Genomic DNA, 72,089 nt, shown 5'->3' with positions numbered 1-72,089 from the left:
ATCAAAACTTGTTAAAAATACGTAACTATAAAATCAGTTTCTTAGGGAAATAATGAAAGTTGCTTATAATGTGTCTATATAACTTTGCACATCTCTGTTATTATTTCAGGATCCAGTGGGGATATTGTGATGACCCAGACTCCACTCTCCCTGCCCGTCTGCCCTTGGAAGCCGACATCCATCTCTCCTGCAGGTCTGGTCAGAACTTGCTGGCCATGCAGTGATGGAAAAAGAAACCTATTTGCATTGGTACCTGCAGAAGCGGGCCAGTCTCCACAGCTCCTGATACTGTTATTTGGTTTCCAACCGAGCCTCTGAGAGTCCCAGACAGGTTCGTGGCGATGGGTCCCATTTTGTTCACTGAAAATCAGCAGTGGAGGCTGAGGATGTTGGGGTTTATTACTGCATGCAACTCTACGGTCTCCTCCCCAGGCTGAACCCAGGCAGGCCTCCCTGCTGGGTGTGCCCAGCTGCTCATCACTGCTTGTCTGGGGGAGCAACTCATGTAAGTCTCTGAGACTACAGGAGGCTGTTGGAGAGAATACGGGGCCGGTTTGCTGCTGGGGACTCTGGCCATGAGAGCCACAGCTGTGTTTCAGTCCCATATGTTAGGCCCCCATCAGCACCACGGGTGTGCCCACGTGCTCCTGGGAACAGCCAGCTCTGATGAAGGGAGAGTGAATGAAAGCTCATCCCTCACCCTCCTGTCTGGCCCATTTGTCAGTCCATTTTATTTGTGAAACAATCCAGATCATGGATGCAGGTTAGTGGTAACACAGTGATACATACATATTAAAGCGACTTGTTTGAGGGGATAGCTTTATACATGATAATACTTGGTCATATTGGGAAATTGCTAATAGATCCCCACTTAAGCTTATTCTCTCCTTTACCACTCCCAGAAACTTGCCTTCTCTAATGTGTGGTGGAAAAGCTGTTCTACACCAACTGTCCCTCACAGATGACCATGAATAATTAGTTATAATGTTTGATTTTCTTTTTCATATAGATTTTAAACTGATCAGATGATATAAATCCTAATACTAAAATAGCTTGATTTGCCTCAGTACGTTTTTGCTTTGACTGAAAATGGAATTCTTGCAATTCCAGTAGTGAGCTTTGAAAATAAACAACATAATTCAGATGGAAAACATAAAGTTCGTGTATACCCTGAAAAATACAGAAATTGTATGATTTTTATTTCCTTCTCCAAGTCTTAGAATTTCACAAGTATTTTACTGACAGTATTTTAGAGAGGAAATATTTAGTCTTTTATATTGAAAAATGATTCAAGAATGAATAAATGCATTATTTTATGACACTTTCATGAAAAATAAACCTGAATCACTATTTTTAGTTGTAAATGCATAGAAAAATTATGCTCTTAATAAATTCCATTGACAATAATTGTCCTAAATTTGCATTTTTGTTTTGTTGTTTGTTTAGAATGGAATCTCCTCTGTCACCAGGTTGGTGCATTAGCGCGATCTCGACTCACTGCACACTCGCCTCCTGGTCAGGTGATTGTCCTGTCAGCCTTTTGAGAGTAACTGGGACTACAGGTGCGTGCCACCCACACCAGGATTAATTTTTATATTTTTAGTAGAGATGGAGTTTCTCCATCTTAGCCAGAATGAATATGATCTCCTGACCTAAATGATCCTTCCATACTCGGCCTCCCCCAAGTGCTGGGATTACAGGCGTGAGTCACTGTGCTTGATCAATAACTTTCTTAATAAACAAGGCTACAGTCTGATAAATATCTATATTCATTTTCCATGCGACTTTAAACCTAACAGAAACTCTTTCTGTTAAAAAGTAATAAGCGCTTTCTCCACCATAATACTACAGTTGTTGGCAGTTTAAATTGTGTCAGTTGGGAAAGGAGAAAGTTTTGAAAATGGGAAGACAACATTCCCATTATGACCAGAGTGTTTTCTTGTGAAAATTATTCCCAAACCGGTCATTTCTAACATCTTGTTTCACTTGTGTAACCACTAATCTGCGTGTAGTCTGATTGCTCTGCCAAATAATTTATGAATTCAGTAATGGTGATGTCCATTACGTAACAATAATATGGTGTGTAGAAGACACAAAAAGACTGATTGAATCAATAGAACAGATCCTGATGCAGGCTAAGGGTTTAAATTACACGTGAGATGATTTATGTCCAAGACCGGATTCCACATAACCAAGTGCAATTAAATTCCAATGAGTCATTTATGTTAAGGTTTTTAAGTTGCATACTTAAAAATGTATTTGTTTATTCTCATGTAAGCCTGAATTCTTCTCTTCCAGAAGCTCCCTCTGGCTAATCTGGTATAGGTGAGAGATGATTGGAATGGGATATGTTCAGGTTCAACAATTGCTCATCAGGAATCCTATATTCCTGCCAAGCATAAAATTCCCTGCCCCGTTTCCTCTTACTCAAGCTGGGCTCTTGGCTCTAATGCTGAGAGACTCACATCCCAGCCTTCTCCCTGTGAGGCCGTTGGACAAGTGCTCTAATGGTTCACTCACCCGGGTGCCAGGAGGAGGAAGATCCTTGCCCAGGGCTGAACATTCTTGGTGTCCTAGAAACAACCAGACACCAGACAGCTGTTGAGGCTCAGACCACTTTTTATTTGCAGGCTGTCCAGCATGTAAGTGCCTGAGGGATGAGACTTTGTTTCTTTCTCTCCTGGAGTGATTGACCAGGAGAGCCATGCAGAATGGCACTCACCTTTCAGGCTGCATCCTGAGCCACACATTTCATCATCAGGGTCCTTCTGCTTTCTCAGCATGGCATGCACTACGTGTTTCCCGGTAAAAGGTCCCCAACTTCCACCTGCAAGATCTTTTATTCCATCAGTATGAGCAAATATGACTTCATCTTTCTAACATTCTTCTTCCAAGGACAATTGATGTCACTTTGCTCACAGGATAAACATCGTCTCCCCCACTGGCTATTTCCACACCTACCCACCAGAGGGACTTGCCATGTATCCCCTAGGAGGACTTTCTCTTGTCAGTCTGAGATAAAAGCTCCTTCTACAACTTACCTTCACTAATCAGGACCTGTATTGTTTCTCAAATGAGGATCTCGCTCAGCTCCCAGGGCTACTGATGCTCTGGGTGCCTGGTAGCACACAAAAAGGAGATGAGTGTGGAGCATGGGGTGGAAGGATGAGCTCTGGGACTCCACAGTGTCCCATGCTTATTCTGACCAAGAGTTAGAGGTGTATGGCTTATGTTTCAGGGAAGGGAATTTATAATTTGCCCTGTGAATAATTAGAAACCATCTGAAAGGAACAACGACCAGTACTCTGAATACTAGCTTGAAAAATAAAAGGATCTCTTGTACCTAGTAAATAATGGGCTCATTGTTAAAAGTTTATTTTTTGTGATGTGAATCAAAATTATTTTTTAAAAAATAAATCAATATTATAAGCAAAATGTTTTTAAGCTCATAATGTTTTTACACAACTTTGTACTTTTCTCTCATTGATTCAGGATCCAGTGGGGACATTGTGATGACCCAGACTCCACTCTCCCTGCCTGTCATCCCTGGAGAGCCAGCCTCCATCTCCTGCAGGTCTAGTCAGAGCCTCCTGCATAGTGATGGATACACCTATTTGCACTGGTACCTGCAGAAGCCAGGCCAGTCTCCACAGCTCCTGATCTATTTGGGTTCCAACTGTGCCTCTGTAGTCCCAGACAGGTTCAGTGGCAGTGGGTCAGGCACTGATTTCACACTGAAAATCAGCAGAGTAGAGGCTGAGGATATTGGCATTTATTACCGCATGCAAAATCTACAAATTCCTTCCACAGTGCTACATCCTCAAAAAGAAACCTCCCTGCTGGGGTTGCCCAGCTGCTCACATGCACCGCTTTTCTGGGTAGGAGCTCCGCTGGGTCTCTGCGTTTGTAGAAGAGGAGGCTGTTGGTGAACTCAGGGTCAGAGTTTGCTGCTAATGACTCTGGCCCATGAATCCTCAATTGTACCTTAATCTCATATGTTAAGGCCCCATCAGCTGCCATCACCTGGGAATGACATCAGCAGTAGGAGAATTCAGTTGGCCACATGCCCTGTGAGCAAGCAGCTATGACGAAAAAAGAATGAATAAAATCTTATCCTCACCCTCCCTGTCTTGCCCACATTTTTCAAATACATTTGGTTGGCAGAACAACGAGTCCATGGATGCAGATTAGTGACAACACAAGGGGAACACATTTTGGAAATTGCCAGTTTAGGGTGTAATACTTGGTCATATTGAGATACTGTTTTTGTCCCACTTTACCAAAAACTTTGTATCTCTTTTATCAATTATAAACTACACTGCCCTCTCCAGTGTCATGCTGAGAAAGCATTCTACACAAGCTGTCCTCAGGGTAGGATAGCTAAGAATAATTAGTAAAAATGTTTGATTTTTGGCTATTCATAGGCTTTGTAAATTGACGGCAGATATAAGACTCTAATGCCAAAATATTTTAATTTTCCTCAATTACCTTCTTTCCAGTGAAACAAAGTTCTTGCAATTCCAAAAGTGAGTTTTGAACATAAATAGCACATTCAAAGAGGTAGAACACAGACTTTACTAAATGGAATAATGTATCATGTTTTTCTTCTTCACCCCAATTTTAAGAATTTCAAAAGTATTTAACCTAAGTGCTATTTTAGAGATGACACATTTACTATGATGCTCTCGTAAGAAAATATTTCAAATAATACAAAAATATTTTATCTTCATATTACTTCATCATTACCAGAAAATGAACAGAAATCCTTTCTTTTAGTTGTAAAAGCACAAAAAACTTATGCTTTCAATTGATTCCACTGAAAATAGTGTCCTGAAGTTCTATCAAAATTAATGATGAGTCATGTCAGTTACATGACAGAACATAGTGTGACAGAAACAAAAGAATGATTGAAGCAACAGAATAAGAAGCTCCTGCTTCAGGCGTAGGGTTTAAAGTGCATTTGAGATGATTTTCAACTCCAAGATAATGAATTTCATGGCAAGCGCAATTAAAATTTCAGTGTCATTTTTGTTAAATTTAAAATGTGTATGGATAAATTTATATAGAAATCAATCAAACTGGAGTAATCAAATTAAAAAGCACAACACTTAATACGCTATTTAAAAGTACTACTAAATGCAACATGGAGTTTAAAAGATATGAAATATTACAGAATGCAGTGGGAGACAACAAAGTGTGAGTGACTAGAGCAGGAGGTGAGCAGCCATCGTCATCGTTAGCCCTCATGTGATTGACAGCACCTAGTCACTATAGAATCTGCTTTCATGTGAGACAGCGGATAAGTTCTAAAACCACTCCAAGGTGGCTTAAAAAATGAATAAGCTCAAAATTTACATGATGGTGATACCCCAAGGGGCTACACTCTTAAATCAAAGTGTTGAAAATAAATGATTCCAAAAACTGAAAGTGGACACCAAACAGAATCAGAAGACAATCAAATTGCCAATTTCAAAGCAGCCTCAAGATATGGTGGACTAAATATGACAAGGTTTCTGTGTCTGTGATATGGCAGGTCAGAAACAGGCAGGTGGCCTTGATGGTGTGGGTAGCTCTGCTTCATGAGGTCACTCAGGTGGGCAGGAGGCACGACCACTCTCAGAGCACAGCCACCCTCCTTCCTCACAGTGGCTGCCCCGATGCCCATCCTCAGCAGCAAGAGTGGAACAGAGTGGAGAGAACTCTGTTTTCTTCTAAAGATAAAAGAAAATTTCCATTAAATTTAACAGCAGATAGATTTGAGGGGACACAGTGAAACCATAGCACTGACTGATGGAAGGCTCATTCCAAGCCCTGTGGTCTGCCATGCATGCAGGCAGAGCTGCCTTTCTCAGACACAGCAGTGAGGGGCAGAGTTGGCCATGGGGAATCAGCAGAAGCACAGTGAAAGGGAAAGGTCTGGGTGCAGACACAGACTGATGCATCCATCCAGAAAAAAGCACCTGTATCTTCCACCTGAAGCTGCATCCCTCTGGAATGATGTTTCTTGGCAGGTCAGTTGCAAGTCAAGGAACCTGGGAAATAACATCTCCAGATATGCTGCATTTGTGTAATGTTTATTTCAAACTGAAAGCATTTAGAAAACATCAATTGGACAAAGGCTCTTTTACTCCAGAAGGAAGTCAATTGTCATGAAAACCCTCCCTGGGTTTTTTCCCTATCTATCAGGAAATATTAACATGCACTAGGAGTTAAATTCAAAAGAGATTGGAAGTTGACTTCATCCAGACAGGGTATTACCTATTTTTTTGAGGACTCATTTATTTTATTTTACATCATTTACTCTCTCTAGGTTGCTTACAGTCCCCACCTCCCTTTCCCCTATAAAGGATGTATAAACACCTGGATCTCACTGGGTTTTCTGGATAATCACTGTCCTTTGATATTTCCTCTGCATGTTAAATAAATTTGTTTGCTTTTTTCTCCTATTATTTATCTTGTGTCCATTCATTTTAAGCAAACCTTTAGAGGGCAAAATCAAATTTTCACATTTCACCCTATACAAGCAAGTTTCCTTAAAATTCAGGCACCTGAACGGGCAGCAGGAGGGTGTGTGCAGATGCTACACCAGAGTCATTTGGCCACTCCTACTCAGGCATCACTAATACTCCCCAGAACCCCAGGCTGCAGCCCACTGATGCTGATGTAGGTGGATCCACTTCCTCTGCTGCTGAACCAGGCTGAGATGATGTGAGATATAATGGGTCCAAATCTGTGTCCAGTTTTATCCAAATCCAAGTGATTTCTCCATATACATGGGCATTTGCTTGACAGGAGATGGAGACTCTCTGTCCTGGATATCAGACAGGAGGCTGGCATCTTGGTCAGAACGTCCCCACTTACTGCTAAACAGTGAAAGAGGAAAGTGCCTTTGATAGTGCAAGGCAGACACATGCACTGAGAAGCAGCTGCCCTCACTAGGAGAGAGGGTTCACTGTACTGATCTTTCCCAAGTTCTCTCCTTCATGTGCTCTCCAGAAATCCAGGCTCCAGAGCCCCCAGGAACATGCTGGTGAGCAGTGCTGCTCAGAGCATTACTCAGTGGATATAATACTGCTCTTTTTATTTTAGAGACAATTGATCCTTAGATAATTTCAAGTTTATCTTAATCCATGGTCCTATAATTGGATGAAGAAACAAGTAACTTTTTTTTGAAGTAATCAGATCTGGCATCACTAGTGAGCCCTTTCTTCTTATAAACCCTGGGAAAAATATCCAATGACAGAAAAGGAGGTATAATAGAGAGATCCCCAAAGCAAAAATAAGATGCAGCTCGTATAATGTCTGGGCATTACTGAGGCCTATAGGTTTCCATAATGGTGGAACTGTGAGTGATACATGCTTTGAGGACTTATAGCACCATCTTTGTGCACCTGCAGTGAATTGCTTGACATTGTACTGATAATAAGAATGGCTTAAGGTTATTATAAAATACTTACAAATATGCTTAGCATTATCTCAATAAATATTTTTCTTCATTTTTTTAAGAAGGAATAATTTTACACTCACAGAAATGTTGTAAGCATAGCACAAAGTACCCCCTTCCCTTTCAGAGTGTTTTGAAGACACGCTGATTCCACACTCTAAAAACTTTACTTTGAGTTTCCTACAGAGAAGAATATTTTCCCAAATAATCCCCATATGCCAACGGAATGCATTACTCCCTCAAGTACTCAGCAGTATTTCAAATTTTGACATTTATCAAAAAATGTTCTTTGTTACAAATGGGCCCCCAGGAAGAAACAGATTAAAGACAAATCTGGGTTGCCCCAGTCTGACCTGAGACCCTGGGGACACTGTCCCTGTGCTGGGTTACTGAGATGAGCCAGCCCTGTAGCTGTGCCCAGTGGGTCCCATCCCCTTCTGATTTGCATGTTCCCAGAGCACAGCCCCCTGCCCTGAAGACTTCTTAATAGGTTGATCACACTCTGTGCAGGAGTCAGTCTCAGTCAGGATGCAGAATGGACGTGGGAGTCCCTACTCAGCTCCTGGGGCTCCTGCTGCTCTGACTCTGAGGTAAGGAAGGAGAACTCTGGGAGTTTACTCAGCCACTGTGTTCAGGACTGGCTGGATTTTTGGGGAAGGCTTCTTATAACATGATTGATTATGTGGATGTTTGTTTTTATGTTTCCAAACTCAGGTGCCAGATGTGATACCCAGATGACCCAGTCTCTATCCTCCCTGTCTGCATCTGTAGGAGACAGAGTTACCATCACTTGCCGGGCAAGTCAGGGCATTAACAATGAGTTAGCCTGGTATCAGCAGAAACCAGGGAAAGCCCCTACACTCCTGCTCTATTCTGGATCCAGTTTGCATACAGGGGTCCCATCTCAGTTCAGTGGCAGTGGATCTGGGACAGATTTCACTCTCACCATCAGCAGCCTGCAGCCTGAAGATGTTGCAACTTATTACTGTCGACAGGATTATACTACCCCGTCCACAGTGTTACAAGCCATAACAAAAACCCCCAGGGAAGCAGATAATGTGAGTCCGCACTGCCCTAGCTACTCCTCCTGGTGCCTCCATCTGTTGAGAACATTTCCCAAATAGCATCCACACTTTGAAGGTCATTGGAAAGTTTTTGTACAAGGTACACTGAAGCCTCTTCTTTAACTTAACTGTTTCCTTCTCCTCATCCCCAGCAGCACAGACATGGCAAAGCCTCTTCTGATTGCATTAAGAACAGAGATGATTATGCCTGAGAAGTCTGAGTTGTAGTGTGAATTGGAATTAATATCATAAAGGAGACAGCACTCTTGGAATTCCAGGTAGAATTTTTTCTCAATACAGGAAATGGGAATCTAAACTATAGTCTTTAAAGTCTTGGGGGCATGGGAGTAAAGATGCAAATACTAAAAAAGAAGGATTCTCTGGATTTTGCCATGAATCCAGAGTGCATCTGTCACAGAAGGTATAATTGCCAACCATATTGTTCTCAGACATATCTGGGAAGCCCTGGTTTGGGGCTGCTGATGGTCTCTGCCTGGAGAACCTGCCTGATTTTCTAAGGCACCTGCTTACAGTTGACCAGCAAGGGTCCTATTGCAAAGAGACCTAGCAGAAGAGAATGATCAGAGTAAAAGGTCAATTTCTTCCAGTGCCCACCAGGTCCCATTTTCCCTGAACCCTCCCTGTTACTTATATAAACCCTTTCATGGCTCTGTCCACTGACTCACTGAGCTCCGGACTCTCTGGTTTCCTGGTTCTGCCCTAAACAAGCCTCACACTGCCACGCCCTTGGATCTCTAATCTCATTGCTTTCTCAGTGGTGATGCTTTTCCCCTGATCTTTCATGGACTTCATCCCCCACTTCCAAAGCCAACCCAGAGATTCTCATCTTAATGATCCCTCTGAATGTGTTCATAAGACACTCTACTCCACACTTCTGTCTGAAGCACTTTTCACGTTCTGACTCATGACATAATTTATTTCCTTATGATTTTACACTTGATAGGCTGATTCCCTCTAGTGGAATTTAAGCTTCATGGGGTCAGAGGCCATTGTCTATTATTTGCATTGCTGTATCCCAGTGTAATGGGAGCACCTGGAAAACAATAGGTGCTCAGTGGGGGGCCACTCTTTCCAGGAGTCTACGTGTCTAGAAGTCTGGGAGGACTGTAAAGAGTGGAATAAACTGTTTCTTATATGGACAATGTTCCCTTTTCCTTTTTTTATTCCTTTTTCATACTCAGTCTTTAGGAAATAAGGAAAATTACAATTCTCAGAACTTATGTAATTTGTCTCAAGTGATATTTTAGGTTGTATTTCCTAAAAACATACAATAATAAAATAACATTATTGTACTCAATTGATTACATTATATTTCATATATAATGATATATAATGTATGCTACATAAGTTATAACTAAAGTAAATTCATTGACTTCCCATTTAAAAGACAAAAGTTATCAGATTATATCAGGAGTCAGATAATTGATATTTCAGTTTTGTTAGCCAAGAAAGAAAACTGAATACATTACCTAGATATTTAAATAAGAAAGAAAACAAATTTCTGCAATTGTTATTAATAATTTTAAATGGAATGTAATTCAAAGAGCTTCTCAGCCTGTTCAGGAGAACCTCACTCACCACTACTTGTTCACAATTCTGAGGAAAACAAGAAAACGCCAGATAAGATTCTCGTTTCCATCAGTGGTGTGAAAAGAGGTTTTCAAAACTGTTAAAGGGAAAAGAGTCTGTGGAAAACAAGAAAACACCAGATAAGATTCTTGTTTCCATCAGTGGTGTGAACAGAGGTTTTCAAAACTATTGAAGGGAAAAGAGTCTGAGTCTGGGTGAATGGCTGTGTTGTGCAGAATGGAGTGCTCTAGAGAAGAGAAGATGCCACCCCCAATTTTTCCTGGCCAGCAGGACAGCATCATCATCACTCTGCAAGGAGTGGAATCACACACTGAAGAGTCTGAGCCTGGAGTCTGCTTGTCTTTGCAGCTGTTGTCACTCATTCACCCACAGTGCTTGGCCTAATAAAGTGATGTCCTTTTCTAGTTCTTCCAAAGAATGGAAAAATGTTCAGGGCTCATAGAAAAGATGTCTAAGCTGCAAAGGAAAAGTGTGTATGGAAAATGAATTTCTGATCAATGACTTCAGGCAGGTACAATCATGCAGCCAGGAAAATGACTGGGCATGTTGGGGGAAGAAAGAGAAAATCTGAATTTTTTTTCTCCCAGGAGGTGTGTACTAAATACCATCTGTCTGAGCCTAGATAACTGGTAAGGTAGGAGGACAGGGATTAAATTGTGTGTCCAGAGGGGAGAAGGTCTACCCCCATGCTGAGCCAGTAGCTTTCTGACCTGACCACCTGGGCTTCTCAGTGCAAAGAAGAGGAGGCAGGTGGTCTCTGCAGAAGCACAGCACTTTCCATGCTTCTTTGCATGTTCCTCCTAGCCATGCTGCTGTTCAGAGCTCATATCAGTGTCTGGGTCAGAACTCAGGGAAAGAATATCTCAGTTAGGACCCAGAAAGACTCATGGAAGCTCCAGTTCATCTTCTCTGCCTTCTGTACTCTAGCTCCTAAGTGGGGGGAAGAGTAGATAGCTCTGCATTGAAACTCAACCTTGTTGGTTCTTCTGACCTGGCATCCCTGCTGAGCAAGAACAGTAATTATAATTCAATGTAGATCAGTGATTGTGGCTATACTATGAGGATGGTGCACTTCATGCAGTTTATGTGGGTGGCTTTCCTGTTATATTCCTATCTCAGGTCCTCCAGAGAAGTTATGTTGATGCAGTCAACTGACTCCTTGTCTTCATCTTCAGGGAACAGAGACTTCCTCATGTGTGTGTGCAGTCAGAACACTGGGAACTCTTTAGCTTGGTATCAGCAGAAACCTGGGAAGGCCCCCTGGTTCCTCATCTATGGTGGATACAACAGGGCCACTACCATCCCAGAGGGGTTTAGTGGTCATGGATCAGAGACAGACTTTAGTGTCACCATCAGCTGCCTGGAGCCTGAAGATTTTGCACTGCTTTGTCTTTTATGATCTTTGTTGGTTTAAAATCTGTTTTGTCAGAAACTGCAATCTTTACTTTTTTTGTTTTCCATTTCCTTGGTAGATTTTTCTCCATTTCTTTATTTTGAGCCTATATGTGTCATTTGTCATTGCATGTGACATGGGTCTCTTGAAACAGCATACCGATGAATCTTAGTTCTTTTCCCAGCTTTCCATACTATGTCTTTTAATTGGAGCACTTACCCCATTTACATCTAAGGTTAGTGTGAATATGTGTGGATTTGATCCTGTCATCATGATATTAGCTGGTTATTTCACAGACTTGTTTATGTGGTTGTTTTATTGCATCACTTGTCTGAGTACTTCAGTGTGTTTTTGTAGTGGCTGGTAATGGTCTTTCCTTTCCATATTTAGTGGTTCCTTCAGGAACACTTGTAAGGCAGGTTTAGCGGTGACGTATTCCCTCAGCATTTGCTTGTCTTAAAAGGATCTTATTTGTCCTCACTTATGAAGCTTAGTTTGACTGGATATAAAATTCTGGGTTGGAGCTTCTTTTCTTTCAGAGTATTGAATATTGACCCACAGTCTCTTCCAGTTTATAGGATTTCTGCTGAGAGATCCACTGTTAGTCTGGTGGGCTTTTATTTGTGTGAGAGCTGGCCTGTCTCTCTAGCTGCCTTTAAGGCGCCACCTTGGAAGCAGGAGCAGCCCTCACCAAACACTGAGATTGCTAGTGGCTTTACCCTGCACTTCCCAGTGTCCAGAACTGTGAGAAAATAAATTTGTGTTGTTAATTAGCACCCAGTTTAATGTGTTTTTTTTTTCAGTACAAGTGTTTTGAGAAAATCGTTGTAGAACTTTTATTGTAAATTGAGTGACCATATATATATGCAGAACTGGTTTCAGATTCTCTAACTCATTGTGCTATGTTATCTGTCTCATCCTTCACTAAAACAATAAATTTTTAAAAAATTCTTTTAATTAATTAATTTAGTATTTTTTGAGACAAGGTCTTGCTTTTTTGCCCAAACTGGAGTGCAGTGCTGCAATCTCAGCTCACTGGACCCTCTGTGTCCCAGGCTCAAGGGATCTTCTTACCTAGCCTCTCAAGTAGCTGAGACCACAGATGTGCACCACCATATCCAGCAATTTTTTTTGTACTTTTTGTAGCAGTGGGGTTTCACCATGTTTCACAGGCTGATCTCAAACTCCTGAGCTCAAGCTATCCACACACCTCAGCCTCCCAAACTGCAGAAACTACAGGTGTGAATCACTGCACCCAACCACAGTATGGTTATTTAATATAGATTTTCATTTGGAGTGCTTCCATTTCTTTCTCCTCATGTAAAATTATCATGGCTGTCTTTTGCCTCTTTGCTTGTCCATCTAAGTTAGAAACATCTTTTCAATTTCAACAAAAATCCCCAGTGATTTTGATTGTCACTGTATTGAATTAATTTGGGGACAGCTGTTATGCTTACAATATTAAGTTTTCTAATATGTATACACGGAATCAGTTTTCATTTATTGGGTCTCCTTGATTCTCTCTCCATTACCTTTTGTACATTTGCACATACTGTTTATAACTTTTTATTTTACCATAATGTCAGAGACAAGCTGTGAAAATATTGTAAGAAATATAAAATGGACCCAGGTTCATTTGGTATCAGTAACTGACTTTCTAATTCTGTATTCCTTCTATAAGTTGGTATTCTGGGTACTATTGGTGCAAACAAAACAAACTACCCCCAAACTTAATGACACATGAAAAGCGCAATCATCTGCCTATCATCTCTGCTCTTCTAGATGTTGCCTGGGCTCAGAAAAGCTCCTGCCAGGTTTTCCTAAGGATGCAGTCAGAGGGTGGTTGGGGAAGTTGTCATCTCAAAGGTGGTTGACACTGGATACAGGGTTCTCAGATGGGGCTGTTTGCCGAGTCATACGGCTACTTGGTTCCCTCAACACTTCCCCCACAGGAGTAGACAGAAGTTATGCAGACTAAATAGCCTCTTATAGCCTCACAAGGGAAATAGTGTTACTTCTACTACAGTCACATCCCCACCAAGAGGCAACAGAAATGAAGTGTAAAGCAGTAGGCTTAACAGGAGGAGCGCCAAAATCACACTGCTAGAAGAAACTGCACGGTAAGAGTTCTTGTCACAGGCATTTTGGAGGATACAAGAGGCATCAATGCACCCGTCACCAAAGCAATTCACATTTCTTCCAAATGCTAAATACTCTCAGCTCCACATGCTCAAGTATTACCCCATGATAGTGGGATAGTGTTAGGGGACCCTCAAAATGATGTCCTGGGGGAGTGATATTAACAAAATGACAGAGTAGGGGATACTAACTTTAATCTGCTCACCTCCCCTCCCACAAAAGAAACCATAAACGCACATACAAAAAGCAAAACCAACAGTTAGACAGCTCTCTAAGAAAGAAAACATCCCTTGGAGACCTCAAGGGTCCAATTAAATAAGTGCAGAAACACAGTGGACAAAAATCCCAGAATTACCATACAGAAAGCATCGCAGGGAGATGGCACATCGGAGAGTTTTGAGACGTCTAGGAGCAAAGAAGCAGGAGGCAATTGTTACCAGCCAGGAGGAAAGGCCACTGCAGTCCCCACAGCCTGCTCTGTGGAGGACCCTGCAACCTTTGCAGCTGAGGACCTCAGTATCCCCCAAGGTAGCTCCACTCTACAGCTTTCCAGATGAAGGTCCCTTAGTGTTCATTGATGAGGATCACAGCAGACTGTTCTACAAAGGACATTGGTGGTTTTGGCACTAAAAATACCTGCAGCCATGGGCATGTACATCACCCCAGAGAGGAAGATCCTGCAATACTTTCCCTCCACATCCTCCCAAGAAGCAGCCACTGTTGTGCTGCCTGGGATGGGGCTGTCTCCCAGCCCCAATTCTGCATTATCCCAGATCCGAGCTCCAGGACCTCATCCTATGTTGGCAACTCAGACCCTGAGCCACTTCCATGTGGATCAGCCCCGCCCCAGGCCCAGAGCTGCTGTCACTACAAGAGCATCCACACTCCAGAGCCTGGCCCTAAGGCTGTTCTGAAAATTACCTAAGACATAACATAAATAGAAAATATACAACAACACTGTAGAGTGAACTACAGAGAATAACCACACAGAAAGTGTCTTGGAGAGGTGGCACACCTGAGGGACCTGAGAACTATTGGCAAATGTGTCAAGAGTGATGAAACACGTTAGTCTATAACACCAAAAAAAAAAAAAAAGGAACTTATTCAGGATAAACATCAAGACGTGCATCAGTATACAGATCATAGTTCAAATGCTGAATCACATAGGAAGAGAAAATCTCAAATGTATTAAGAAAAAAACTGGTTCAATTTACCAGAGAAACAGTAATAAAATCCTGGTTTAACTGTCCATGGGACCAATAAAGGCAAGAAGACAGTGAGATTATATATTTAAATGCTGGGTGGAGGGGACTCAATCAAGGATTCATTATCTAGTGAAAATATGCTTCCAAAATAAAGGGGAAGTAAAAGCATTTCTTGATGAACAAAATGAAGAGAAATGATTTCTTGCAGATATGTTCTATAAGATATTTAAGAGGAAACTTTTCAGAATCACAGGAAATGACAGCAGATAGCTGAATGCACAGAAATTAATGAAGATTTCACAAATAGCAAAGAAAAGAGCAAGAGACAAGGAAAAAAAACCCCTTAAAAAAGGTATTTCCTTCAATTTATATGAAACTCTCATCCAGGGAAAACCAAGCTATTGTGATGAATATCTGAATTCCAGTTACCTTGAGCGGGATGGGGGAGCAGCTGTTGCCTGGGAAGGTCCACGAGGAATGAATCTGGAGAACTTGAAATATTCTATAGATTCTTTGGGATCAAGAACACACATAAAACTCAGTTGCATATTTAACACTTCAGCCCTTTGCGCTGTGTGTGTATTACCTCAATAAGAAAATTGAAAAAGCGAATTCTAGACTCAAACAAATAAGAACAAAGAAAGAAGAATTATCAATTATTTATGGAATCTCGGCCTTACTAAAGAGGAGTGAAAAATGCACCTGGGAAGAGCTAAGAAACAGGAAATCTAAGAGAGAAGATGAAAGGGACAGGGAATTTATCCTACTCATGCAGCATGGATTTTGTCTCTGTTGGTTTCCCTCCAAACAGAGAAGATATTTAAGTTATTTCTCTTACAAGAGAGGCCCCTTCACACCCCCCTTGGCTCTTTCCACCCCACTGCACCCACCAGGGAATTTGCATACTGTCCCCTAGGGAGGACTTTCCCTTGTGAGTCAGAGATAAAGGCTCAGCTCCAATGTTGCCTTAACTGATCAGGACTCCTCAGTTCACCTTCCCACAATGAGGTTCCCTACTGAGCTCCTGGGGCTGCTAATGCTATGGGTCCCTGGTAAGGACAAAAGGGAGATGAGAGAGGAGAATTGGGTTGGAGGGTGAGCTCTGGGGGCCCCACTGCCTCTCATGTGTGTTCTGTGCATGTGTTAGATGTGCTTACGTTGTCCTCCAGTGTGGGGCAGGTGATGTCCTGATCTGTGAGAGTGAGGAAGATTCTAGAAGAAGCAAGGGCCTGTGCCCTAGAGAAACTCTGACTCATGAAAAGGAGGATGAATTCGGGGACTTTTTTGTGCCTTGCATCTGTAGAGTCCTTTCTTGAAATTGAATAAGCTTGAAGTATGAATAAAAGTTGCAAAGAAATTATTAGATTGGTGCAAAAGGAATTACGTTTTGTTTGCAGTTAAAAGCAATGGCAAAACCCGTAATTACTTTTATATATAGGTTGAAATAACAAATAAAAAATTATGAACGTGATATGTAATATTTGTATGTAACCTTGCACTTCTCTCTCATTATTTCAGCCTCCAGTGGAGATATAGTGATGACCCAGACTCCACTCTCCCTGCCTGTCACCCCTGGAGAGCCAGCGTCCATCTCCTGCAGGTCTAGTCAGAGCCTCCTGGATAGTTATAGATACACTAATTTGCATTGGTACCTGCAGAAGCCAGGCCAGTCTCCACAGCTCCTGATCTATTTGGGTTCCAACCGGGCCTCTGGAGTCCCAGACAGATTCAGTGGCAGTGGGTCAGGCACTGATTTCACCCTGAAAATCAGCAGGGTGGAGGCTGAGGATGTTGGGGTTTATTACTGCATGCAAACTCTACAAACTCCTCCCACAGTGCTACATCCTCAAACAGAAACCTCCCTGCTGGGTTGGTTCAGCTGCCCACATAGGCTGCTTGTCTGAGGGAGCAGCTGAGCAGAGTCTCTTGAGTCTGCAGAAGAGAAGGCTGTTGAAGATATCAGGGCAGGGTTTGCTGCTGAGGAGGCTGGTCCATGACAGCCTCAGTAGCATCTCAGATTTCACATGTTAAGGCCCCACCAGCAGTCACAGCCTGGGGAAGGCATCAGGAAGAGAATTCATGGGGGCCACGTGCCCTGGGAGCAACCGGCTATGATGAAGGTAGAATGAATGAAAGCTCACATCCTCACCCTCCCTGTCTTGCCCACATTTGTCAAGTTCATGCAACTGTCAGAATAACCAGACCATGGATGCAGTTTAGCGACAATACCAGCATGGTAATACATATGGGAAATGACCATCTTGGGGTTTATTTCACCCACGATGACACTTAGTCATACCGGGAAATTCATACTCTCCCGTCTTCCTAATTCTTCTCTATGACTTGCACTAAACCCTCCTCTCCAGTGTCTTACAGGTAAAAGCATTCTACACAAGGGGAGTACAGCTAACGCTTAGAAAAAAAGTTTGATGTTGGATTATTCAAACAGACTTTGTAAACTCATGGCAGGTATGAGATCTTAATGTCAAAAGATTGATTACTCTTAATTGGTATTTGCCAAGTGAAAACAGAGTTTTCACAATTCCAAAAGTGGCCTTTGAAAATAAACTGCATAAACTCAAAGATGGAAAATATAAAGTTTATTTCAAGTAAAAAAGGGAACATTCAGAATTATGTGAGATTTTTATTTCTCTTCTATATTCTAAAGGTTTTGAAATAATTTAGGCTAAGTTCTATTTTAGAGTAGAAATTTATTACTATGTTTTCAAAAGAAAATGTTTCAAAGAATACAGAAATGCATTCTTTTCACGTAACTATATCATTACCTGAAAATGAATCTGAGTTCTATGTTTCAGTTGTAAATGCATGAAGCATCGATCCTTTTCACAGATTTTATTAAATATAGTGTTCTAAATGATATTGAACCCAATAATGAGTCACATGAGCTACATATAATAATACCGTGTGATAGACATAAAATAATGACAGAATCAACAGAAGATATGCTTCAGGCTAAGGGTAGAAAGTATACTTGGACGATTGTTTATTCCAAGATAACAAATTTCATGGTAAGTGCAATTAAAATTCCAAAGTTCCACTTCTGTTAGGTTTAAAAATTGTATGGCAATATTTATATAAATATCAATCACACTGGAGCCCTCAAATGAAAAAAAAAAGTGACACCATATGTTTTAAAAATACCGAGAAATGAATCATTGAGCTTAAGAGCCATTATACGTAATTCAGTTAAGGAACACAAAGTGTATCGGGGCACACTGACTCACGCCTGTAATCCCAACACTTTGGGAGGTCAAGACAGGTGAATCCCCTGAGGTCAGGAGTTCAAGACCAGCCTGGCCAACATGGTGAAACCCTGTCTCTACTAAAAATACAAAAATTAGCCAGGCGTGGTGGCATGTACCTGTAATTCCAGCTACTCGAGAGGCTGAGGCAGGAGAATCGCTTGAACCTGGGAGGCAGAGGTTGCAATGAGCTGAGATCAAACCATTGCACTACAGCCTGGTTAACAGGGTGAGACTCTGTTAAAAAAAAAAATGCAAGTAGAATGACCCAGAGGTAAACAATGATATCGTCATCCTTAGCCTTCATGTAATTGATAGCCTCTTGCGACCTTGAATTTCTGCTTTGCTATGAGACACAAGATTAGACCCAACCCATTCAAGATGGTTAGATATCTTAAACAAACAAACAAACAAACAACTTATGCAATGCTGATGTAACAAAGGGCTACACTCTCAAAACAAAATGGTGAAGGGTAAACGATCCCCTAAACCTGAGAGAAGATACAAGCAGAATCAAAATGCATGGGTACAAAGAAGCCTCTAGTTGCAGTTGACCAAATGTGACAACGTTTCTGTGTCTGTACCATGGCAGTGCAGAGGCAGGTGGGTGGCCTTGGTGGTGTCAGAGACTTTGGTCCATGAGGTCACTCAGGTGGGGAGGAGGCATGACCACCCTTAGCACACAGTTTTCCTCCTTCCTTACGGTCGCTGCCCCCACGCTCATCCTCAGAAGCATGAGTGGAACAGAGTGAAGGGAAAGCTGTTTTCTTCTAAAGATCAAAAATCTTGAACTTGCAAATAGAAATAAATGTTATTTTTGCTCCAAGTACACATTTGAGAAGTGCACCTGATGATAAACCCACATTTTTTGTATGCTTTAATCTGAAAATGTATTTGTATGATCCTTGGAAATAATTTTTGAGTATAAATTATATTTTAGAAGCTTATTTCAAGTTGTTATTTAGCATATGATAATTACTCCCAAAATGTCATCGATTTAAAAACAAATCATCTGTTGCTCTAACTGTCCTCCACCGAAAGTAATTTCTCTATTTAACCTCATCAGATTCCTTTTAAGCTCTGAAACTCATCTTATTTTTTTTTACTGATTTGATACGTTAAGTCTATTACTTATGATAAATTTATTTATGTAATTATTTCGATATCACAAGTAGAAAAAGCCTATAAACTGTTATGCCAAAAACATGCCTCTAGATGGCAAGCAAACCCCACAATACACAAAAGACAGCCAAGTTCTTAGACACCCTGGGAAAGGAAGAGGGCTACAGTCCCATTAACAAGTTGGAGCCCTTAAGGCGAGAATTAGGTGGAACATCTGGAACATCTGAGAGGAGACACCAGGCTGCGGAGGAGTGGGGAACCTGCTTTGTGCTCTGAGACTGAATGCCCAGCCTTGCCTCTCACCGCTGCCTTGACTGTGTCCCCATCTACTGTGAAGTGAATGGTGTCTTCTAAATTCATGCTGAAGCCCTAATTGCTGAAAAGTGTAAGACATGGAATGTGGGGATTATGTGCATCTTCCTGACACCAACATGATGCTCAGGAAGGAGACTCTTGTTTTCTCTTAGGATTCTTTTACTAACGAAGATTTTGCCTCTATTGCACTTTTCCCTTTCCTGATTGTCCCTCTCTATTGACAGAGATGGCCTAGGGGATTCACTACTGAGTCTCCACCTCTTACCCAAAGCCCTGAGTCTAGGGTTGCTCTTTTCCGTCTTGTTATTTTTGTTTGTTTTCTTGTTATCATCCTGGCAACAAAATAAATCACCTTTTTGTTTCTACCTATTAAAGATGTTACCTTAGTTAATTACAGTGGTTTCCTTCAGTATGATAAATGGTCTTTCAAAATGATGTAAAGAGATCCAAATCCATGTTCTTCAGAAGTTGCATGAAGCTCTATCTAGCATGAGTGCCAGTGACTCTCCCAGAGTGCTCCATGCAACTGGCCCCAGAGAGTCCCTCTGTGCTGTCATATCACCCACTGCCTTCTGTGAATGAGATATTCTGATTAATATCCTGGTGGATACTCTTTGAGCCAGCGCCCACACAACTCCCATGAAAGCTGAGGACCACAGGCCCCTGAAGACAATCACAGGTCTCTACATTCACAGCTCATGACTGTCCTCTGCAGACACGGCTTCTCCCGAGATGACTGAGGGTAGTCATTGGCTGTGTCCTTCCTTGTGCATGACAACAGGAGACACAGAAGGTCTGTAAGCAGCCCTGTAAGCCAGGTTCCTAGCAAGCCTTCCTGTGTGCGGCCCTCTTCCTTGGACATAGGTATGTAAACCAAAAATGAAACTCTAAGCTCCCTGGCCAACTGAACGAACTCCTCCTCTCAGCCAAGAACACACCAAAATCAACCTGAAATACAGTACAGTCCATGTTGGGAATGGATGATTGGATATGCCTTAACTTACCCTCTTCCCTTTAAAATTCAGACATAACTGACCATCGCTTAATATTAAGACAGAGACCTTGAGACTGACAAAGCAAACTGTCTGTTGCAATAAGATACCAACACGACAGATGCCAGGCCCGAGGAGAAATCAAAGTATTTTCCCCAAGATACTGTTATTTGGTGTATTTTAAAAATGCCTCTGCAAAGCTGTTTCTTATGGGAAAAATCTACATTCAGTAGAGATTCCCAACCCTTTTAAGTGTCTTTCCTGACCCAGAACAATTTAACTGATTTAATTAAGAGTTTGGCACCTTTTACTACAATCTATTCTCGCTGAAGTCTGCTCCCTGGAGACTTCATCTTCATGATGAAACGTTGGCTCCAAAACCCTTTTTTTAAGACCCAGAAACTCCGTTCTGTTGATTACAGGTCATTAGATAAACTCTTTCCACTGTCTATGAAATCTTTGAATCCACCTATGACCTGGAAGTCCCCAACATGCCCCCTCCTTTGGGCTGTCCTGCCTTTCCATATCAAACCAATGTACAGCTTACACATATTGATTGATTATCTTATGTCTCCCTAAAATGTGTAAAATCAAGCTGTAGCCCGACCACCTTGGGCACACGTTCTCAAGACCTTCTGAGGCTGTTTCACTGATATGTCTTTAACTTTGACCAAATAAATTTCTAAATTGATTGAGACTTTTCTCAGATACTTATTTGTTTATAGGTGTCACTGTATACACTTAAGGAAGTGAAGAAATTTATGACCTTGAGAAAATGAGGAAGACAAGATGTGTGGGGAGAGAGAGAGTGAGAGAGAGGGTTTGAGCTTGTGATGTGTGTATAGGACTAAAACTGAGACCTTGATCTATGATGGTGTAGTACTGAGTATCATCCCCAAATAGTGAGGTTTCATTCCAAGAAGCATATGCCTGTATCTGATTTGGGAAATGGGCTTTTGCAGGTATAAATTAAGTAACTTGAAACAGGTAGATGATGTTAGATTAATCAAGTGGGCCCTAAATGCGAACACAAGTGTCCTGAGAAAAAAAGAGGTAGAGAGACATTTACCATAGACTGAAGAGGAGAAGGCAATCTGAACACAGAGATAGACATGGCAATAATGTGTCCACATCCAAGGAGAGCTGGAGCCACCAGAAGCTAAAAGAGCTAAATCAGACTCCTTCCTAGAGCTTCTGAAGGGGCTAGAACCGATGTCTCCACGATCTTAGCCCAGTGAAACTGATTCTGGACTTCTGGTCTCCAGAACTATGAGTGATTCCATTCCTGTTGTTTGAAGCTACCACATTTTTGAGAACTTGTTACAGTAGCCCGAGGACACTAACACAAATGGGGCTCCGGGAAAATCCAGACTACAGGTGCTGTGGTGGTTTTTCAATCTCCTTGCTTAACTTTCTGATATCAGACATAAATAGATTGGTGAAAAATTTTGTGATTGAAGAAATGCACATGAAACCTACAGTGTACAGAGAGGCATCTCTTAGTTATAAGATGAATATTGATAATTTTAGTTGAAAATGACATGACTGGGAGTATCTCACATAACATTCTGAGTTACTCAAGGATGCATAAAAGGGGCACTAGATACTCTTCTCGTGTGTGTGTGTCTGTCTGTCTGTCTCTACATGTATGTTTACTTCATGGTGCATCAGCTGGTGGAACCCTCAGGACACCCTTTCATATCCTCAATGCCCCGTTTCACACATGAGGAAACTGTTCATGAGAGCACATGGCTGATTTGCATAAAAGTCACTTGGTCAGCAGTTGTTGAAGCTGAACTTGGAATCTAGGTCTGTCTGACCTTAACTATGTTCCTTCCTCAGAGCCACATTCATTCCGTAGAGGAGCCCATCACCTATAAAACCAGAGAAGAGACAGAGCCAGAAGTGCAGGGTGGAGTTCTTAACACAAGCTCACTGCGAATTCTAGTCCCCATCACGCTGACACTAAGCTTGAACCCAGACCCTTCTACAGTTTTGTCTACAAATCACAACTTGCTCAAAGCCTTGACAAACACCAAGAATGTTTCCTTCAGATATGGCAGCAGGGTCACATCTTGCATGGCCCTGACTACATTTTGTCTCCTCTGCCGTCCCCATCTCTCTGACTCAGTCCTCACTTCTCAGATTGGGTCCTGTACATCTAATTTGCACTACGAATGTTAAAAAAGCAAAACCCACAACTCCCTCCTCTTCTCATGTGCTGTGAGAGATGACCTCCAGGCTCCCAGATACCAAGATTGTACAAGACCTAACCCACAAAATTACTCAAGACACTTTCTATGTAAGAAGAATTCTGGTGCTAGCTCTCCTCATAGAAAAATGTTTTCTGTCTCTTGCTGAAATTGACAGCAAAAGACAACAACACAGAAACTATTTTGGAGAACAAAGGACAGTGATACACTAGGGAAGTAAAACACACCCCTTCCCCTTGCATTGGTTTCCTGTTGCTGCTGTAACAAATTACCACAGCCTTACTGGCTCCACATAACACAAGTGTATTATCTTACATTTCTGGAAGTCAGAAGTCTCAGTGAAGTAAAATCAAGGAGTAATAGGACTCTATTCATTTTGGAGGCTTCAAGAGAGAGAATCCAATATCGAGCTTTCCATCTTTCTGATGTTCCCACATTCCTGGCTCCATGGCTCCTTCCTCCATCACTCCAGCACCCCTCTGCATGGTCCCAGCTCCTCTCTGGGTGTGACCCTTCTCCCTCCTGATTATAAGGACCCCTGTGATTATGGTTTCACCCAGATAATTCAGGATACTCTCCTGACCTCAAAATTCTTAACCATGTCTGCCAAGTTATTTTTGACATATTCATAAGTAATGATCATAGATTTCAGATATTAGGACAATGATGTCTTTAGGAGGGGTGTATTCATTCCACAAACAACTCTCATCATCCCCACAATGATCTTCCCCTAAGGTAGAATAAAAATATCACAAGGCAATAGACCTAGAAAAAAACCTGAGACTCTAGGACTCTCTGACGTGGGGATGTCAAATTCTGGGGGATTCGGACTCTCTGCTCTATGTGGACTCCATGGTGTGTAGCCATTTGTGGAAGGTGTCTTTGATTTTGTGACCTAGAAAAAATGAATCTCTGCTAAAATCAACTCTAAGGAAGATTGGCAAAGGGAATTTAAAGATTTTAAAAAATTTTGGAATTTCCCTATGCATTAAAACATGAGAATTGACAATAATTCAAACCAACAATACCTTCCAAAAATGAGGATTTTTCCAATGCATTAGGTTGGGTCCCCTCAGTGAGGATGCCAAAGATTCACATGCAGGCAGTATCTTTACAAAATGCAGGAAACAGGCAAGTGAGCAAAGGAAGAGAGGAGGGAAAGGGAAAGTGAAAGGTACCTCAGCAAAGAGCCACCTCTGAGGATGATGAGAGCTCAAGCCCACATAGAAACACAGGAAAAATATCTGTTATTCCACCTGACAGGTGAGGGAGCTGGGATATGTGTACACCTCCCTTGTCATCACTGATAGATAGCCATCCTAGGGGATATTAATTCCAGGCCGTGAGGTCTGCCTCATTTGCAGCCTGAGCTGCCTTCCCCAGGTTCAGATAGAGCAGTGAAGGGGAGAAAGGGCCATAGAGAGTCAGCTGAAGTATAATGACTAGAATCCCCAAAGTGGAATTAACAATGACTGCTAAAATTATGCAGAAAGAAAGAAGTGTATTTGAATTCAGAGATGTATCTCTCTGAATCTGGATATCTGGATCCTGGCAACCTGTTGGGTAGCCATTTCCCAGAAATCCAGTCCTCTGGAAAAGCAGCAGGAGGTTTGTGCACAGGCTGCACTACCTTGGTCTGGCCACTGGTAGTCGTGCATGAGAACTTTTCCCTGGAGTATTTCTCAGTCTACTGATACTGATGTAATTGACTCCACTTCCCCTGCTGTTGAGCCAGGCCGACATGCCCTGGGCAAAGGCAGCAGTGTGAGGTATTGAGGTTCAAATCAGTGCTTAAGATATATTTGGATGCAAAATACTTTTTCATCCACATGGGCAGTGTCTTGGCAGAAGATGGAGATTCTCTCTAAATGGATGTGAGACAGGGAGGCTGGCATCTGGGTCAGGATGATGCCCTGGTGCACGGCAAGAACACGCGTTGGGCAGCAGCCACCCTCACTAAGGAGAGAGGTTCACTCACCTGGCTTTTCCCCAGGACCTCCCCCTCACCTGCTCTCCAGAAAGCCAGGTTCTTGGGCAGATGTTCCTGAGACCCCAGTAACAGGCTGGTGGGGAGCGCAGCTCAGAGCATTACTCAGGGGATGTGGCCTTTGTCATCCTACTTTGAAACAATTGATTATTTGAGCCAAGATTCAGAGAGGGCTTCAAGTTGATCCTAATCCAGGCTCCTGTGGTGAGCGAGTGAAACAGAGATTTTAGTTGAAATAATCAGAGCTGGTATCACTAGTCAGCTCTCCATGCTACAGAACCATAAGAAATTATACCAAAGTCAGGAAAGGGGATAGAATATGGGGATCGTCATGCTAAGAATAAGGTGCAACCCATTTAGCCCCTGGGCCTTAAAGAGACCCATAGCTGTGGATAACGGCAGATCTATGCATGACACAGTTATCATCTTTGTGCATCTTCAGCGAATTGTTTTTCCTTGTACTGCTAAGAACAATGTCTTAAGTTTATTAGTAAATTCTATTGAATTTATTAAAGATGCTTCTGATAAATTCTTTTTATATCCATTTCAAAAAAGAAGCAATGTCACACTGACAGAGACATTGTTAGTATCGCACTAAATACTTTCACACTCATCACGTTCCTTTGAGAGTAACTGAAAGTTCTGACAGCCCCACGTTCTACAACTTTATTATGAATTTTCTGCCAAAAATAATGTTTTCCTATACACTCCTAATACAAGTATAAAATATATTATTTAATCTAGTCATATGTTCTTTTAAAATTTTGAAAATTCACTCCAAAAGTATGTTCTGTAACCATATGGCCCCAAGGAGAAATGTATTCTCTCAAGGTAAATGTGCACTGCCCTGGTCTGACCTGGGACTCTGGGGACACTGCCCCTGTGCTGAGTTACTGAGATGAGCCAGTCCTGCAGCTGTGCTCAGCCTGCTCCATCCCCTGTGGATTTGCATGTTCCCAGAGCACAACTCTCTGCCCTGAAGACTTTTTTATAGGCTGGTCACACCCTGTGCAGGAGTCAGTCTCAGTCAGGACACAGCATGGACATGAGGGTCCCCGCTCAGCTCCTTGGGCTCCTGCTGCTCTGGCTCCCGGGTAAGGAAGGAGAACACTAGGAATTTACTCAGTCAGTGTGCTCTGTACTGTCTGACTCTTCAGGTAAATCCTCTGATAACATGATTAACTGTAAGAATATTTGTTTTTATGTTTCCAACCTCAGGTGCCAGATGTGACATCCAGATGACCCAGTCTCCATCCTCCCTGTCTGCATCTGTAGGAGACAGAGTCACCATCACTTGCCAAGCGAGTCAGGGCATTAGCAATAATTTAAATTGGTATCAGCAGAAACCAGGGAAAGCCCCTAAGCTCCTGATCTATGCTGCATCCAGTTTGCAAAGTGGGATTCCCTCTCGGTTCAGCGGCAGTGGATCTGGGACAGATTTCACTCTCACCATCAGCAGCCTGCAGCCTGAAGATTTTGCCACTTATTACTGTCAACAGCGTTACAGTGCCCCTCCCACAGTGTTATAGGTCATAACATAAACCCCCAGGGAAGCAGATGTGTGAGGCTGGGCTGCCCCAGGGCTCCTTCTAGTGCCTCTATCTGCTGAGGGCATTTCTCACACTCAGTCAGGTTTTGAAAGTCATTGGGAGATTTTCCTAGAGGGGGCCAGGGAGGTTCCCCTGAACCCTAAGCCTCTTTTGCCCTCATCCCCAGGAGAAAAGACATCACAATGTCTGTCCTGACTGAATAAACAGGAGAGATAAGTCCACTTGAGTTTGTGTTGTGGGATAAGTGGAATTTTTACAGTAAAAGAGAAGTTATTCTCAGTATTTCAAGGAGAAATTGTTTAAGATGAATAAATTAGAGTCTAAATCACAGTCTTTCCAAAGCCTAACTATGTTATTCATGAAGAATGTACTAGAGACAGGGGATTCTCAGGTGGCTGCTTCAGAAGCCAGAGTGTACCTGTTCCTGGTGGTATGTACTGAGTACCATGTGACGATCCTCAGACCTGTCTGAGAAGCCCAGGGCGGGGATGCTGATGCTCTCAGCTGCCTGCAGCACGTCTCCAGATGATCCTCCAGTCCACACCTAACTGCATGTGTTTTACTTCAGGTGTCAGTTTACATGAATCCACCACTCTGACTTCCCAATCTCATGACAGTGATAAGTTGTAACTTATTGCAATCTCATTGAGCAACTCTGAAGAAACCATAGAGAGAAAAGGAGTTTTGGAAAACGTGCTCCCAGAAGTGATAGTAGTGATGGGGAATTGACAGCTGACAGGGAAGTAAGGTGACTCCACAAGGCTCAACATTTTAGCAGTTACGAATTGTTGCAAAATACATTTGAATGTGCTTTCAAGAATTACCAGTTTGGGGTCATAGCTGGAAAACTTTATTAAGTCACAGATAAAATGGGAAAATCAGGAAATTGTATGAAATATACAATAAGGCTGTGTGCGATGGCTCAGGCCTGTAATCCTGTGATAATTAATACTGATTGTCAACTTGATTAGATTGAAGGATGTAGGCATTCCTCCTGGGTGTGTCTGTGAGGGTGCTGCCAAAGGAGATTAACATTTGAGTCAGTAGGCTGGGGAAGGCAGACCTCCCACTTAATCTATGGGCACCATCTAATCAGCTGCCAGTGAATATAAAGCAGGCAGAAAAAAGGTGAAAAAGTGAGTCTGGCCCAGCCTCCCAGCCTACATCTCTCTCCCCTGCTGGATGCTTCCTGCCCTCAAACACTGGATTCCAAGTTCTTCAGTTTTGAGACTTGAGCTGGATCTCCTTGCTCCTCACTCCTGATGCCTACAGACAGCCTACAGTGGGACCTTGTGATCCTATAAGTTAATATGTAATAAACTCATCTATATATATGTCTGTGACCACTGCTGAGTGCCCAATTTGCCAGCAGCAGCAGAGACCAACAGTGAACACTTTGTACGGCACCGCTCCCTGGAGTGATTGACCAGCTACCTGGTGGCAGATTGATTATATTGGACCTCTTCCATCGTGGAAACGAGAGAGGTTTGTCCTCACTGGAATAGGCACTTACTCTGGATATGGATTTGCCTACCTCCACGCAAGGCTTCAGCCAAGACTATGATTTATGGACTCAAGGAATGCCTTATCCACCATCACGGTATTCCACACAGCTTTATGTCTGACCAAGGACTCACTTTACAGGTGAAGAAGTTGGGCAGTGGGCTCATGCTCATGGAATTCACTAGTCTTACCATATTCCCCATCATCCTTAAGCCGCTGGTATGACAGAACTGTGGAACGGCCTTTTGAGGTCACAATTACGTCAACTAGGTTACAATACTTTGCAGGGCCGGAGCAGAGTACTTCAGAAAGCCATGAATGCTCTGAATCAGTGCCCAGTGTATGGTGCTGTTTCTCCCATAGCCAGGATCCACAGATCCAGGATTCAAGGGGTGGAAGTGAAAGTGAAACCATTCACTATCATCCCTAGTGATCCACTAGCAAAATGTTTGCTTTCTTTTCCCGAGACATTATGTTCTGCTGGGCTAGACATCTTAGTTCTAGAGGGAAGAACGCTGCCACGAGGAGACACAATAATGATTCCATTAAACCGCAAGTTAAGATGGCCACCTGGACACTTTGGACTCCTCCTACCTTTAAGTCAACAAGCTAAGAATGGAGTTACAGTGTTGGCTGTGGAGACTGACCCAGACTATCAAGATGAACTCAGTCCACTAATCCACAAAGGAAGTGATGAAGAGTATGTATGGAGTATAGGAGATCCATTAGGGCGTCTCTTGGTATTATCATGCACTCTGATTAAGGTCAATGGGAAATTATACCCCATCCAGGTAGGACTACAAATAGTCCAGATCCTTTCTGGGTCACGACCTGCTGAGGAGCTTGCTGAAGGCAAAGGGAATACAGAATGAATAGTGGAAGAAGGTAGTGATCAATACCAGCTATGACCACGTGACCAGCTGCAGAAATGAGGACTGGAACTATCATGAGTATTTCCTTCTCCTTTTGTTAAAAACATGTTTGTGCATGTATACACTTGTACTCAGAAAATATCTTCATTTCATTTCCGTTTCTTTATCAGGTGACAAAAGATTTATTGACCTCATATGAGCATTTAACTACTGTTCACTTTACCTAATAGCTTTTGTTTGGGGATTCGTGCATTTCAAGTTGTAGGAAGGACAGTTGTATTATGTTAGGGGTAACTATGACCTTACTATTGTCTGTATTTTAAGGTTATGTTTGGTCTCAGGAGATGTGTGTGGGTTCCAGTTGACAAGGAGTGGGCTGGTGATGGTTAATACTGAGTGTCAATTTGATTGGATTGAAGGATGTAAAATGTTGATCCTGGGTGTGTCTGTGAGGGTGTTGCCAAAGGAGATTAACATTTGAGTCAGTGGGCTGGGGAAGGCAGACCCAACATTAATGTGTGTGGGCACAACCCAATCAACTGCCAACACAGCTAGACTATAAGCAGACAGAAAAATGTGAAAAGAGACGGGCCTAGCCTCCCAGCCTACATCTTTCTCCTGTGCTGGATGCTTCCTGTCCTCGAACGTGGACTCCAAGTTCTTCAGTTTTGGAACTCTGGCTGGCTCTTTTTGCTCCTCAGCCAGCAGACAGCCTATTGTGAGACCTGGTGATTGAGTGAGTTACTACTTAATAAACTACCTATATTAGCCAGTGACATCTAGAGGGACAGAACTAACAGGAGATATATATATATACACACACACACACACATATACATACATACACACACATATATATACATACATACGTGTGTGTGTATATATACATATATATATATATGTAGGGGAATCTATTGACTTAAAGGATTGTAAGTTCTACAACGGACTCTTTGCAAACCGATGAGAAAGAAGCGACAGTTCAAGTCCCAAAGTGAAGAACATGGAGTCCAATGTTTGAGGGCAAAAAGCATCCAGCATGGGAGAAAGATGTAGGCTGGGAGGCTAGGCCAGTCTCTCCTTTTCACATTTTTCTGCCTGTGTTATATTTGCTGGCAGCTGATTAGATTGTGCCCACCAGATTATGGGTGGGGTCTGCCTTCCCCAGCCCATGGACTCAAATCTTAATCTCTTTGGGCAACACCCTCACAGACACACCCAGGATCCATACTTGGTGTCCCTCAATCCTATCAAGTTGACACTCACTATTAACCATCACACTCCCCTTCATATATATGTATATAGTCCTTCAATTCTGTCACTCTAGAGAACCCTGACTAATACATCTACACTTCTGATGACCTATTTCTTTTATTTTAGGTCATTTGTTTCCCCTGGGTTGCCTACATTCTCTTCATCCCACTCCCCTATGAAGGACATATAAGCCTCTGGACCTCACTGGGTGAGGGCATGTTCCTGCCTTGCAGTATCAATGACACTTTCCCTTTACTCTTTAGCAATGAGGGAACGTCATCCTTACCCAGATGCCAGCCACCTGTCTCACATCCAGGACAGAGAGTCTCCATCTCCTATCCAGCAAATACCCATGTATGTGGGCATGGTGGCACGCCCCTGTGATCCAGCTAGTCTGTAGACTGATGTGGGAGAACCACTTGCGCTTGAGAATTCAAGGTTGCAATGAGCCATGATCACACCACTGTACTTCACGCTGGGTAACCAAGTGAGACCCTGTGATTTTTTCCCTGCTTTTACAGATTTTTTTTTTTTTTTGCCTCTTTCTTCTATTAATTTGTGTTTTGTCCATTCATTTTCTGCAAACCTTTAGAGGGCAAATAGGAAGTTTCCATTTTTCACTCTAAATGAGTAAGTTCCTCAAAATTTAGGCCCCTCAATAGGCAACAGGAGGGTGTGTGCAGGGGATCAGCCACAATGATTTGACCACTCCCAGTCAGGCATCAGTAATACTCCCCAGAACCCCAGGCTGAAGCCCACTGATGCTGATGCAGTTCAATCCACTTCCTTTGTTACTGTACCAGGCTGAGATGCCTTGGCCCCTGCTAAAGGTGTGAGATACAATGGGTGCATATTGTGTTCAGTTTTATCCAAATCCAAGTGCTTTCCTACTTTTTCAACTTCCTTGTTCTATTTAACACTCATTGCTCACTCCATAAGACAGTAGAGACAGCATTCTCCACTAGTTAACCTCAGAGGAAAATGGCTGAGGACAATTAGTAACAACTAGTTTGTGAATGTCATATAGATTTTGTAATTTCATGTCAGATGCAAGATCATAATACTAAATTTTTTTAGAACAATAGCCTCTCACTGATAGAAAAATAGAGTTCTTGAAATTCCAAAAGTTGGTTTTAAAAATAAAATGCAAATCCTGAAAGATGTAGCATATTAAAGATGTAGTATTTTCCATGAATCACTAGGAAAATAAAGGATGATATAAACTTTTTATTCCCCATAGTGCAAAATTCAAGATTGGACAGACTGCAGGAATGGGAGCATGAGGGAATACAGGAGAGGTCAGCTATTGTCCAATTAAACTGCCTTGGCTTATGGTGGGTGGGGATGTGGATGGTGGTGGGCTTGGCAGTTGATGTGGACTCACAAAGCAGCCAAATATGATACTTGGGAACAACCACAGAGCGGAAGGCACTGCTGTCTGACATCCTGGGTGGAGCCTGTGCCACTGGGAGTCTCACAGGAAAGTAATGCCATGAATAGAGCTTTAGATCTGTAATCACCAAAGGTTTAGTGAAGTCCCCGTGCAAGGAGACCTGAGGTCATGTCCCTCAGTCCTAAGTCAAATCACAGCAACCAAGCAGAGCTTCTGAAACTCATTCTGCCGCTAGAGGAGGTCTAGCAGAGACCACTGGTTGGGTCTGGAGATGTCACAAACCCTGACATGCTGAGCAGAAGGCCAGGCAGGGTCTACACCTGCAGGGAGTCAATGGGTATGGAAGTTGATGTTCATGATTCAGACATGTATTCAGGGTGCTCTGTTCAGCCTTGTGGATTCAGAAGAACATGCTGAGTCTGTGGGAGTTATGTTCTTCTAGCCATCTCCTCCAGCCTGCCTGATAAGTCAGACCTCAGCAAATGCCCATGGAGGACACAGGCCATGTATAGAGGCTGCTCTGTGCAACCCCTGAGAGTCAACCTGATTCTCCATTCTCAGGAGAGTTCCTCTGCTTGTGCCAAGACAGAGCTTGTGTCCACAGGCAAATTTGTCAGATATGGCAGGAGGACAAAGAGTCAGGCCAGCGTCAGCTACACTAGAAGGGGTGCTTTACACTTTGGAATTTTGGGTCACTTAGTTCTCATTTCTTCTACTGTTCTCTGATGTTATTAATATAAACTTTTGCTTTGTTTAATCTCCAGGTTCTTGCAGTGGTTCTTTTAGCCTTTTAACCCCTACATTGTTGCCCCAGAATAGGAAGATTCGTTTTGAAACTTTAACTAGTCACTTAGAAATGACAGTTTGGGTATGAAATTATCAGAAAAATAAAAAGTATTGAAATAAGTAAACGTATAATTTTTACACAATATGGTCAATATCTGAAAATGTATCTGACTCCTATATTCTAATAGTAATGGGATGGAAAAAGTATGTTTTGCGTGGTGTCACTTAAAATAATTCTTAAAAAATATTTATGAACGAATCATGGGCAAATCAGTTCCATTTCACGAGGTGATATAATCAACATGTAGAATTATTTGTACCCAAAGGACAAAATAGCTTTTTTTCTGGTTAAAATAATCAACCCCATCAGAAATGATTGTCTCTTCTAGGATGATCCACACCATGGTAAATAAAGTTAAAACTGTATTCCCCTGGAGAAATATCAAAAATAAATAAATAATGAAAGCATAGTATATAAGAAAGAATCTGTCACACACATAAAGATAGACAAGTCTTCAGAGGACTTTTATACACATATTCCTGAGTGAAAACACACATCCAAACAAAAATATGTTGATTTCACTTCCACAATCAGCAGTGTGGAGACTAAAGATAGTGTAATTAAAATTACATTCTTAACGCAAAAGTCCAAAAACAAAGAATAGATAGTTTACAGAAAAGAGTTTGTGAAGCACAGAATGACAGGTCTACAGAAGGTATTCACAAGTGAGAAAACACATCCAACCAAAATTCTCGGGATTTCACCATCACAAACACATTTTGGAGCCTGGAGATGCTGCACAGCCTCCTGTGAGCAGGACACTCGCCAGGACCCTGCACAGTGTGATGGCCCCAAACGGAAACATCAAAGGAAGTTCAGCCTCTCAGTGTGGCAGGAGCAGCTGCGGTGCCAGGGGATGTGTCCCCAGCAGTTGGAGTCAGGTGGGCTCAGGGAGATGACTGGAAAGCCTTTGAGGAAGGAAGAGGCCATGAGGCCTCAGTCACAGGCACAAGCTCCTCTTCTATGTGAACAGGGCCAGGGTGCTCCAGGACACCTTCCAAAGCCTCCTCTTTCCTCCACACACAGGGCGCTGAAGCCCCACCGACCCTCCAGAGTTGGCTGCTACATCATTCCTGGCTTAATCCCTAAAGTTCCCTGCTGTTCTCATGGCTGTAGGGATGCTCAGTCATATCACTGTAAGAGGACCCTAGTGTGTCCTGTCCTCACCTGCTGCCACTGATGACGTTCACGGCACTTTCCCATGCCTTTCCCAAGTGACCCCACTTTCACCAACTATCAGGAGGGTGGACGATGGCCTGCACTCCATGATGTTTGGCTTACGAGTAAGTCAGGGCTCCGGGTAGTCTCATGTTTGTGCAGCTCATACTAATATCACATAGGAATCCTGTTTTGACATTCCCTGACTCCTCATTCTCTCTGAGCAGTTACTCACTCTGCCCATCCACTCTAAGACTTTCTTCTTCTGCAACTGCTCATGGTGTTTACATTTGGAGACTGATATGACTCTGGTGGAATACTAGATGTGTGCTTGTCACATCCTCACATTTCTAAGAATAAAAGACCCTTGTTTTGAGTAGCCTTTGTTCTTTTCTTCCTAGTTTGTCAGGATTACATTTCTGGTGATTGATGTGAAAACTTCTTTGCTAAAATGCAATAGTATTACTATAAATTAACTGCATTTTTTTGAATCTCATAAATTTGGGTATGTGATATTTACTTTCAGATCAAAGTACTTTGTAATTTCCATTTCTGTTGTTTCATTGCCCCAAACTACATATAATGGTACTTTACTTATTTTCCAAATATTTAGATTCTTTTGGGAAATTTTTTAAAAATTAAATTTAGAATTTCAGTGGGTTTATTTGTGTGAGTGGTTTTTGGTTACAGTGATGAACTGTGTAGTAGTGAACTCTGGGCTTTAGTTGTCCATCACCCAAATAGTGTACCTTGTGTCCAATGGGTAGTTTTTCATTCCTCCTTCTTCTCCCACCAACCCCCTTCTGATAACTTTCTCTTTCTGATTTGTAATACAATCTTCTCAGTTATGAATAATTTATTTTTTATTATTTAATCAGCTTGATTTTATTGAAATATCCTGTTGCCTAAAATATAATGTATCATTAGCCAATGTTTCCAAAGACCATGGAATCTGCTGTGGTTTGGTGGAGTGTTCTCTAGGTATCAATCTTGTCCAGATGGTTGACTGCGTTGTTCAAGTCGTCTGTATCTGCACTGGCCCAAGGGGCTGGGCTGTTTGCACTGCAACCTGAACCTGCTGCAGAGCCCTTTTCTACCGTGAGTCCCAATCAAGACTGGCACAATTTCATGTCTCCTGGTGGGCCAAACGTGTATTCCGAGGGCTAGAATATGTAGCCTCCAGAAACCAAAAAAGTAATATTTGTGGCTTCCTTCTTTGAAAGACAAAAACACTCATTAAAAACACTGGGACAAAATAAATATCCTGTAATTCTGAACTCTGATTTGCTCCGTCTATATGTTATATGCATTACAATGGTCTTATTAATGGGGACACCATGTAGTGGCATTTGATGGAAGCTGTAGAGACGAATGCCCAGATTCAAGGTGCAGGGCAATACCTGCCAGGGGAAATCAGCCTCCCAACCACAGCCACGATAGTACTAGGCAGCCACAAAGAGATCCCAAGTAATCTTCTGATCATTTACCTGGTCATGGTGCAGTATCTGGACTTGCTCTCTCATGAGGAGGGTCTAAAATTTAAAGTTGTGATGTCCTTGATTCTATTGCACCAACTTTCATCTAGTCTTTCTGTCAACCACTCACAAGGGCACTCAAGTCAAATTCTCTGAAGATATGATTGTCTTCTTTCAAATTCTAGAGGAAAGGTTGATTTTAGATTTGCCTAGCAAATTAAATGTTTTAATGCCATTAATACGGTCATTTAAATCGTGTCCTTCTCTTAGTCTCTCTGTGAATGTTAACTTGGGGTAAATTTCCTGATAGGTTTCTCTTTATTTTCATTTTCCTCTACAATTTCTGAGTAAGATGACCTACTCTGAGAAAACCTACGAAGTTAGTTTTAACCCAAAACAAAACCATTATTTTGAAATTTAATACCATCACAAGCCAGAGACAAAAGATACTCCTCTTGCTTTATGGCTTACTTAGGATTGGTTTTGACTCGTAAGTATTTGCTTCAATCTTCCATAAAATCAACAGGTTTCTTCCTTTTATTTTGTCTTATACGAATAATTGTTGTATAAACAGTTTTCCTAGGATAACGGATTTGTGTACCTTCTTATTTCCAGTTTTAATTTTCACCTAGGGCTGCTAGGATTCCAGAATACCAAAGAAACCATTATCTAGGTTGAGGATGTTTCTAATTTACTAGAGTAAGACTATTAAATATGAGTGAGATCCGGCTAAATCAGTGTCGGGCAAGAGATTATGCCTCTAGTCCTTTGTTAAATGTGACAGTTTTTTTTCCTGACGGCTCCTGGGAGGTCAGAATTTATTTCTTTTTATTACTGATAGTTCATTTTTTTTTTTTTTTGCTAGTAGATATTTTAGAAGAGTTAATCTCTAGAAGTATTCCAACGTAAGGGCAATTGGCTCCTCATAGAGCACTTACACTTGGGTGCTCCTTAGCTCCTGCCCAAGAATGACCAAATAATAATAAAGTTCACTACCGTGATGTGAAGCTGCTGCTTCCAGAAGGGTAGAGTCAATATTTTCAGGTGTCAGTGCAGAGGCTGTATTATTATTAATTATTATTATTATTATTATGAGACAAGAAATGAGCACTAAATACTTTATTCAATCAGTGTTTCCAGGTGTCAGTGCTGAGGCTGTATTGTTATTATTACTATTTATTATTATTATGAGACAAGAAATGAGCACTAAATACTTTATTCAGCTCTTGTCTGTTTACTTTTCTGTAGTTTTAATTTTTGCTAACAGGAGGTGAAAAGAAGCAGTTTAAAAAGAAATTCAACTGACTTTAGAACTCAGTTTGATTAATTTGAATCTTAATTTTCCTCTAAACCCTTAAACATTATTAATTATAATTTATATAAGTATTTACTTGATTCTTAAAATTGTTTAACATGAAAAAACTATGAGTGTGAGAATTTGCAAATTCTACTTTCATTTTTTTTTTTACAGGTAAACTATCTTTTCTAAGTTAAAAGTAAATAAGTTATTCCACATTATTTTCTTGTTATATTCATTGAAGTTTTTATATCAACTGCAGCTTCTACATCAGTTTAAATGGCTAGAATCCCCAATTCAGTCTCTAGAAACTTCGTGGGATCCTCATTTCTCATCTGTCAAGTCAACCAGATTTTACTATAAGGCCTCAAGGTTAACTTCACATTCAAAGAGTAGAAAAATTTTACTAATTCTCAGGCAATCTATGGTTTTATGGAGTTTTACTTTTGAGGACAGAGACCCCTTTCTTCAAGGGTGAATTCCAAGGGAACCTAAGAGACACAGAAAGCTCAGGAAGAAAACAGACTCATGCCTTCACTTTGTGCAGTTGGTGGGTGTCGTGGATTCTGCAGAGATATTAACAAGCACAGAGGAGAAGCCCACCACTTAATCCCACTGCTGTGTGGATAGTTTCATAGGATTTCTGGGAACCTTTTCCAAGGAAAAGTAAAGACCAAAATGGAAACATTTGGAAACAGGTTCAGATGAGACAGATCTAGAACAGGGTCTGAAGATTCAGAAAAGTCCGATATGGAAAAAACGCTGTTTCTTTCAACGTTTGGAGAGAGAGATTCTCAGAAGCAGAAGATACACATTCATGGAAACTACATTCCCTGTGCTCTCTCTCTGTGTTCCAGAATATTTATCCATGAACCTATGCTCCAGTGAAGGACAATTTCAGTTAGTGTGACAATGCAGACAGATTCAATCCCAGGTGCCTGAGAGTCAGGAATCCATTCTCAGGATCTGCAGCATCACAGATGGAAGCTCCATTTGTGGGTGACTTGGTCTTAATTCTCGTTCAAGAACATACTTTCACCTTCAATTGAAAAGAAGGTTCATTGATGCTCAGGTAGGGAACAAGCCTCTGTGTGTCTCAGCCTCATCCATAGCAGTGTGGGTTTGCACTATTTGGACTAATACAGTCTGTAGAACAAAGTCTACACGATGTGCAACAGTGATCTATAAATGAAAATTCTATGTTGTTTATTTCAAAACTGTAGGCTTACTTCTCAATGGCCTGTGCCAAACTCAACTTTTAAAATGTAATTGTTTTAAAAACAACCCAAATAAGAATAGTTTTAACCTTTTAGGAAATACTTACTCTACATATCCAGAAAGCCTCACCCACATCTAGCAGTAGGTAAGACAAAGCCCAGTATGAAAACCTTAAATTTAGTACTGCCCTCTGCAGCACTCTGATGCAGAAACTCCCCACTGTGCTACTGTGTGGCATCCCCTAGATGCATATCCCTTCTCCAGTGTCCCGTCCATTTTGAGAAACAAACTTGGCACCTTATTCTCTGGACCACCTCCTGCTGTGAGGGACTGTTCAAGCTTCACCCAATAGAGGTCACATGTGCTACTGCCGTCTGTAGTCATCTCTTTTTCCTTGGTCAGCCCACAAATCTCTCAGCCCCCCTACAAACAGGATCACAGTGTCTACCCCATAAACACTGACTCTCAGTAATGAACACAAACAATTCCACTTCCAAGACTCTCTTCCCAAGTCATATGAGTAATACAGTTGCTTTCAATTTTATGGATCCCAAACTGACTGCATCAGGAAAAGGAGACATTCAATCCTGTCTGTAGAAGTCCTCCCTCATTTAGGTGACCATGGTTTGGATGAGAGACACACAGAGTCCTGCTGCCACCCTGGTTCAAATGTAGGCTGCTCTTCCATCTTGTCTGTGTCCACTGTGGACGGACAGTTTTGTCTGCTGTTCTGAAAGCCCTGGCATGATGTGTCAACAGATAAGAGAGGGAGGTTTCTGTTTAGAATTAGTAATAGCGTTCTTTAAGTCGACAGGTTAAATCAGGTAATTTCAAAGCCTGTTTCTGACTAAAAAAGGATTTGTACAAGTTTTTACATTTTCTGGATATGTAAGGCAAGAAATCATGAAATTTTTGTTAAAAATCCGAGGGGTAGCCTTTTTTAATGGTTCATTCATTCTCATAGAAAATAGCAATGCTTTCCTAAATTCAAGCAATGTAGATACTTCGTGAAAATAACATTTTCAAGAATAGGCTTATAGTAAAAGAAAACAGGACAAGTTTTTTACTGTTATTCACTTTTCTGCAATTCAAATTTTTGTATTAGATAACAGATAAAACTGATTATTCATTTAACGTTCTTTCAGAACAATTATTTAAAACTAACAATAAAATGGACCATTTTGTTCTATTTTAGTTAAGCTGTTTATATTTTATGTCTCCTTATTATATTCCTTCACCTTCTGATGTTTCTGACTTTTTTCACTAACATGATTAAGAGTCTGAGCTTTGCAACACCAAGAAGCAGATCAGAATTTGTTGACAATATAAAAAAAAAAGTTGAGTACACAAAATTTGCAAAATATAGTTAAGAGGAAAGAGTAAATACAATTTTAACAGTAAAATATGAGACTTTTATTTCAATCCTACCTTATTGCTACTGTTTGATATGGTCAACTCATAATATTGTCACAGAGTTCAACATTTGAAGGTCAATATCATTTTTACTCAAATATGTTTTCCAATATTATTTAAAAATGAGATGTTGGTAGATTCCTCAGAAGATATTCAGACCAAGCTTTCCTCGCAATCTTACCTACAATGGCATTAATTTGTGTTTGTGGGCAATTAAATATGACTTTGTGTTGAGTTATCCGAGATTACATCGCACTACAAGCTAGTCCTTCATTGTTCCTGGATTATTAGTTTTTTTTATAAATGTGACTGTCCTTGTGAAAGCATTTATTGTTGGCACCATTATTCAGGAGCTATTCAATGGAATATTAAGCACATCACTGACAAATGAAGAATAGTGTGGTTGGTTTTCCGTTTAATGATCAGCTGTATGGGAGATTCACATCCCTAAGCTCTGAGCATTTTTACATAAAGTCAAGAAACTATCAGTTACAGGTACAGGTTACCAGAGACATAAAACCGTGAATGCAGTTCTTGCTCTTTATACATAGAGAATTTCCTTTTGATCTGGGGATTCATGGCTGTGGCTGCACCACATCCAGGGTGGGGGAGACTCAGGTCTCACTCAGAGTTGACAAAACCTAGAAGCCCTGACAGGACCTGATTCCACATGACCAGGGAGACTGTGTGGGAAGAGCTTTTCTAATCACCACTTGAAAAAAACATCATGCAAAGTTATTTCTTATTTGTTCTGTATCATTAACCTAGAAGATTCTTCCCTGAAGAGAGTCCTCTGGGCCAGACACAATCGCTCACTCCTGTAATCCCAGCACTTTAGGAGGTCCAGGCAGGCAGATCTCCTGAGGTCAGGAGTTCAAGGCAAGCCCGGAGAACACAGTGAAACCCCATCTCTACTAAGTAAAAAAATACAAATACAAATACAAAAAGAGCCCTCCTGTTAGCCTAGTGTATGTGAGATGATTATGATGAGCTAGATCACAGACTGAACAACTGGTCACGAGGACTTTTATGTTCATTGCCTGAAGCACAAAATTTTGTCTTTCTTTCCTTTCCCTTACACTGGACTCTTAGCTCTAAATGTAGAGGCTCACGTCATTCTTCCTGTGAGGCCCTTGGACAGAGAGCTCTTATGCGGTCACTCACCAGGTGCCAGGGCAGGGTAGATTCTAATATTTGAGTTGAACGTTCTTGAACACTTACCCTGGAAACAGCAGATACCAGACAGTCCTCAAACTGGCTCCAGGCCGCTTTTTATTTGCAGGCTCTCAGTCCAGCAGTGCTTGTGGGGATGGGGTTGATTCCTTCTCTAGATTGACTGGGAGGGAATCAAGCAAGGTGGCATTGACCTCCTAGAGATGCATCCTGGACACACATTTCCACATGATCAGGGTTCTGGTGCTTTCTTAACAGTCATGCCCTACACTGTGCGTCCCTACAAAAGGTCCCAACTTTCCCCTTCAGATCCTTCTTCTCTTGATTGTGGACAAACTTGACTGAATCTCTCTCTGTTTTGTTCCAAGGGACAATTTATATCACATTGTTCACAGAAGAGACATTCCTCCTGCCCCATCAACCTTTTCCACGCCACTGCATCCACCAGGGGATTTGCATAGTGTCCCCTAGGGAGGACCTTCCCTCGTGAGTCTGAGATAAAAGCTCAGCTGTAACCTTGCCTTGACTGATCAGGACTCCTCAGGTCACCTTCTCACAATGAGGCTCCCTGCTCAGCTCCTGGGGCTGCTGGTGCTCTGGCTCCCTGGTAAGGACTGAAGAAGATGAGGGAGGAGAATTGGGTGGGAGGTGACCTCTGTGGGTTCCACAGCTTCACCTGTTTATTCCAATAATATGATAAAGTCACACAGTCTATGCTCCAGGGAATGGAATTCATGTTTGTCCTATGAATAATTAGGATTCACTTCCAGGGAAAGATGACCAGTGCTCTGATTCAGAACTTGAAAATGAAGAGTTCTCTGCTGGCTAGTAAATAATGGGTTTGTTTAGGAAAGTCTACTTTTCATGACAGGAAATCAAAACTTTAAAATGTAACTGTAAATTAATATCAGAAGAGAAATTATGAAAGTTGCTCATAATATACCTATATAAACTTGCACTACTCTGTTATTTTTTCAGGGACAAGTGGGGATATTGTGATGACCCAAACTCCACTCTCCCTGCCCGTCAGCCCTGGAGAGCCAGCCTCTATCTCCTGCAGATCTAGTCAGAGTCTCCTGCATAGTAATGGAAACACCTATTTGCATTGGTACCTGCAGAAGCCGGGCCAGTCTCCACAGCTCTTGATCTATGAGGTTTCCAACTGGGCCTCTGGAGTCCCTGACAGGTTCAGTGGCAGTGGGTCAGGCACTGATTTCACACTGAAAATCAGCCCGGGTGGGCTGAGGATGTTGGGGTTTATTGCAAGCAAAGGGGCATACAGCTTCCTCACACAGTGGAGGCATCCCTCGAGGCAAGAAACCTCCTGCTGGAGTTGACCCAGCTGCCCACGATGCCCGCTTGTCTTGGGAGCAGCTGAGCAGAGTCTCTGAGTCTGCAGAAGAGAAGGTTGTTGGAGGCGTCAGGGTGGCATTTCCTGCTGAGGATGCTGGTCAAAACAGGAGCCTGGGTGGCTCCGATCACATGTTAAAAGGCCCACCAGCTGCCACAGCCTGGGGAAGGCATTAGGAGGAGGAGAATTCATGGGGACCACGTGCCCTGGGAGCAACCGGCTATGATGAAGGGAGAGTGAATGAAAGCTCCCATCCTCACCCTCCCCATCTTGCCCACATTTGTCAAGTTCATGCACCTGTCAGAATAACCAGACCATGGATGCAGCTGAGTGACAACACAAGTAGAACACATATGGGAAATGACTAGCTCGGGGTTTATTTCATACGCGATGACACTTAGTCATATTGGGAAACTCATTGTCTCCCATCTCCCTAATTCCGCTCTCTGACTCACACTAAACCCTCCTCTCCAGTGTCTTACAGGAGAAAGCATTCTACACAAGCTGTGTGCAGGGGAGTATGGCTAAGGACACTCAGTAAAAATGTTTGATTTTGGATTATTCAAATAAACTTTGTAAACTCACAGCAGGTATGAAATCCTGATGTCAAAAGATGATTACTCTTAATTATTATTTGGCAAGTGGAAAGCGAGTTTTCACAATTCCAAAAGTGGCCTTTAAAAACAACTGCATAAACTCAAAGATAAAAAATAAAAAGTTTATTTCAAGAGCAAAGGAAACATTCAGAATTATGTTAGATTTTTATTTCTCTTCCAAATTCTAAAAGTTTTGAAAGTACGTAGGCTAAGTTCTATTTCAGAGTGGAAATTTATTAGTGTGTTTTCATAAGAAAAGGTTTCAAAGAAAACAGAAATGCATTCTTTTTTTCTTTGAGAGGGCGTCTTGCTCTGTCGCCCAGGCTGGGGTGTAGTGGCGCGATCTTGGCTCACTGCAAGCTCCGTCTCCCAGGTTCAAGCCATTCTCCCGCCTCAGCCTCGGGAATAGCTGGGACTACAGGCACCCCCCACCACGCCCGGCTAATTTTTTTTGTATTTTTAGTAGAGATGGGATTTCACTGCGTTAGCCAGGATGGTCTCGATCTCCTGACCTCATGATCTACCCACCTCGATCTCCCAAAGTGCTGGGATTACAGGCGTGAGCCACCATGCCCCGCCAGAAATGCATTCTTTTCACATGATTACATCAAAATGAATACCTAAAAATGAATCTGAATTCTATGTTTCAGTTGTCAATGCATGGAGCATCTATGCTTTTCATACATTTTATTAAACATAGTGTTCTAAATGATACTGAACCCCATAATGAGTCATGTGAGCTACATGTCATAACCTAATGTGATAGACACAAAATAATGACTGAATCAACAGAAGAAGATCCGCTTCAGGCTAAGGGTATACAGTACCCTTATCACTTGAGATAATTGTTTATTCCAAGATAGTGATTCCTTAGTAAGTGCAATTAGAATTCTGAAGTTCCATTTCTGTTAGGTTTAAAAACTGTATGGCAAAATTTTTATACCTATCAATCACACTGGAGTCCTCAAATGAAAAAAAAAAAGTGACACAATTATGTTTTTAAAAGTACTGATAAATGCATCATTAATCTTAAAAGTCATTATAAAGAATGTAGTTAAAGAACACAAAGTGTGATGGGGTGCAGTGGCTTGCGCCTGTAATCCAAGCACTTTGAGAGGCCGAGGCAGGTGAATCCGCTGAAGTCAAGAGTTTAGGACCAGCCTGGCCAACATGGTGAAACTCTTTCTCTACTAAAAGTACAAAAATTCACCAGGCGTGGTGGCATGCGCCTGTAATTTCAGCTACTCAGGAGGCTGAGGGAGGAGAATCACTTGAACATGGGAGGCGGAGGTTGCAGTGAGCTGAGATCATGCCACTTCACTCCAAACTGGTCAACAGAGTGAGACTCTATCAAAAAAAAAAAAAATTGTTAAGTAGTATGACCCAGAACTAAGCAATGCTGTCGTCATCTTTAGCCCTCATGTGATTGACAGCATCTAGTGATCTTGAATTTCTGCTTTGCCATGAGACACAAGATTAGTCCCAACCCATTCAAGGTGGTTAGATATATTTAACAAAGAAACAACTTATGTAATGCTGATGTAACAAATGGCTACGCTGTGAAAACAAATGGTGAAAGGTGAACTATCCCCTAAACCTGAGAGAAGATACAAAGAGAATCAAAACTGGCTGGTACAAAAAGCCTCTAGTTGCAGCTGACCAAGTGTGACAGGTTTCTCTGTCTGTGCCATGGCAGTGCAGAGACAGGCAGGTGGCCTTGGTGGTGTCATTGGTTCTTCTCCATGAAGTCACTCAGGTGGGCAGGAGGCACGACCACCCTCAGCCCAGAGCTTCCTCCTTCTTCACAGTCGCTGCCCCCACACTCATCCTCAGAAACATGAGTGGAACAGAGTGAATGGAAAGTTGTTTTATTCTAAAGATCAAAAATCTTGAACTTGTAAATAGAAATAAATGTTATTTTTACTCCAAGTACACATTTGAGAAATCTTCCATTGAGTGCACCTGATGATAAACCCACATTTTTTGTGTCTTTTAATCCGAAAATGTATTTATATGATTCTTGGAAATAATGTTTGAGTATAAAATTGTATTTTAGCAGCTTATTTCAAGTTGTTATTTACCATATGATAATTACTCCCAAAATGTCATCAATTTAAAAAATTATAATCTGTTGCTCTGTCCTCCACTTAAAGTAATTTCTCTATTTAACCTCATCAGATTCCTGTTAAGCTCTTAAACTCATCTTTTTTTAACTGATTTGATACATTAAGTCAATTTATTATTTATGATGAATTTATTTATGTAATTATTTTCAATATCACAAGTAGAAAAAGCCTATACACTGCTATGCCAAAAACCTGACTCTAGATGGCAAAGAAATCCCACAATACACAAAAGAAAACCAAGTTCTAACAAACCCTGGGAAAGGAAGAGGGCTAGTGTCCCATTAACAACTTGGAGCCCTTAAGGCAAGAATGAGGTGGAACATCTGGAACATCTGAGAGGAGACATCAGAGTGTGGAGTAGTGGGGAACCTGCTCTGTGCTCTGAGACTGAAAGCCCAGCCTTGCCTCTCACCGCTGCCTTGACTGTGTCCCCATCTGCTGTGAAGTGAGTGGTGTCTTCTAAATTCATTCTGAGCCCTAATGGCTGAAAAGTGTAAGACATGGAATGTGGGGATTATGTGCATCTTCCCAACACCAACCTGATGCTCAGGAAGGAGACTCTTGTTTTCTCTTAGGATTCTTTTACTAATGAAGATTTTGCCTCTATTGCACATTTCCCTTTCCTGATTGTCCCTCTCTATTGACAGAAGATGGCCTAGGGGATTCACTACTGAGTCTCAAGCTCTTACCCAAAGCCCTCAGTCTAGGGTTGCTCTTTTCTTTCACACTATTTTTGTTTGTTTGTTTTCTTGTAATCATCTTAGCAATAAAATATCACATTTTTATTCCTAGCTATTACAGATGTCATCTTAGTTAGTTGCAATGGTTGCCTTCTGAATAATAAATGGTCTTTCATAATGATGTTAAGACATCCAAATCCATGCGCTTCAGAAGTTGCAAGAAGCTCTGTTTAGCACGGTGCCAGTGAATCTCCCAGAGTGCTCCATGCAGCTGGCCCCACAGAGTCCCTCTGTGCTGTCATATCATCCACCGCCTTCTGTGAATGAGATAAGAATCCTGGTGGGTGCTCTTTGAGCCAGTTCCCACACAACTCCCATGAAAGTTGAGGACCACAGGCCCCTGAAGACAATCACAGTTAGCTAGACTCATAGCTCATGACTGTCCTCTGCAGACACAGGTTCTCCCCAGATGGCTAAGTGTAGTCATTGGCTGTGTCCTTCGTTGTGCATGACAACAGGAGACAGAGCAGGTCTGTAAGCAGCCCTGCAAGCCAGGTTTTGTGCAAGCCCTCCTGTGGGTCCTTCTTACCTAAACATAGGTGTGTGAACCAAAAATGAAACTCTACGCTCCCTAGCCAACTGCGTAAACTCCTCCTCTCATCCAAGAACACACCAAAATCCACCTGAAATACAATACCGTACGAGATGGGAATGGATGATCAGATATGCCCTAACTGATGCTCCTCCTTTAAAATTCAAGTACAACTGACCAACGTTTAATGTTAAAACCGAGATCTTGAGACTGACAAAGCAAACTCTTTGTAGCAATAAGATGCCAACATGATAGATACCAGGCCCCAGGGAAATCAAAGTATTTTCCCCAAGATATTTTTATTTAATGTATTTGAAAATGCCTCTGCTAAGTTGTTTCTTGTGGGGAAAATCTATGTTCTGTAGGGAATCCTGTGCCTTTTCAAGTCTCTTTCCTGACCCAAAGAGATTTAACTAGCAGTCTGGCACCTTTTAAGTCTGCTAAGAAACCATTACAGTCTATTCTTTCTGAAGCCTGCTATCTAGAGGCTTCATCTGCATGATGAAACCTTGGTTCCACAACCCTTTGTGTTAACTCAGTAACAGGACTGTATTCTGGAGGTTTTAAGAGAGAGAATTCAATATCCGGCTTCCCATCTTTCTCATGTTCCCACATTCATGGTTCCATGGCCCCTTCCTCCATCACTCCAGCACCTCTCTCTGTTGCCCCAGCTCCTCTCTGGATGTGACCCTTCTCCCTCCCTGTTATAAGGACACTTGTGATTGTGCTGGTCTCACCCAGATAATTCAGGATACTCTCCTGACCTCAAAATTCTTGACCATGTCTGTAAAGTTACATTTGGCATATTCATAAGTAATAATCATAGATTCCAGATATTAGGACAATGTTGTGTATAGGGGGTATATTATTCATTTCACCAACAACTCTCATTACCCCACGATGATCTTGCCCTAAGGTAGAATAAAAAATATCACAAGGCAGATTTAGGAGGCAGTGGACCTAGAGAAATCCTGAGACTCTAGGACTCTCTGATGTGTGAATGCCAAGTTCTGGTGGATTCTGATTCTCTGTTTTTAGTGGACTGGATGGTGTGTAGCAATTTGTGGAAGTCTTCTTTGATTTTGTGACCTAGAAAAAAATGAAACTCTGCTAAAAGCAAATCTAAGAAAGGTTGCCAAAGGGAATTTAAGTATTTCTTAAATTTTCTGAGTTTCCGTAGACATCAAAACATGAGAAGTGGAATAAGTGAAACCAAAGATGCCCTCCGGGGATTAGAAATTTTTCAGTGCCTTAGGTTGGATATCCCAGTGAGAAGGATGACAAATATTCCCATGGAAGCAGTATATTTACAAAGTGCAGGAAACGAGCAAGTGAGCAAGGGAAGAGAGGAGGGACAGTGAATGGTGTTTCAGCAAGGAGTCACCTCTGAGGATGACCAGAGGTCACTCCCACATAGAAACAGAAAAAAAAATGCCTCTGTTATTCCACCTGAGAGTTTAGGGGGCTGGGGTATGTGTTACCTCCCTTGTCATTACTTATTGATAGCTGTCCTAGGGGATGCTAATTCCAGGCCATGAGGTCCACCACATTTGCAGGCTGAGCTGCCTTCCCCAGGTTCAGAGAGAGCCATGAGGGGCAGAAAGGACCATAGAGAATCAGCTGAAGTAGAATGAATGGAAACGTCAAAGTGTAGTAACAATGACTGTCAAAGTTACGCAGAAAAAAAGTGCATTTGAATTCAGAGCTGTATCTCTCTGAATCTGGATATCTGGGTCCGGACATGCTGTTCAGTAGTCATTTCCCTGAAATCCAGTGCCCTGGAAAATCAGCAGGAGGTTTGTGCACAGGCTGCACTACCTTGATCTGGCCACTCCTAGTTGTGCATTTCTTTGATGCCTCAAGCACTAGTTCCTCTGCAGACAACTAATACTTCACAAGAGAAATACTCTCTGGAGTCCTTGGGCTTAAGTCCATTGATACTGATGTAGTTGGCTCCACTTCCCCTGCTGCTGAATCAGCGTGGTATCAGCAGAAACCAGGGAAAGCCCCTAAGCTCCTGATCTATGCTGCATCCAGTTTGCAAAGTGGGATTCCCTCTCGGTTCAGCGGCAGTGGATCTGGGACAGATTTCACTCTCACCATCAGCAGCCTGCAGCCTGAAGATTTTGCCACTTATTACTGTCAACAGCATTACAGTAACCCTCCCACAGTGTTAAAAGTCATAATATAAACCCCCAAGGAAGCAGATGTGTGAGCCTGGGCTGCTCCAGATGCTCCACCTGGTGCCTCCATTTGCTGAGAGCATTTCTCAAAGTCAGTCAGGTTTTGGAAGTCATTGGGAGGTTTTTGTAGGGGAGCCAGGGAGGCTCCTCTGAACCCTAAGCCTCTTTTGCCCTCATCCGCAGCAGAAAAGACGTTATAAAGCCTGTCCTGGCAGAATAAAGAAGAGAGATAAGTCCACCTGAGGAATCTATGTTATGGGATTATTAGAATTCATATAGAAAAAGAGAAGCTACTCTCAGTATTCCAAGGAGAAACTGTTCAAGTTGACTAAATTAGAGTCTAAACCACAGTCTTTCTGAAGCCTACAGTATGTCATTTATGAAGCAGGTACTAGAGACAGGAGATTCTCAGGTGCTCCTTCAGAAGCCAGCGTGCACCTGCCCTGGGTGGTATGTGCTGAGTACCGTGTGATGATCCTCACACATGTCTGGGAAGCCCAGGGCAGGGGTGCTGATGCTCTCAGCTGCCTGCAGCACATCTCCAGGTGACTCTCCAGTCCACATCTAACTGCATGTGTTTTACTTCAGGTGTCAGTGTACATGAATCCACCACTCTGACTTCCCAGTGTCATGGGAGGGCAACTCATTGACCAACTCTAAAGAAACAATAGATAGTAAAGGAGCTTTGGAAAATGTGCTTCCAGAAGTGATAGTAGTGATGGGAAATTGACAGCTGACAGGCCAGTTAGGTTACTCTTTCCACAAGGCTTAACATTTCTCCTGTTACAGATTGTCCCAGAATGCACTAGACTGTGCTTTTGAGTTTTACCAGCAGGTCTGAGTTCATAGCAAGAAAAGTTCATTAAGTCATAGATGAAGCAGAAAAATCAGGATATTGTATGAAACATATTATAACGCTGTGTGTGGTAGCTCATGCCTGTAATCCAGAGAACTTTGAGAGACTAAGGCAGGAGAATCGCATCATCCCAGGAGTTTGAGATTCGACTGGTGTTGGGAAGAGGCCCCCAAATCTGGCCATAAACAGTCCCCAAAACTGACCACAAAAAAATCTCTGCAGCACTGTGACATGCTCGTGATGGCTATGACGCCCACGCTGAAAGTTGTTGGTTTACCAGAATGAGGGCAAGGAACACCTGGCCCACCCAGGGTGGAAAACTACTTAAGGCATTCCTAAACCACAAACAATAGCATGAGCAGTCTGTGCCTTAAGGACGTGTTCCTGCTGCAGATAACTAGCCAGAGCCCATCCCTTTGTTTCCCATAAGGAATGCCTTTAGTTAATCTATAGTCTATAGAAACAATGCTTATCACCGGCTTGCTGTCAATAAATACATAGGTAAAACTCTGTGGCTCTCAGCTCTGAAGGCTGTCAGTCCCTTGATTCCCACTCCACACTCTATATTTCCGTGTGTGTGTCTTTAATTTCTCTGATGCCACTGGGTTAGGTTCTCCACTACTGAGCTGGTCTCAGAAAGTGGTGCCCACACGTGGGGCTTGAAACCAGGTTGAAGGGTTGCTAGAGTGATGGTTGGAGAAAGCATAACTATGCTGGAGGACACCTGAGTACTCTTAAGCAATCCCTGTGGTGAGTAAGAAGGGGAACTCGGAAGCATCAGGGTAACAATGGGACAAGTGTCAGCTCTGGTTTGTTCCACCTTGGAACCTTTTCACACTGATGATAAGGAAGAAGGAGAGTATAACAAAGTAACAGAAGAGCTGACAGAGCAGGTTTGTTTGCCAGCTAAATCTAAAGTGGCAAAAGAGGGAGAGGTTTATCCCTCCCTTTCTGCACCCCCTCATTAGTTTGAAGAAAAAGAGTAGCCTGACCCTCCAGATCCTTCTTTTCCGGAGGACACTGGGTGAAAAGTAGTTGCTCCAGTGACGGTTCAAGAGGCACCTTGAGCGATCACTCTCATTTCTATTCAGGCAGGAATCCAGCAAGGTAGACATGAGGGTGACACAGAGACTTCACAGTTCCCTGTTAGAATACATCCCTCAGATCAACAGGGAAGTGTTATAGCTACATTTGAGCCTTTTCCTTTTGAATTACTCGAAGAATTTAAACAAGCTGTTAATCAATATGGACCAGGTTCTCCTTTTGTAATGGGACTGTTACAGAATGTTGATGTCTCCAGCTGGATGATTCCTCCTGACTGGGATGCTCTTACCTGAGCTTGTCTATCTCCTGCTCAGTTCCTACAATTTAAAACTTGGTGGGCAGATGAAGCTTCCACTCAGGCTGCTTACAATGCCTGGCCCAACCGCAAATCAATATGACTGCAGAGCAACTTTTGGGGATCAGTGGCTGGGCTGGTTTAGATGCACAGGTGATTATGCAGGAAGATGACATAGAGCATCTTAGAGGAGTGTGCATTAGAGCTTGGGAAAAAAATCACTTCAGGAGGAGGACAATACCCTTCCTAATACCCTAATTCTCTTTGGCAAATGGACGTCACATGTGTTCCTTGTTTGGGAGACTAGCTTATGTACATGTATATTTGGGCACATTTTCTTCCTTTGTCTGGGCTACATACCAATCAGGAGAGTCTCCTGCCTGTGTTAAACATCACCTTTTGCTGTGCTTTGCAGTGATGGCCATTCCATCTTCTACTAAAACAGATAATGCCCCAGGGTATACCAGCCAAGCTCTAGCTACATTTTTCTCTATATGGAATATTAAACACATTACTCGTATCCGATATAATTCTCAAGTACAGGCCATAGTGGAAAGAATGTATCTCTCCCTGAAACAGCAGTTGCAGATGCAAACGGTGGGAAACAGGGACTGTTGGACACCCCATATGCAATTGAATCTAGCATTATTGACTTTAAATTTTTTGAGTCTGCCTAAAGGCCAGATGCTATCAGCAGCTGAACAGCATCTACATAAACCAGCTGCAAAGACAGAAGCAGAACAACTGGTTTGGTGGAGAGATCTGATAACAAAAAGTTGGGAAATAGGTAAAATAATAACATGGGGTACAGATTACACTTGTGTTTCTCCAGGACTGAATCAATAGCCAACTTGGATACCATCAAGACACCTGAAACTTTATCATGAGCCAGATGTCAAAGAAGAGATTCTGGGGGGAACCCGAGGACCCCCGATTTCAGCTATGTTGAGACTGACACTGAGGAGTCTCAGTGTCACGAGCAACACCCATCGAATACAACCACCCACTTGGGAACAGACCAAGAACCTGTCATAGGTGGTGGAAGAAAACCTGAGGAAAGTGGGACAACCAGTCACAATGAGTAATTTAACGATAGCTGTGATAGCAGGAATCACCATTGCGGTGAGTATTACTTCAGCAAGGGCTGACACAGAGAACGACTATACTTATTGGACATATTTCCCTATTCCACCACTTCTATGGCCTGTAATTTGGCTGGACCTCCCACTGGAGGTATACACTAATGACAGCTCTTGGGTGCTTGGTTCTGCAGATAAAAGAGGCCCATCTCACCCACATGAGGATGGAACTGTTATGAATATTTCTTTAGGATTAGAACATCCACGTATCTGTTTGGGAAAGGCCACTAGTTGCCTACCCCCTCAATATCAATCTTGGCTGACGATAATGCCTGGATGTAATCACTCTATGACACACTTATACATGCTTTCTGGTCTCAGTATTTACCATAAGAAATCTGCTCCTATAATTGAGGCATACTGCCTTGAAAAACCTGTTTGTAAACAGTATTGGACCTGGTCAGAAAAAATGAACGTACTTCTTTAGGAAGGTTGCATTGCAGAACAGGCAGAGGTGTGGTGCAAGAATTCCTATGGAATCATTGTTGATTGATTCCCCCAAGGGGATGTTTAGCTTGAATTGCAGCTCTCAGTCTGCATGCCATGGCCACACCACGTTCAGATGGTCTGAACGAAACAGTCAGATGGTAGAAATGATAAGAAGTATGGCAAGAGTTGCTATTATCTGGAAACATGGCGGTACAGTGGTACCTCAACCTCAAATGACATGGCCTGCTGTAGGAGCTAAAAATAAGGATTGGAGGAAACTATTAATGGCTCTTTATAAGATCAAGATTTAGGAAGGAAAATATACTATGCCATCACAATATAATCCTAATTACATTTTTTTGTTGAAAACAATACAATTTGGATACAAAGTTGTGTTTGTCCTCCTTTTCTGTTGGTAATGGGCAATCTAAAGTTGGACATCCCTAATTATCATGGAACTTGCTAGGAATGTAGATTGTTCTCTTGTGTAAACTCTTCCTTGTTTAATACTAATCATTCTATCCTAGTAGTGAGAGCTCAAGAAAGAGTATGGGTACTGGTGAAGTTTTCCCGTCATTGGGAAGTGTCTCCCTCTGTACATATTATTACAGAAATTCTTCATAAAATTTTGAGATGCTCTCAGCATTTCATTGCTACTTTAATCTTGGTTATTATTGGACAGATTGCTGTTACAGCTACTGCTGCGGCAGCTGGAGTCGCATGACATTCATCAGTGTAAACAGCAGATTTTGTAAATAAATGGCAGACCAAAGAATTCTACTCTGCTCTGGAACTCTCAATCTAAAATAGACCAAAAGATAGTTTATCAAATCAATGATCTCCAACAAACTGTAATGTGGCTAGGAGATCAAGTAGCTAGTTTGGAATATAGAATGCAGCTAAAATGGAACTGGAATACTTCTGACTTTTGTATCACTCCTCATCCTTATAATGAATCAGACATGAACGGGAAAGAATAAAAAAGCATCTAGAAGGACACTTTAGAAACATGTCTTTGGATATTGCAAAATTAAAACAACAAATATTTAAAGAATCCCAAACACATGACTTTAATGCCAGGAACCGGAGTGCTTGAAGGAGCTGCATATGGATTAGCAGCTATTAACCCATTAAAATGGATAAAAACACTTGGAGTCTCTGTGATTTCAGTGATGATTGTGCTTTTAGTCAGTGGTGTTTGTCTTTGTATAGTTGGCGATGCAGATCCCGACTCCTGAGAAAAATAGTTTACCATGATAAAGCCCCTTTTGCTTTTATTATCTTGCAAAAATGCAAAAGGGGACATGTTGGGAACAGGCGCCCAAATCTGGCCATAAACCGGCCCCCAAACTGGCCATAAAAAAAATCCCTGCAGCACTGTGACAGGCTTGTGATGGCTATGAGGTCCATGCTGAAGGTTGTTGGTTTACCAGAATGAGGACAAGGAACACCTGTCCCACCCAGGGTGGAAAACGCCTAAGGTGTTCCTAAACCACAAACAATACCATGAGCCATCTATGCTTAAGGACATGTTCCTGCTGCAGATAACTAGACAGAGCCCATCCCTTTGTTTCCTGTAAGGAATGCTTTTAGTTAATCTATAGTCTATAAAAACAATGTTTATCACTGGCTTGCTGTCAATATATATGAGGGTAAAACTCTGTTTGTGGCTCTGAGTTCTGAAGGCTGTCAGCCCCCTGATTTGCACTCCGCACTCTATATTTCTGTGTGTATGTCATTAATTCCTCTAGCAACACTGGGTTAGGGTCTCCACGACTGAGTTGGTCTCAGCAGACTGGGCAACATAGGAAGACTGTATCCACACGCATGAAAAACATAGATAGATGAGAGGTAGATAGATAGATAGACAGATAGATATATAGATAGATAGATAGATAGATAGATAGATAGATAGATAGATAGACAGACAGATAGATGGATAGATAGATAGATAGATAGATAGATAGATAGATAGATAGATAGATATAACAACCATTTGACAATCAAATAAGCCTTCTTTGACAAACAGGAAGACAATAAGAGAAAATCCTAAACATCGATATAGTATTTCTCCCCTTAATATGAAAGTCCTTTACTTCTTAAAATTACCCAGAACCCAGCAGCACCTCAGCATCCCTGAGAGGGTGTTTTGCATGACACGTAGCAGGCCCACCTCAAATTTCCTGACAGACAATCTTCATTTTAACATGATAACAGGTGGTTATCTGTTATCTTTATCTGTTATAAAGTTTAACAAGCTATGTTTTAGGTGACATTTTAGCTAAAGAGATTTATGTTTTTCTCAATAAGGATGTTCAAGAAAATTTCATAGGAAGGTTACATGTTGAAAACACACCCAGCTTTACTTTCAAATTGATGCAACATTGCATTTGAAAACACTTTGACGATTTCAAAGGTTGAAAAATCATAATTATATATCCATGGAATTATCAAATAACTAGATGTTTAAATAGAGTAAACATTTTTTGAAAGTTTAGTGATTACCAAGTGAAAGAACCAATTAAAATTGTGTGTGCCGATGTTAAAGTTTCTTGGACTTAGTTGTACCAAGTCAGCTTGGTTTGGGATGTTGTCTACTCCTGCGATCTGCCATGAGAATATTCTGCCCTGAGTAGTCACTGTCCTTCAGACTTGGCCTCATAAATGCAATCCATAGGCTGGAGACAAGCTCAGTTCCCTGTAGCCGAACCAACCAGCTGAGCCCTGCCTTGATCAGTCAATTGATTATTAAAATGAACATTCAGGAATGTGAAAATAAATATTTTAGTGTAATAAGACACTAAGAGTTTAAGTGGTTGATTGTCAATAATTTTTGTGCAAAAACTGACCAATACAGTATTTATACACTACCTATTTAGATAGATGCATTTTATTAAAATAGATGGCATAAATATGAATATTTATTAATTCATGCACAGAGATACTAAGACAACATTTAAAACATTGAAGCTTACTACTAATAAAAACCATGAAATTGATATCATTTGGGGAAATGTACATATTTGAATGTATATAATATACATATTGGTGCATTTATATTTTTGAAAAATTGTTGACTGCATATACTTATATGTACAGATATTTATGTCTAAATAAGACTATTTAAGTATATTTATATATACATTTATAGGCAACACATGCATATTTACAAAGTAATTATGTAAAAATTAAATCTGTGAAGGTGATTTCAGTTTCCCCCCATAAAAACCCTGGTGCCCAAGACCTGGTATAGTATCTGCTCTGGCTACAGAAATTTCCTTTATAACTTTTAAACACTTTAAACACTCATCTAATGGATATGTACACCTTGAAATATTTTTCTAACTCAGTGGAGAGGTAAAGGGTTTGAATGGGGATAACTGCCTAATGTTAAAAATGAATCATTGCATCCTATGGAAGTCCAATCATGCGTATGTCCCCAACGATGCCATACTGGATGGAGATCTCATAACTGGGTGCTGTAGTGATGTCACACCACTGCTGTCATCAAGGACGCCCTGAGAGACTGGAAGTTACAATAGTGGGCAAACCTCAAGGGCGAAGTCACTGTAAACTTTGCAATGAGAGATCAGCAATTCCGTGACATTGGCTATTGGTTTGCAGAGATCATCAGGCCTCAGAAGAAATAAAACTGAAGGACTGGAGACAAAGTTTGTTTGAAAGAGCTATGATTGCACCTTGGAAAATAGGTCAAGATAAAAAATAAATGCTTCTCAAATGAATATTCATCTCTATTCCATTACTGTGGACGAGCTTTTAGTAATTAAGAGGATCAAATACTAGGACTTCAGTCAGTCATGTTTCACAGCTTTTTAAGGAAGTCACATGAACCATAGAAATCCATGCATGAGCACAAAAATACAAATTTTAGTTGATGAGGCTTGTATGCCTATGACTTTTCTGAGCATTCAACTTGCCAAGTAGCATAACCCCTCCTGAACCACTAACATTATACCACACATCAGTGGTCAGACTAAAAACGCGTGTCAAGTGAGTACAGTGGAACTAACCCAACATCCGAAGGACAGTGGTTGTTTTCCTGTATATGCATTTGCCTTTCTTGTCAGTCATGTTTCTGCCAGAACCATCTCTTGGAAGATTTCTGAGTGTTTTCATCAAAGTCAAGAAATCCTTACACCATTTAGCATTGGAATAAGCAACTTAAATATAGCAAAAAAAATAAAAATAAAAATAAAAAAAGTGAAGCAATGTATGTTCACGATTTTGTCATGTGTCCAGGGGCAGCTGTCCTTACAGAAAGGAGAAAACCCATTACTAGTCAGGGAAAGCCAAAATACATACCCTTGTAATGTCAAATCGCTGTCTTACTAGATGTGCTGAGCCCTGAAACACCGATGTGTAAGACGTTGTTACCCCCATCAACAGAACAGGAGAATCTGAAAGATAACTATTTATTAGGGGTAGAGACAAGATTGAAACATTGTTCTTATTCACTCTTGTCTGGGGGTTTCTGGTTGATAGTTCTTAATTCAAAGATTTGGCATGATAATTACTGCATTAAATTGGAAAAAAAATGACAACCATGTGGCCATTTATTTCTCATTATGATACAGCACAAACTTTGAACACAGGGTCTTATGGTGTAGGCTGGGGTCATAGAATCTGATAATCAAGGGGAAATAGGGTTCCTTTTCCATATTTTAGACAGGAAGTAGAGAATATGCGGAACCTAGAGGAATTTCAGAACTGTTTTTATTCAGTGACATTTCCACTGGTAAAAGTTTCTCTTAACTTCAACAGACTTCAGAATGAAGCTTTGAGTAATGCTGCTGAAGCATCGCATGCACTTGGACGCTAGTGCAGCAGAGGGGAGATGAAACCCACAGTGAGCTTAGGAGATGAGAACACCAAAGACATCCTCTTGATCGGCTTGAGTTGAGAAGCACAAGAAATAGTGCATTCATTCTTTCTTACTTGTTCTATCACTGAATCAGTTGACCATGAGAGAAGCCACTATGCCTGGTGAGGCAAAATTGTGTTTATTTTGATGGATTAGGTGACTTAAAACCAGATTGAAAAAGCAGAGGAGTGAGCTCAGACAGCTCCCAGCACTCATTTCCCTCCTCCCTGACACCTGTGTGTTTCCAATGATCAGAAAAAAGTCAAGGCCAGTGCAGTAGTTCATACCTGTAATCCCAGCACTGGAAAGCGCTGAAGCAGGTGGATCACCTGAGGTCAGGATTCGAGACCAGCCTGGTCAATATGTGAAATCCTGTCTCTACTAAAATACAAAAAGTTGCAAAGTGTGTCAGCGCCAATCCTGTAATCCCAACTACTCCAGGAGGCTGAGCCAGGAGAATGCGCTTGAACCGGGAGCCAGAGGTTGCAGTGAGCGAGATCAAACCACTGCACTCCAGCCTGGGAGTGACAGGCAAGACTCCTTCTAAAAAAAAAAAAAAGAAAGAAAAGAAAGAAAAAGGAGAGAAGGGAAGTCCTCTATTTAGACAGGAAGTTGTTGAGGCCAGGAGGCTGTGCCTATGAGACAGTGCTTTCTGATCAAGTTTTGTGATCCTGTGTGAATTTGCTTGGGATAATGACTTTTAGCTGCATTCATGTGGCTGCAAAGGATATTATTTCATTTTTAATTTCTGCGTATTGGTACTTCATGGCATATATGTACCCCATGTTCTTTATCCAGCCTACCATTAATAGTCATTTAAGTTGATTTCATATCTCTCCTATTGTGAACAGTGCTGCTATGAACATATGTGTGCACCTGTGTGTATAGTAGAATGATTTCTATTCCTTTGGGTATATATGCAATAATGTGATTGCTGGGTCGAGTGGCACTTCTGTTTTAAGTTCTTTGAGAAGATGTCACACTGCTTTCCACAACTGCTGAACTGATTTGCATTTTCAGTTGTAGGAAGGATAGTTGTATTATGTTAGGGGTAACTATGACCTTACTATTGTCTGTATTTTAAGATTATGTGTGATCTCAGGAGATGTGTGTGAGTTCAGCTTAGCAAGGGGTGGGCTTGTGATGGCTAATACTGAGTGTCAACTTGATTGGATTGAAGGATGTAAAGTATTCATCCTGGGTGTGTCTGTGAGGGTGTTGCCAAAAAAGGTTAACACTTGAGTCAGTGGGCTGGGAAAGGCAGACCCACCACTGATCTGTGTGGGCACAACCCAATCAGCTGCCAACACAGCCAGACTATAAGCAGGCAGAAAAATGTGAAAAGAGACTACCCTCCCAGCCTACATCTTTCTCCCATGCTGGATACTTCCTGCCTTCGAACATGGACTCCAAGTTCTTCAGTTTTGGAACTCTGGCTGGCTCTTTTTGCTCCTGAGTCAACAGATGGCTGATTGTGAGACCTGGTGATTGTATAAGTTAATACTTAATAAACTTCCTGTATTAGCAAGTGACCTAGAGGGACAGAACTAACAGGATATATATATATATATATATATATATATATATATATATATGAACACATACATATATATACGCACACATACATATGTATACACACACACATATATGTGTGTGTGTGTGTGTGTGTGTGTGTGTATATATATATAAAGCGGAGTTTATTAAGTATTATGTTACTGGATCATAAGTTCCACAATGAGTTGTCTGCAAACTGATGAGAAAGAAGAGCCAGTCCGAGTACCAAACTGAAGAACGTGGAGTCTGACGTTCAAGGGCAGGAAGCATCCAGCATGGGAGAAAGATGTTGTCTGGGAGGCTAGGCCAGTTTCTCATTTTCACATTTTTCTGCCTGATTTACATTTGCTTGCAGCTGATTAAGTTGTACCCACCAGATTAAGGGTGGATTGCCTTCCCCAGCCCCCTGATTCAAATGTTAACCTCTTTGGGCAACACCCTCACAGACACACCCAGGATCAATATTCTGTATCCCTCAATCCTGTCAAGTTAACACTCAGTATTAACCATCACACTCCCTTTCATATATATACACACCCACACACATATATATACATATATACACACACATGTGTATATCTTTAATTCTGTCACTCTAGAGAGCCCTGACTAATACATCTACACTTTTGATGACCTATTTCTTTTATTTTAGGTCATTCATTTCCCCTGGGTTGCCTACACTCTCTTCTTCTCACTTCCCTGTGAAGGACATATAAGCCTCTGGACCTCGCTAGGTCAGGGCATGTCCCTGCCTTGCATTATCAATGATACTTTTCTCTTTTACTCTTTAGCAATGAGGGAACGTCATCCTTATCCAGATGCCAGCCTCCTGCCTCACATCCAGGACAAAGAGTCTCCATCTCCTCTCCAGCAAATGCCCATGTATGTGGGCATGGTGGCACACCCCTGTTATCCCAGCTACTCCTTAGGCTGAGGTGGGAGAATCGCTTGTGCTTGAGAATTCAAGGTTTCAATGAGCCGTGATCACACCACTGTACTTCATGCTGGGTAACTGAGTTAGACCCTGTGATTTTTCCCCTGCGTTTTACAGAATTTTTTTGGCCTCTTTCTTCTATTAATTTGTGTTTTGCCCATTCATTTTCTGCAAACCTTTAGAGGGCAAATAGGAAGTTTCCCTTTTTCCCTCTAAAGAATACGTTCCTCCATATTCAGGCCTCTCAATAGGCAGCAAGAGGGTGTGTGCAGGGGCTCCTCTACAGTGATTTGACCACTCCCAGTCAGGCATCAGTAATACTCCCCAGAACCCCAGGCTGAAGCCCACTGATGCTGATGCAGTTCAATCCACTTCCTCTGCGACTGCACCAGGCTGAGATGCCTTGGTCCCTGTTAAAGATGTGAAATATAATGGGTGCAAATCTGTGTTCCGTTTTATCCAAATCCAAGTGCTTTCCTACTTTTCCAACTTCCTTGTTTTTCTATTTAACACTCATTGCTCACTCCGTAAGAGAGTAGAGATGGCATTCTCCACTAGTTATCCTCAGGGGGAGCTGGCTGAGGACAATTAGTAACACCTTGGTTGTGAATGTCAAATAGGTTTTGTAATTTCATATCAGATGCAAGATCCTAATACTAAATTTTTTTATTTCAATTGTCTCTTGCTGATACGAAATGGTACTTCTCGAAATTCCAAAAGCTGGTTTAAAAATAAAAAGCAAATCCTGAAAGATGTAGTATACTACAGAATCACTGGGAAAATAAAGGATAATATAAATCTTTTTATTCCTCATAGTGCAGAATTTAAGATTTGGCAGACTGCAGGAATGGGAGCATTAGGGGAATACAGGAGAGGTCAGCTATTGTTCAGTTAAACTGCCTTGGGTTATGGTGGGAGGGGATGTGGATGGTGGTGGGCTTGGCAGTTGATGTGGACCCACAAAGGAGCGAAATATGATCCTTGTGTAGAACCACAGAGTTGAAGGCACTGCTGCCTGACATCCTGGGTGGAGCCTGTGCCACTGGGAGTCTCACAGGAAAGTAATGTCGTGAATAGAGCTTTAGGTCTGTAATCACCAAAGGTTTAGTGAAGTTCCTGTACAAGGAGACCTGCGGTCATGTCAATCAGTCCGAGTCAAATCACAACAGCCAAGCAGAGCTTTGGAAACTCATTCGGCCCCTAGAGGAGGTTTAGCAGAGAACACTGGTTGGGTCTGGAGATGTCACAAGCACTGATACGCTGAGCAGAAGGCCAGGCAGGGTCTACACCTGCAGGGGGTGCAGTGGGGATGGAGGTCGATGTTCATGATTTGGACATGTATTCAGGATGCTCTGATCAGTTTCGGGGATTTGGAAGAACATGCTGAGTCTGTGGGAGTTTTATGTTCTTCTAGCTCTTCTCCTCCAGGCTGTTTAATGAGTCAGACCTCAGCCTATGCCCCACAGAGGACACAGGTCATGTATAGAGGCTGCCCTGTGCAATCCCTGAGGGTCAACCTGATTCTCCGTTCTCTGGAGAGTCCCTCTGTTTGTGCCGAGAGATCTTATGTCCACATACAAACTTGGTGGATATGGCAGGAGGACAAAGACTCCGGCCAGCGGCAGTTAAACTAAAAGGAGTGCTTTTCATTTTGAAATTTTAGGTCACTTAGTTCTCATTTCTTCTACTGTTCTCTGATGTTATTAGTATAAACCTTTGTATTGTTCTATCTCCAGGTTCTTGCAGTGGTTCTTTTAGCCTTTCAGCCCCTACATTGTTGCCTCAGAATAGAAAGATTCCTTTTGAAACATACTAGTCACTTAGAAATGACAGTTTGGGTATGAAATTATCAGAAAAATAAAAGGTTTTGAAGTAAGTAAATGTATAATTTTTACACGATATGGTCAGTACCTGAAAATATATCTGGCTCCAATATTCTAACGGTGATGGGATGGAAAAAGTATGTTTTGCATGGTGTCACATAAAATAATTCTTCAAAAATATTTATGAACGAATCATGGGCAAATCAGTCCATTTCATGAAATGATATAATCATCGTATGGAATTGTTTGTATCCAAAGGAAAAAACAACTTTTTTTCAGTTTAAAATAATCAACCCCATCAGAAATGATTGTCTGTTCTAGGATGATCCACACCACTGTAAATGAAGTTAAAACTGAATTCCCCAGGAGAAATGTCAAATAAATGAATAATGAAAGCATGGTATATAAGAAAGAATCTGTCACACATACAAAGATGGACAAGTCTTCAGAGGACTTTTCTACACATATTCCTGAGTGACAACACACATAGAACCAAAAATACGTTGATTTCACTTCCACAATCAAGAGTGTGGATCTAAAGATAGCACAATTAAAGTTAGGTTCTTAACCCAAAAGTCCAAAAACAAAGAATAGATAGTTTACAGAAAAGAGTTTGTAAAGCACAGAATGACAGATCTACAGAAGGTATTCACAAGTGAGAAAACACATCTAACTAAAATTCTCAGGATTTCACCATCACAAACACCACTTTGGAGCCTGGAGATGCTGCACAGCCTTCTGTGAGCAGGACACCCACCAGGTCCCTGCACAGTGTGATGGCCCCAAAAATAAACCTCAATGGAAATTCAGCCTCTCAGTGTGCAGGAGCAGCTGTGGTGTCAGGGGATGTGTCTCCAGCAGTTGGAGTCAGGTGGGCTCAGGGAGATGACTGGAAAGCCTTTGAGGAAGGAAGAGGCCATGAGGCCTCAGTCACAGACACAGGTTTCTCTTCTATGTGAACAGGGCCATGGTCCTCCAGGACACCTTCCAAAGCCTCCTCCTTCCTCCACACACAGGGTGCTGAAGCCCCACTGACCCTCCAGGGTTGGCTGCCACATCATCCCTGGAGCAGCACCTAAAGTTCCCTGCTGTTCTCATGGCTGTAGGGATGCTCAGTCATGTCACTGTAAGGGGACCCTAGTGTGTCCTGTCCCCACCTGCTGCCACTGATGACCTTCGCGGTACTTCTCCATGCCTTTGCCCAGAGACCACACTCTCACCAACTATCAGGAGGATGGACGGCGGCCCGCACTCCATGATGTTCGGCTTATGAGTAAGTCAGGGCTCCGGGTAGTCTCATGTTTGTGCAGCTCATAATAATATCACATAGGAATCCTATTTTGACATTCCCTGACTCCTCATTCTCTCTGAGTAGTTACTCACTCTGCCCATCCACCCTAATACTTTCTTCTTGTGCAGCTGCTAATGATGTTTTCATTTGGAGACTGATATGACTCTATTGGTGGAATACTAGATGTGTGCTTGTCACATCCTCACATTTCTAACAATAAAAGACTGTTCTTTGGAGTAACATTTGTTCTTTGTTTCCTAGTTTGTCAGAATTACATTTCCAGTGATTGATGTGGAAAGTTCTTTGCTAAAATGCATTCATATTGCTATAAATTAACTGCACTTTTTTGAATCTCATAAATTTGGATATGTGACATTTACTTTCAGATCAAAGTACTTTGTAATTTCCATGATTGTTGTTTCTTTGCCCCAAACTACATTTAATGGTACTTTACTTATTTTCCAAATATTTAGATTCTTTTCAGCAAATTTTTAAAAAATTAAATTTAGAATTTCAGTGCCTTTATGGGTACGAGTGGTTTTGGTTACAGTGATGTATTGTATAGTAGTGAACTCTGGGCTTTAATTACCCATCACCCAAATAGTGTACCTTGCGCCCAATAGGTAATTTTTCATCCCTCCTTCTTCTCCCACCAACCCCATTCTGATAACTTTCTCTTTCTGATTTCTAATACAATTCCCCTCAGTTATGAATAATTTATTTTTATGATATAATCAGCTTGATTTTATTGAAATATCTTGTTGCCCAAAATATAGTGTATCATTAGCCAATGTTTTGAAAGACCATGAATCTGCTGTGGTTTGGTGGAGTGTTCTCTAAGTACCAGTCTTGTCCAGATGGTTGATAGCCTTGTTCAAATCGTCTGTATCTGCACTGGCCCAAGGGTCTGGGGTGCTTGCACTTCAAACTGGACCTGCTGCAGAGCCCTTTTCTATCCTGAGTTCCACTCACGACTGCAGAATTTCATGTCTCCTGGTGGGCCAAACCTGTATTTCAAGGGGTAGAAAATGTAGCCTCTAGAAACCAAAAAAGTGCTATTTGTGGCTTCCTTCTTTGAAAGACAAAGACACACACTAAAAACACTGGAATAAAATAAATACTCCTGTAATCCTGAACTCTGGTGCGCTCCGTCTTTATGTTACATGCATTACAATGACCTTATTAATGGGAACGCCATTTAGTGCCATTTGATGGAAGCTGTAGAGACGAATGCCCAGATTCAAGGTGCAGGGCAATACCAGCCAGGGGAAATCAGCCTCCCAACCACAGCCACGATATGACTAGGCAGCCACAAAGAGTTCCCAAGTAACTTTCTGATCATTTACCTGGTCGTGGTGCAGTATCTGGACTTGCTCTCCAATGAGGAGGATTTAAAATTTAAAGTTGTGATGTCCTTGATTCTATTGCACCAGCTTTCATCTGGTCTTTCTGTCAACCACTCACAAGGGCACTCAAGTCAAGTCAAATTCTCTGAAGATATGATTGTCTTCTTACAAATTCTAGAGAAAAGTTTGATTTTAGATTTGCCTAGCAAATTAAATATTTTAATGCCATTAATATGGTCATTTAAATGGTATACTTCTCTTAGACTCTTTGCAAATGTTAACCTGGGGCAAATTTCATAACAGGTTTCTCTTTACTTTCATTTTCCTCTACAATTTCTGGGTAAGATGACCTACTCGGAGAAAACCTATGAAATTAGTTTTAACCCAAAACAAAATCATTATTTTGAAATTAATACCATCACAAGCCAGAGACAAAAGATATTGCTCTTGCTTTATGGTTTACTTAGGATTATCATTGACTAAGTATTTGCTTCAGTCTTCCGTAAAATCAATAGGTTTTTCCCTTTTATTTTGGCTTACATGAATAATTGTTGTATAAACAGTTTTCCTGGGGTAACTGATTTGTATACCTTCTTATTTTCAGTTTCAATTTTCCCCTAGGGCTGCTGGGATTCCAGAATACAAAAGAAACCATTTTCTAGGCTAAGGATATCTCTAATTTACCAGGGTAAGACTATTAAATATGAGTGAGATCCAGCTAAATCAGTGTCGAGCAAGAAATTATGCCTCTAGTCCTTTGTTAAACATGATAGTTTTATTCTTGACTGCTCCTGGGAAGTTAGAATTTATTTCATTTTTTAACTGGTCCTTCATTTTTTTTTGCTAGTAGATATTTCAGAAGGGTTAATATCTAGAAGTATTCCAAAGTAAGGGCAATTAGCTCTTCATAAAGCATTTACACTTGGGTGATCTTTAGCTACTGCCCAAGAATGACCACATAATAATAAAGTTCACTACCGTGATGTGAAGCTGCTGCTTCCAGAAGGGTAGAGCCAATATTTCCAGGTGTCAGTGCAGAGGCTGTAGTATTATTATTAGTTATTATTATTATAAGACAAGAAATGAGCACTAAATACTTTATTTGGCTCTTGTCTGTTTCCTTTTCTGTACTTTTGATTTTTGCTAACAGGAGGTGAAAAGAAGCAGTTAAAAAAGAAATTCAGCTGACTTTAGAACTCAGTTTAATTAATTTGAACACTAATTTTTCTCTAGTGTCTTAAACATTATTAATTATATTTTATATAAGTATTTGCTTGCTTCTTAAAATTGTTTAACATGAAAAAAACGATGAGAGTGAGATCTCACAAATTCTATTTTCATTTTTCCTACAGGTAAACTATCTTATCTAAGTTAAAAGTAAATAAGTTATTCCACTTTATTTTCTTGTTATAGACATTGAAGTTCTTATATTACCTGCAGCTTCTACTACAGTTTAAATGGCTAGAATCCCCAATTCAGTCTCTAGAAACTTCTTGCGATCTTCATTTTCCATCTCTCAAGTAAATCAGGTTTTACTGTAAGGTCTCAAGACTAACTTCACATTCAAAGAGGCAATCTATGGTTTTATGGAGTTTTACTTTTGAGTACAGAGACCCCTTTCTTCAAGGGTGTGAACTCAAAGTGAACCTAAGAGACACAGAACGCTCAGGAAGAAAACGGACTCATGCCTACACTTTGTGCAGTTGGTGGGTGTCGTGGATTCTGCAGAGATATTAACAAGCATAGAGGAGAAGCCCACCACTTAATCCCACAGCTGTGTGGATAGTTTCATAGGATTTCTGAAAACCTTTTCGAAGAAAAAGTAAAGACCAGAATTGAAACATTTGGAAACAGGTTCAGATGAGACAGATCTAGAACAGGGTCTGAAGATTCAGAAAAGTTCAACATGGAAACAATGCTGTTTCTTTCAATGTTTGGAGAGAGAGATTCTCAGAAGCAGATGATGCACATTCATGGACTCTAGACTCCCTGTGCTCTCTCTGTGGTCCAGGATATTTACCCATGATCTATGCTCCAGTGAGATACAGTTTCAGTTAGTGAGACAGTGCAGAGGGCTTCAATCCCGGGTACCTGGGAGCCAGGAATCCATTCACAGGACCTGCAGCTTCACAGATGGGAGTTCCCTTTGTGGGTGACTTGGTCTGAATTCTCATCTAAGGACAAAATCTCACCTTTAATTAAAAGAAGGTTCATTGATGCTCAGGTAGGGAACAGGCCTGTGTGTGTCTCAGCCTCATCCATAGCAGTGTGGGTTGGCATTATCTGGACTAAAACAATCTGTAGAAAAAAGTCTACACGATGTGTAGCAGTGATCTATAAATGAGAATGCTATGTTGTTTATTTCAAAACTATAGGCTTAGTTCTCAATGGCCTGTGCCAAACTCAACTTTTAAAATGTAATTGTTTTAAAAACAACCCAAATAAGAATATTTTTAACCTTTTCGAAAATACTTAATCTACGTATCCAGATGACCTCACCCACATCTGTTAGCAGTAGGTAAGACAAGCTCCAGTTTATGAAAACCTTAAACTTAGTACTGCCCTCTGTAGCTCTCTGACACAGAAACTCCCCACTGTGCTGCTGTGTGGCATCCCCTAGATGCATATCCCTTCTCCAGTGTCCCACCCATTTTCAGAAACTACCCTGGCACCTTAGTCTCCAGACTACCTCCTGCTGTGAGGGACTTCTCCCTGCAAACCTGTCAAAGCTTCATCCAATAGAGGGCACGTGTGCTACTGCCGTTGTTATGCCCAGACCCTCTATTCCCCAAAGAAGACCACCAGAGTCCAGAGTCAAAGCCAAGCGGCAAGGATCTTTACGACAAGTTCGAACTTGGTCCCTCCATTACACAGCATACAAGAGGGCCCCGAACAATGCGAGTGTTTGCTTTTTATAGCCCGAAAGTTACAGGGGAACAAAGGAATTCTTTTTGGTTCCCGCACTTTCAGTAAAACTTTGAACGGCTGCCTCCTTATCGGAGACTTTTCCAGGTGGTGTTTGTACTGGGCTCAGGAAGTTTGAGAGATATGTGGCGATATGTGGTGGGATGGGAGGATGGGATGTGTTTGTACTGGGCTCAGGAAGTTTGAGAGATATATGGCGATATGTGGTGGGATGGGAGGATGGGATGTGTTTGTATTGGGCTTGTTTGTTTTGAGCCCGGGGCTGAGGAATGTGCCCGGCTCCTCTCACCGTCTGTGGTCATCTCTTTTTCCTTGGCCTTGGTCAGCCCACAAATCCCTCAATCCCCCTACAAACAGGATCACCGTGTCCATCCATAGACACTGACTCCCAGTAATGAACACAAAAAATTCCACTTCCAAGACTCTCTTCCCAAGTCATATGAGTAATACAGTTGCTTTCAATTATGTGGATCCCAAACTAACTGCATCAGGAAAAGGAGCCACAGCCACACTAAACCTTGCCTGTAGAAGTCCTCCTTCATTCAGGTGACCATGGTTCAGATGAGAGACACGCAGAGGCCTGCTCCCACCCTGGTTCAACTGTAGGCTGCTCTTCCATCTTCTCTGTGTCCACTGTGGACTGACCAGTGTCTATGGGATGGATCACCCATATTGCTTGCTGTTCTGAAAGCACTGGCATGATGTGTCAACAGACAAGAGAGGGAGGTTTCTGTTTAGAATTAGTAATAGTCTTCCTTAGGTCTACAGGTTAAATCAGGTAATTTCAAAGCCTGTTTCTGACTAAAAAAGGATTTGTACAAGTTTTTACATTTTCTAGATATGTAAGGCAACAAATCATGAAATTTTTGTTAAAAATCCCAGGGATAGGCCTTTTTAATGGTTCATTCATTCTCACAGGAAATAGCAATGCTTTCTTAAATTCAAGCAATCTAAATACTTTGTGAAAATAACATTTTCAAGAATTGACTTACAGTAAAAGAAAACGGGACACATTTTTTACTGTTATTCACTTTCTGGAATTCAAATTTTCATATTAGATAACAGATAAAACTTGTTATTCATTTAACACCCTTTCAGAATAATTATTTAAAACTAACAATAAAATAGACCTTTTTTTTCTATTTTCCTTAAGCTGTTTATATTTTATGTCTCCTTATTCTATTCCTTCACCTTCTGATATTTCTGACTTTTTTCACTATCATGATTAAGAGTCTGACCTTTTCAACACCAAGAAGCAGATCAGAATTTGTTGACATTATAAAAAAAAGTCAAGTACACAAAATTTGCAAAATGTGGTAAAAGAGTAAATAAAATTTTAACAGTGAAATATGAGACTTTTATTTCAATCCTACCTCATAGCTACTGTTTAATATCATCAACTCATATTTTTGTCACAGAGTTCAACATTTGAAGGTCAATATCATTTTTACTCAAGTATGTTTTCCAATCTTATTTAAAAATGATAGTTTGGTAGATTCCCCAGAAGATATTCAGAACAACCTTTCTTCACAATCTTACCTACAAAGGCATTTATTTGTGTTCTTGGGCAAATAAATATGACTTTGTGTTAAATTACCCAAGCTTACATCAATCACACTACAAGCTAGTCCTTCATTGTTCCTGGATTATTAGTTTTTTTCATAAATGTGACTGTCCTTGTGAAAGTATTTATTGTTGGTACCATGATTCAGATAGCGTTTAATGGGATATTAAGCACATCACTGACAAATAAAGAATAATACAGTTGTCTTTGTTTAATGATCAGCTGAATGGGAGATTCACATCCCTAAGCTCTGAGTATCTTTACATAAAGTCAAGAAAATATCAGTTACAGGTACAGGTTACCCAGGGACATAAAACTGTGAATGCAGTTCTTGTTGTTTACACATACAGAATTTCCTTCTGATCTGTGGATTCATGGCTGTGGCTGTACCACATCCAGGGTGGGGGAGACTCAGGTCTCACTCAGAGTTGACAAGAACCTAGAAGCCCTGACAGGACCTGATTCCACATGACCAGGGAGACTGTGTGAGAAGAGCTTTTCTAATCACCACTTGAAAAAACATAATGCAAAGTTATTTCTTATTTGTTCTGTATCATTAATCTAGAAGATTCTTCCCTTAAGAGAGTCCTCTGGGCCGGGCACAATGGCTCACACCTGTAATCCCAGCACTTTAGGAGGCCAAGGCAGGCAGATCTCCTGAGGCCCGGAGTTCAAGATAAACCTGGACAACATGGTGAAACCCCACCTCTACTAAATAAATATAACAATAATAAGAAAGGAACTCCCTGGTTAATCTTGTATATGTGAGATGATTGTGATGAGCTAGATCCCAGACTGAACAACTGGTCACCAGGACTTTTATGTTCACTGCCTGAGGCACAAAATTGTGTCTCTCTTTCCTCTTCCTTACACTGGATTCTTGGGTCTAAATGTAGAGGCTCACATCATTCTCCCTGTGAGGCCCTTGGACAGAGAGCTCTTATGCGGTTCACTCACCAGGTGCCAGGGCAGGGTAGATTCTAATATTTGAGTTGAACGTTCTCGAACAGTTATCCTGGAAACAGCAGATACCAGACAGCCCTTGAACTGGCTCCAGGTTGCTTTTTATCTGCTGGCTCTCAGTCCAGTAGTGCTTGTGGGGATGGGGCTGATTCCTTCTCTAGATTGACTGGGAGGGAGTCCAGCAAGGTGGCATTCACCTCCCAGAGATGCATCCTGGACACACATTTCCACATGGTCAGGGTTCTGGTGCTTTCTTACAGTCATGCCCTACACACTGCGTCCCTACAAAAGGTCCCAACTTTCCCCTTCAGATCCTTCTTCCCTTGATTGTGGGCAGACTTGACTGAATCTATCTCTGTTTTGTTGCAAGGGACAATTTATAACACATTGTTCGCAGAAAAGACATTCCTCCTGCCCCATCAAATTTTTCCACGCCACTGCACCCACCAGGGGATTTGCATACTGTCCCCTAGGGAGGACCTTCCCTTGTGAGTCTAAGATAAAAGCTCAGCTGTAACCTTGCCTTGACTGATCAGGACTCCTCAGGTCACCTTCTCACAATGAGGCTCCCTGCTCAGCTCCTGGGGCTACTAGTGCTCTGGCTCCCTGGTAAGGAATGAAGGAGATCAGGGAGGAGAATTGGGTGGGAGGTGAGTTCTGTGGGCTCCACAGCTTCACATCTTTATTCCAATAACGTGATAGAGTCACATGGTCCATGCTCCAGGGAATGGAATTCATGTGTGTCTGAGGAGTAATCAGGATTCACCTCCAGGAAACGATGACCAGTGCTCTGATTCAGAACTTGAAAATAAAGACTTCCCTGCTGGCTAGTAAATAATGGGTTTATTTTAGAAAGTCTACTTTTCATGATATAAATCAAAACTTTAAAATGTAACTGTAAATTAATATCAGAAGAGAAATTATGAAAGTTGCTCATAAAAGTATTTATAAAAACTTGTACTACTTTGTTATTTTTTCAGGGACCAGTGGGGATATTGTGATGACCCAGACTCCACTCTCCCTGCCCGTCACCCCTGGAGAGCCGGCTTCCATCTCCTGCAGGTCTAGTCAGAGCCTCCTGCATAGTGGTGGAAAAACCTATTTGTATTGGTACCTGCAGAAGCCAGGCCAGTCTCCACAGCTCTTAATCCGTGAGGTTTCCAACCAGGCCTCTGGAGTCCCTGACAGGTTCAGTGGCAGTGGGTCAGGCACTGATTTCACACTGAAAATCAGCCGGGTGGAGGCTGAGGATGTTGGGGTTTATTACTGCATGCAAGGTATACAGCTTCCTCCCACAGTGGTACATCCTCGAACAGAAACCTCCCTGCTGGGTTGGCCCAGCTGCCTACATGTGCTGCTTGTCTAGGGGAGCAGATGAGCAGAGTCTCTGAGTCCGCAGAAGAGAAGGCTGTTGGAGACATCAGGGCGGCGTTTCCTGCTGAGGATGCTGGTCCATGAGAACCTCAGCATCACCTCCAATGCCACATGTTATGACCCCACCAGCTGTCAGCCTGGAGAAGGCATCAGCAGGAGGAGAATTCATGTGGGGCTACGTGCCCTGGGACCAACCGGCTATGATGAAAGGAGAGTGAATGAAAGCTCACATCCTCACCCTACCTGTCTTGCCCACATTTGTCAAGTTCATGTAGCTGTCAGAATAACCAGATCATGGAAGTAGTCTAGTGACAACACAAGTAGAACACATATGGGAAATGACCAACTTGGGGTTTGTTTCATACACGATGACACTTAGTCATATTGGGGAACTCATAGTCTCCCATCTTCCTAATTCTGCTCTCTGACTCACACTGAACACTCCTCTCTAGTGTTTTACAGGAGAAAGCATTCTACACTAACTGTCTAGAGGGAAGTATGGCTAAGAACACAAAGTAAAAATGTTTGATGTTGGATTATTCAAATAGACTTTGTAAACTCATGGTAGGTATGAGATCCTAATGTGAAAAATTGATTACTGTTAATTATCATTCAGCAAGTGAAAAGCAAGTTTTCACAATTCCAAAAGTGACGTTTAAAAATAACTGCATAAACTCAAAGATAAAAAATATAAAGTTTATTTCAAGTACAAAGGAAACATTCAGAATTATGTGAGATTTTTATTTCTCTTCCAAATTCTAAAAGTTTTGAAAGTATTTAGGCTAAGTTATATTTTAGAGTAGAAATTTATTACTATGTTTTCATAAGAAAAGGTTTGAAAGAATACAGAAATGCATTATTTTCACATGATTACATCATTACCTGAAAATGAATCTGAATTCTGTGTTTCGATTGTCAATGCATGGAGCATCTATGCTTTTTATAGATTTTATTAAATGTAGTGTTCTAAATAATATTGAACCCCATAATGAATCATGTGAGCTACATGTCATAACCCAATGTGATAGACACAAAATAATGACAGAATCAACAGAAGAATATCCGCTTCAGGCTAAGGGTATAAAGTACACTTGGATGATTGTTTATTCCAAGATAATGGATTCCATGGTACGTGCAATTAGAATTCCAAAGTTCCATTTCTGTTAGGTCTAAAAATTGTATGGCAATGTTTTTATAGATATCAATCACACTGGAGCCCTAAAATGAAAAAAAGTGACACAATGTGTTTTTAAATACTGATAGATAATTGCATCATTGAGCTTAAAAGGCATTACATAGAATGCAGTTAAAGAATACAAAATGTGATGGGGCACAGTGGCTCACGCGGTAATCCCAGCACTTTGGGAGTCTCAGGCAGGGAAATCCCCTGAGGGCAGGAGTTCAAGAGAAGTCTGGCCAACATGGTGAAACTTTGTCTCTACTAAAAATACAAAAATTAGGCAGGCATGGTGGCATGCGCTTGTAATTCCAGCTACTAGGGAGGCTGAGGCAGGAGAATCGCTTGAACCCGTGAGGCAGAGGTTGCAGTGAGCTGAGATCATGACACTTCACACCAGCCAGGGCAACAGAGAGAGACTCTGTCTTAAAGAAAATAAAACACTCACACACACACAAACTGTAAGTAGTATGATCCAGAGCTAAGCAATGCTATCATCATCTTTAGCCCTCATGTGATTGACAGCATCTAGCGGCCTTGAGTTTCTGCTTTGCTGTGAGACACAAGACTAGTCCCAACCCATTCAAGGTAGTTAGATATATTAACAAACAATCAAACAAACAAGTTATATAATGCTGATGTAACAAAGGACTGCAATCTCAAAACAAAACGGTGAAGGGTAAACGATCCCCTAAACCTGAGAGAAGATACGAGGAGAATCAGAATTGGCTGGTAAAAAGAAGCCTCTAGTTGCAGTTGACCAAATGTGTCAAGGTTTCTGTGTCTGTGCCATGGCAGTGCAGAGACAGGCGGGTGGCCTTGGCGGTGTTGGTGTCTCTGCTCCATGAAGTCACTCAGGTAGGCAGAAGGCATGACCACCCTCATCGCACAGCTTACCTCCTTGCTCACAGTCACTGTCCCAACGGCCCATCCTCAGAAGCATGAGTGGAACATAGTGAATGGGAAGCTGTTTTCTTCTAAGGATCAAAAATCTTAAACTTGTACATAGGGATAAATGTTATTTTTGCTCCAAGTACACATTTGAGAAATCTTCCATTGAGCAGACT

The 72,089-nt window shown here is 41.6% G+C and overlaps 1 pseudogene and 1 gene segment (V, D, J or C); both read left to right on the top strand.

Annotated features, from left to right (window-relative positions):
• The first annotated feature begins 25,721 nt into the window (after nt 1-25,721).
• LOC116268606 lies at nt 25,722-26,277 on the top strand. The segment is given in 2 exon segments: nt 25,722-25,842; nt 25,967-26,277. Coding segments are annotated over 2 exon segments (366 nt in total).
• Nucleotides 26,278-40,386: 14,109 nt separating this feature from the next.
• Nucleotides 40,387-47,434, top strand: LOC116270338 (annotated as a pseudogene). Its single transcript, XR_004178377.1, has 3 exons — nt 40,387-40,505; nt 40,877-41,210; nt 47,174-47,434. The product of XR_004178377.1 is annotated as an immunoglobulin kappa variable 2-29-like (transcript).
• The last annotated feature ends 24,655 nt before the right edge of the window (nt 47,435-72,089 follow it).

Source organism: Papio anubis, chromosome 14 (assembly GCF_008728515.1).
Source record: "Papio anubis isolate 15944 chromosome 14, Panubis1.0, whole genome shotgun sequence".
NCBI lineage: Eukaryota > Metazoa > Chordata > Mammalia > Primates > Cercopithecidae > Papio > Papio anubis.
Note: the sequence above shows the minus strand (reverse complement) of the source record. Positions and strands in the feature narration are given on the sequence as shown.